General features: G+C 41.2%; 1 protein-coding gene and 2 long non-coding RNA genes across 3 annotated transcripts; 1 reads left to right on the top strand and 2 right to left on the bottom strand.

Moving 5' to 3' along the window:
• Positions 1-28,283: 28,283 nt before the first annotated feature.
• On the bottom strand, positions 28,284-55,793 carry SDHAF3 (succinate dehydrogenase complex assembly factor 3). Its single transcript, XM_040548165.1, has 2 exons — positions 55,587-55,793; positions 28,284-29,022 (listed from the first exon to the last, which is right to left on the bottom strand). The coding sequence occupies exons 1-2, from the start codon at positions 55,755-55,757 to the stop codon at positions 28,819-28,821; spliced, it is 375 nt and encodes a 124-aa protein (XP_040404099.1). The 5' UTR covers positions 55,758-55,793; the 3' UTR covers positions 28,284-28,818.
• Positions 44,065-52,703, bottom strand: LOC121065364. The gene is made up of 5 exons (XR_005817011.1): positions 51,909-52,703; positions 51,614-51,812; positions 50,559-50,706; positions 50,282-50,430; positions 44,065-49,474 (listed from the first exon to the last, which is right to left on the bottom strand). It is a non-coding gene; the product is annotated as an uncharacterized LOC121065364 (long non-coding RNA).
• On the top strand, positions 55,779-64,334 carry LOC121065365. The gene is made up of 3 exons (XR_005817012.1): positions 55,779-58,917; positions 59,726-59,797; positions 63,927-64,334. It is a non-coding gene; the product is annotated as an uncharacterized LOC121065365 (long non-coding RNA).
• The last annotated feature ends 7,755 nt before the right edge of the window (positions 64,335-72,089 follow it).

The following is a 72,089-nucleotide window of genomic DNA, read 5'->3' as shown; positions in this document are numbered from 1 at the left end:
AGAGCAGAGCAGCAGCCTCACCAGAAACAGATGAGCTTCAGAAAACAAATTTTTATTTGTAAACACTGTGGGTTCACCTCATTAATAATGTACTCCCCAAGAGACCATCTCAAAATATCACTCAATGTGTTGAAATAGAGTTTTCTTTCACCAAAGCTTGTGGCCGTTTTTGTAGGATCTTTAGATTGATTGCTTCCACATTACCATTGATGGTAAGAATATATCACCAAAATAAAGTTTCCTGGAAGAAAAACTCCCTGGAAGAGGGAAAAGGTATGGAGCTTTGAGGATATTTTTGTTTCTTTTTACTATCAACCCAGGGTGCTGGCACATCCAAGTGATTATGCACCTGCTTCACTGAGTGTTTTTTGTTACATATTTCTTGCTGTTACTAGAAAACTTGTTGACTGAATTCTCCACCAAAGGGAACAAAGCGTGAGCACTGCCCATGGAATCACAGGTAACAGGCTCGCAAGCCCTTCTACATGCCCTCCGTTTCCATCTCCCAACATGCCAGACATTCTGCTGTCACAGTGACACTTCTGACACGATGTGAGGTCCCTATTGACCTACATAGCGTGTTGACACCATGCCCTGTGTGGTCCTTGCTGGACCAAGTTCTTGTGAATAAAGACTGAGTCTTTCTCTAAATCTCTGTGAGGGATTTTGTCATGAACGACATTGAACTGGACTGAGAGCCAAAAACCAGAATGTGCCCCCCGGGGCATTCAGGTGAGACTTGAAATCAGATCTTCAGATAAGATCATTGCAACCTGACTGTTCCATGTTGTTTCTCCTCTTTTCTTTTCCTTTCTCTTCTTCATCTTTTTTTTTTCTTTTTTTTTTTTTTTTTCTCCAAAACACCAAATGGTTTATTCAAGGATTTATTTCAAGATATTCTCTGTGGACACATCCTCTGTTCCTGCCACCAAGCACTGAGCCAATCACTGTTCTCTAATTTAATGTTGACATCTTTTTACTGAGCTGCGTACATGATGGGGAAGTTGGGAGATGAGTGGGAATTTTTGTTAACTTACATTATTAAGTAGATTCCATTAAGTCTTGCATCTTTTACTTCAGGGATGTCAATTAGATTCTTCTGAAATGCAAATAATCGTGCTGCAAGACAGGAGCCATTTAAATGTGAAAAATGTTTGCTGCTGAGAGAAACCAGAGGCAGTGAAGAACGCAAATCATCAGAGCATATGACAGACAAAACCTTTGGAAAAATCTTCCGTGTTGCCTTCACCTGGATCAAAACAACGTACTGGGTCTGCACATTCTTGATACATCTCTGCATTTCAATAAAATAATTCATCATCAGGTAACAACAACAACAAAAAAAGATGTATGTTAAGCACTCCTGAAAATGAGAAGTCACTTGAAATGCACAGGCAATGCATGTTGGCCAAAGTGAACAAAACCAGCAATACGTATTCAGTTGGTAGGAAGGTAGTGATGAAAGCATGCACAGATGTGACATCATAGTTTTTAATATGAATAGGTACACTCCAGTTTTTCCCTTTAGCACAATAATTCAGGATCTGGTCTAGACTTGTTGGATCTGCAGTCTGGGCCAGTTTTGCTTCCTGGTGCTGCTCAGGAATTGCTGTGATTAGCTGGGCAACCAGAGCATCATGACTCCGGGCAGCAGTCTGAATGGAGACTGGGAGCTGAAAGCCAGACTGCCCAGCTCAGACCTGACAGTTTAATGAATCTAATCTAGTCCTCAGCCTTCTAATGCACATTTATATTAATATAATGTGAATTTTCACCCAAAAAAAAAAAAATCAAGGGCTAGAATTTTTACGTTCTCTGCTTCCTTTTTTCATGATAATATATATTACAGAACTCCCTGTGGTTTACAATTTATTCAGAGTGTGCTTGGTATCCTCAAATCCAGACAGTCTGTTTGGTTAGTAAGAGGCATTGCTAATGAGATCAATTTATTTCTCAACTCTTGTCCTCTTGTCATTGTTCCCACTTTAAAAGCCAAATTTTAATTTCTAGTGCCAAAAATAATCATTATATATTTAACACTGTTCAATTTTCCCTGTCATATTCACAAAATGCTTTGTCCCGTGGATTTTCTTGGTTATTTCCTTTTTCTCTGGGGACTTACGATGACAAATGAACTGCAGAGTTTTCCAGTAGGTCTCTTGCAATCCTGTATAGAGAGAACTCTAGGTAGCCACACATTTTCTGAGAAGGAAATCAGAGGGGTTTGTAGGGACTCACCTTGTTACTATTACTGTCCTGGATCAGACAGTTCAGTGTTATGACCCTGTAATTCCTACACCTGAACTGGGGAATGAAAGGTAATTCAGGTGCCCATGCAGGCCCAAACTAACACCTAAACTCTTCTGATCCCATCTGTCTTGTCTGTAACATTGCTTCTTCCCAAGTACCACGTGGCCACAAAACTCTTCCTAAAACTTGCTAGTGTCGAAAGTAAAAACCATCAGCTCCCTCAAAGCATCGGTTTAATCACAGTGAGGCATATGACAAGCAGCAATAACTTTGGCACATCCTCATGGATCAGGTCAGTCAGGACCGGCCGCCCCTTTCCAGAAGAAGGTCATGCAGCTCCCATTGACATGGAAGTGAATAGCAGCAACCAGCATTCAGCACTGGTTTCATTGCAACTGACATTTTTCAGGCCGAGCTTTGTTACAAGCTGTTAGGAGACAGCAGTGAACTGTGAAGATGAGATTTCACCACGCTGCGAAACTCCCACAAAAGAGTGGTAATTGAAATTGCAGATCTGCTTTGAGGACTGTTTGTTAAGATGCTTGGCTCCATTTAGAGGCATGCCTTAGCAGCAGATGACTGTTATCAAAAAATGACCCTCCCTCCATTTCGGCTGAAGCAATTTAGAGAATTTAACCCACCAGAAAGTTGTGAAGGTTTGGGGTTCTTCAAGCATGTAACAGATACTGGATACTTGAGTGGGTACTGATCGGGTGGAAAGTTTGAGGGATCTTTGCAAGGAGGAGGGGCAGGAGCTAAAAGTCAAGAAATTGTGACTTATTCTGTGTTAGTAGGGAAGTTTACTGATCTGTGGCTGGCTTGGGAAACACTTGTAGAATTGCCTTAAGAAAGTGAAAAAGTAGGGTGGTCTCACAGGCATGCTGTGGGCCTCACCCAGCTCATGGAAGGTGCCCATCCATGATGACCCCATCACTCTAAAGAAATGAGAACCGCCAGTCAGGTCAGTGGTTAAAACTGCACAAGACCTTTGCGACTGTCTGTAGCCCAGTGTTTAAACCTACAAACCACAGCCTGTATAATGACATCCATCCAACTGCACTAGGTGAGCTTGGACCACCCTGAGTCATGAATAAAATACATCTTGGCCAGCATCCAGCATCCTTTCTCTGGGCCCCACTCATCCAGCCACGTGAGACAAGTAAGGAAACCAAATCCACCACAAGGCTTTCCTTCTCTCCACGTTTCTCTGAGCTGAGATTTTTACACCTACTGTTTCAGCTTGTTTGTATGGAGGTACTGTAAACTGGGGACCACACTTTGGCACTGAAGTAACAATTCTGGTCAGAAAGAGAGGGAACAGAAAAAACAATCTGAATATTTCTATGGTTTTGTTCCCTAAAAAAAAATGGTACCACAATGATATCATTCCTTCCAAAATCCTTCCACAACTGGATTATAAGGGGAGACACAACCATGCCCTGTGGCTCGGTGGGATGTGTCCAAGCCTTTTATATTTCACAAATCCATATTTCAATACCAGTACCAAGAGAGACAATGACAAAAAAGCCATGAGCATCTTCACTGTCTTCAGAAACTTTCTCGTTCTCTGCAGCTTTCATTCCCTTGAAGCTTCTTTAAGGCAGATAAATAAAGTTTCAGTTCCTGGAAGCCACCTAACAGGGGAGTTTCCACCTTTTTGGAAGACTAATATAGTCTTATGTATTTATATTAAAGAACAACCTCAGTGCTTTCTTAATGGAAGTGAGGTGCTTGAGCAGAATATTTATGATCACAAAATAAGGGAAAACATAAAAAGTTTAAAGTTAAGGAAAAAAAAAATGGTGAAAACTGAGTTGAACCCTGGTCCCATTGAAGTCCAGAATGGACCTGACTTAACCATTTCAGCCAATGCACTTTGCTGATCCAAGCCGTGCTCATCAGAACACTGGGAGAAACATCAAACCTGACTGGGTAATGAACACCTCATGCAGTTTTTGTGGTATCATATTAAACAGCTTGTGAATCTGTTAATGACTCCTCTAGCTCTTTTCCTTTCCTTTCTTCCTCACTGTTAAACCCACGCATAATAAACTTCAGTGCTGGGAATGTATGAAATTGTTGCCATTGTTAGGTCCATACGGCTAAAATTGTCTCCTTTTCATAACCTGCACGATTCTTCACTGCAAAGCAGCAGCCTGTAGTGTATGCTTTGCTACTGCAGTTTTGTTTTTCAAACCATTTCCTTCTTAGTGTGGGTGCCTCATCATCTTGTAAATGGAAAAGATGTTCCATCATTTCCAAATGTAAAGTACTTGCAGCTCTATCCACTGTCACGAGACAGGGTTTGGGTGTCAAGGGGAGTCCTGCAACCATCTGGAAAATAAAATTACAGTGGACATTGAAAAGCAGCATTTGCAACAGGACTTTGCAAGTGGTGAGGGTCTAGAGCTGTTTGGGGCGGACAGCTGAACAAATACAAGAGTAAACAATGAAAAAACCTGTTTTGTTCAGAGAGCACCAGCACCTTGTTAGAGGAGTTCAAGACTATACTGTGGAGTTAGATTGCAAGAGGTGTGCCTTTGTTAATTTCCATGCTAAGAAGTAATTGAATTATTGATTAAAATCCTGAGTGGCAGCATATCAAGGGAACACAGACATCTTCATTAACTCACGGTCTTGTTCCATGTGCTGAAGATCAGCTGCTGGCTTTGTCCCTCCAGTCCATGGCATTGTCCCCCCATCCTGTAGGGACCTAGTCTTACTCTAGGCTACTGGTTTGTGCCACATGGGAGCAGTGGGCTCAGCTGCCCTGAGTCCTCCCAGGAGGCATCCCTTGGGCACAGGGTCTCCCAGTGGGGCCATGTAAAAGGCATGGACAGACTCAGGTCTTCCATTCCCTTTGGGAAAGTCAGGTGATGCCACACTTGCCTCTAATTAAGGGCTCTATGATGGTTATGCACCTTTGCTCTAACTGCCTGGACTTTTTCTGTGTTCAGAGATACTGTGCAGCACTTCAGCAGAGGACAAACTGGCAGGGACGTGGTATCTGATCACCAGAACTGCTTATATCAGCAAAGTGACTGGTCCCAGTTAGAACACAGCTACACGTTTATTAGTTATGGGAACCAACCTAATGTATCTCAAATATATCCTGCTTTCAAAATAATACTCACCAAAAAAAAAAAAAAATTACAGGTCAGTAACGATTTTTATTTTTCTCTCACTTTGTTTCCTCTGCTTTCCTCCCCCACTCCCACACAAAATAAAATAGATTGTGGCAGATGGTTACATTTCTCATGTTCATCAAGGCAAGCAAGAAAACCAGACGTGAGACAACAAAAGTTGTACAAAAGGCAAGTGTTTAGTATTTTGCAACTGAATATATTTTATGGAAGACATTAATTTATGGTGTAGGAGATGCAAAACTCCACGGCTTATGCAGGAAATTAAGATAAATACATTTCCACAGCAGAGTGGAGAACTCAGAACTCTCTGTTCTTTGTTTAAATTGTGAAGAATGAGAGGCTATCAAGAGATTTGTGTTAAATATAAAGAACAATCTACATTCCTTTAACAAATGGTGGAGAAAAATAACAAAATGGAAATGCATTTCAAAGGAGATGGCCTCAGTCAGGTTTTCTTTTCCATCTAAAGGCTTGATCTTACAAACCTTTGAAGGCACAGAAGTCTTAACCTGTTGCCATTAAGAAACACTAGAAACTTGAGAGAGGCGTGAAGGCAAATAACAACTCATTTTGTGGCTGAGGATAAACTTTTTTTATTTAATATCAAATTTGAGTGTTTACATTTGTTCTCGTCAAAATGCATGGCATAGTACTGAACAACTCATATTATATTCTCAAACAGTGGGATTTTTTTCTCTTGATTTATATAATTTGTTGTAGTTCTCCTAAACTTTCTGAAAACAGAAACCTTTTGTCAAGTTTTTGGTTTTGTTCTTTTAAATTTGGGTGACTTCTGCAAGGTTTAAAAGCCAAGACATGAACTTGTCACATTGTATATCAGTCCTGATATTGCACTGAGTGTTTTTCTGGACCTGTGGGAACCAAACCCCAGCCCACACTGAGGACACTGCTATGACATCCAGCTCTGGCACACAGCTGGGAAGAGGTCTTATTTCTGCCTTTCCATGGAATGCTCACATTTGGATGCTGCCAGGTCTATTGGCTCTGCACACATACTCTTATAACCTCTTACAGCACACAACTCTTCTCTACATTGTTCAGCAGTGAGGTTAAGATCCCAGCTCTTTTTAATTATTTTGCCACTCCATCACCTAAGGGGGTTGTCTTCCTTTTTCATGCGCTTCCCATCCCACTCTCAGTTGTCACAACTCTGTCTGTTGGGAGCTACCCTTATAAAAGCTGGAGAGTTGCAATGCCACTTTTCAAGAGGAACAAAGTTTTTCAGACTCAGAAATGGCAACGTAATCTAACTTTGATTCAGCCCAAGCTTGTTCTGATGAGTGAAAGGGTTGGATTCCTTTTTTTCTTGCAAAATATTTCCATCCCTGAATTTCCAAGTTCAAATTAAGCCAGAAATAATGTAATCCTTCAAGACAAACTGCTCTTTCTGGATTTCTAATGTTTTGCAAATGACCAATAATCTTGAGACAGTTTGGGTAAGGCTTACCTGCTCAAAAATCACAATTTTTGTCCATGTCTTGGCTTATTTGCACTCTAAAGATTCTTGCCAGGAGAAGGCAGGAGCAAAAATTTATTTTTTTTTTTGGCTCTCAAAGAACCAAAATTTCATTTTTTTCCTCATTCAGAAAGCTCTTACCCTATTGGATGGAGACATTTCTGCCATGTGAAGATAGTTGTCAAAGGCTGCCTTAACCCACCAGGACTCTGTGCTTGACAGGGATGATTAGACTCTCAGGTTTCAGTCAAACAGAAAAAAAGTAAATAAATAAAACTCATAGAAGCCATTGGCACTACTTGGAAAAAAAAAAAGAAAAAAAAAAAGTAGAAGAGTGTCTGTCTGTCTCATACCGTTAGGTAGGCAGCAGTGCTCAAGGAGACTTCATCGTCACATCATTCACTGATATAATTACATCACTTGGTGATGTCATCCACATGCCTCATGATTAAAATATCTCATAGGTGATTTAACTGGAACTTTACTTGTTATGTGATATCTTTATATACTTTTAGTGTACAGCACAAAGAGAACAAATTAATTTGCCCACACACAATACAATGAGGCTTATTAGCTGTAATCACAACTATTTCTGGATACAAACTATAGTGCATAATGAATACTAAGGGAAAATACTAAAAGCCAAACAATTTGCTGTGACAGAAACATCGTATTTTATAGCAAGGCCACGACAATTCATACAATACATTTCCATACTGTAAAGTAGAAAGTGGCAGTGCTATTCAAGTGATGTGCAATCACAAATGAACTATACTTTTTTGACTGTTTATGTTAGGTGCGTTCCTGGTGTCTACTACCAAAGCGCCAAAATATCTCCCAACTTCTCATAAGCCTATCTCCCAGTATCTGGTAGTCTCCTAATTTTACAGTTGGAAACAGACACAGAGAAGAAATGCAGCTTGGCCAAGATCATACAGAATGTCCGTGGCGGAACAAGAACCTGACAAGGGTATCTTGACCGGTCAATTAAAATTTTAACAACTTCTGAAATACTGTAGAGTAAGTAATGTGGGCTGTGTGATGAAGGTGGGGATGTACAGTTTTCACAGTGTTGATTACAGCAAAACTTGTCATGCAGCATGAAGGACACCCTTATCTGTTCATATCGGAGATTACAGATCCCCTATACTCCTGAATAGAGGTGTTCCCCAGCCAGCCCCTCGGGCACCAGCAGGACTATTTGCAGAGGAAAAGAGAGCAGTAGCTCACATTAACCTGACAGTATTTCTGGCCACAGTGTGCAAGTGTGCATATTCTCTTCTCCACTGTGTAGATGAGAGCAATGAGGAATGCTGTGAATGATGTACTGTTGGTTAGGCTGCAAACGATGCTGTGTTACCTTGGGTTTGTCCTGAGAAGAAGCAAAGTAGAAGGCTTCATTTAAAAAATAAAAGATTTTTTAAAATAATCTTTCTGTTTTTTAAAAACAAGTCAATTTTGATGTGAGGAACAGAAGATAAGAGTACTTCATACCCTTGTACTTGTAAGCTGAGCATAATTTATTTCATTGTGCACTGCCTGGGTGCCAGTTGTGTCAATGCTAGATGTTCCCCCTCGGAGTTTTAGGTTGCTGTTCTCACTGATTTCATTCATACAAAGGTTGACCTCAACACCTGCTGTCATGTCATTAGTGTTACTATTTGAATTTTTCTCTCTGCTGCTCTGTACCTTGCAAGGTAATAATTACAGACACCTCTCCTTCTGTGAGTCCTGGTCTACAAGGGCTTTCTCCCTAAAGGCAGTCCTGTTTTCATGAAGCTTCTTGTGCCTCACTAGAAGAAAAGCTTCTTGTCACAGTACAGGGGAGAAAAGTGAAGAATGCCTGTAAATACATGAAGGTCTGCTTAAAAATTTGTTCGCACCTCTAAGCTTGCAATGTAAGTAATTCCCACAGACTGCAAATTAGGCTTTCCAATATGATTTAACTGCTTCTTATATTATTTTTAAAGGCAGTTGAATTTGCTGCTTTGAAAAATCTTTAAAAATAAATCTTCTGAAAGACTTAAATTAATGCTTGGTCAGTGTCTAATGATCTGGAAAATTGCTGGTTCAGAACAACTGACTTCATGCATACCAGTGCAGCGGAAGCTTGTCCAGGCTGGTGAAAGAAAGGCTATAAGATGGTTACGTGGTTAGGCTGCAATCCACCCCTATTCAGGTGTAAATGCATTTTTAACATGAGGCACAGATTTTAATCCCACTTAATTCAATGAATCTATCTGAATGAGATCTTATCGTCAGAAAATTGTACTTTCCAGTGATTAATATCCAGTCCTTATTGATATCAGCTTAAGTATGTGCAATTAAGGATCCTAATACATAGCAGTATCCTGTTCATGTCTGTAAATCTTGCCTGGAGCCATCTGAAAGGTAGATGTCTATTAAAGACTAAAACAATATTGTTTCTCATAATCACATAAATCACCATTTCCCATGGAAAATCTGAGTTGAAGAGGCTGGGTGCAGGAACAACAGCCACAAAATACCAGAAAGACTGTATAAATAAGACCCAGGTTATATCAAAGATTTTTTTATTAAAGCCTCTTTCATATTGTTTTTACATCAATTATATAGCAGTCTCTGGCAGTAGATAACATAACACTGTCCTGTTTGTAAAGTATCAAAATGCATTAGGTTAAAAGGATGTGTTCCATTTTCAATAGCTCCCATTTGTTTAGAAATTAAATAAAGAAATCATTTTAATATCTGTTCTTTACTCAAGAGTAACCTCTCATAAAAGGTCTATTATTTATTCCTTCAGACTTTATTAAATATACAGCATTGCTTGCATCCTGCAGGTTACTTACTTCAGCTCATGATTAGAGAAAAATGCAATTACCTTAAAACAAATTTGATACCTATATAAATTTTTGGAGGACATAGCCATTGTCTTTGTGCTGGAAAACAGAATTAATCCCAGGTTCTTCAAAACAGAAATGCTCAGAGATAATCACCTTAAAAACTAATGGCAGCTTGGCTTCATTTACTGACTTTCAGCAAGAAAACAAACGTAGTTAGTGCTGCCTGTCTAAGTACATGTTTGGGCAGTAGGCATGAATAACTATGTTGCAAAGGCTTTAATATTTTTTGCCTCTTATTCTTGTCATACTAAGGGAAAAAAAAAAAAAAAGACTGAAAAAAATCTGGGTCAAACTGTGAATTGCAGGAAAAAAAAAGAAGAAAAAAAAAAAGGATTTCTAAATATCGTTTAAACAATCAGCATGTAATACTGTAGGTAACTGACACCTCTCTCTAGATCAGAGCAAGACTGTCCTTGAGCAGCTCCATTCTGATATCCAGTACCTGGCTCCACAAATCAATTTTCCAGAGACCATTACTTGTATATGCCTCAACTGCTACAAGTAATTTACTCCCTGGCATATGTTTTTTTTCATTTTTATGTCAGTGACGTATTTCCTGAAATATCTGTTCCGATAAAACTCTAATTTAGTGAAGCCATTTATCAATGACAGAGTCACTGTAGCTGAACATAGACCCTGTGCATTGCAGTTCACCAGAGCAAATCAAGACTTTCCACCTGCTTCAGGGCAGATGAAGTATCTATATCAGCCTTTGCTATGAGCAAGGTCCCCTGTGCACAGTTATCTTTCAGCCTTATTTCATGCAATTTATTTTAGAGTAACTGCAACCATTTCATGCAGACCAAAGCACACCCTGGTACCTCTCACGTTATTGTCATCTGAATGCTCGGTAGATTTCCCACTTTCCCTCACTTATATATTCAGCTATAACATTCAGTTTGGCACTGCAGAACTTTGGCTTGTTAGGTCACTGAGAGGAAGAGAGGCAGAGCAGAGGTGATAGAAGGAATCTGCAGAAAAGCTTTGTGAGTTAGTGGTTTCCTCCCAGCCACCAGGAGGGACAGATTTGCCTGCAGCCCAGGTCGCACAGTCATCTTAGAGCACCTGTGGTCACTACAGATGACAATACCAATCTCATCCCCAGTTGTATGAGCTGGCTAAGGCATGCAACAACTGCAAACTGGAGAAGTGAAAGCATCTTCTCTCACATCCCACCAGCAACAAAAGTTCAGCGACAATAAGAAATGGAAAAAGGATAAACTTGCAGACCTTAATTTTTATATCCAAATCTTGACTTGCTTTGCAATGATTGGACTGAGATTACAGTCAGTCCCTTGCTCTTTTCTTAATAGTAACTCTACGACCTATCACATGTACATGTAATCATTTGATCACAGCTTGTCTATAATAATGAGTTTCTGTGTTACAAGCAGGCAGATAAAATAGCCAAGAGAAAGACTTAACGTATATTACTTCTAGCACCTGAGGAATATTTGATAATTTGCATAAGTGAACCTTGTAACCTTTCCCACTTGGAAAACCTGTCTGTAGTATTTTTACTGGGGAATAGCGGTGCTTCTTACAATATGCAGTTGTATGTAATTCATCTAGCCCCAATGCTTGCTACTATAAAATAACCTCATAGCAGTCAGAGCACGTGAGAGTAGCAGCCATACTAAAATCATCCAGCAAGTGTTTGCATTAAGAAAAGCTTGATAATTCTTCTGTCCCCCCCAGTTTAGTGCCATCTTGATCTCCTGCAAGTGGAGCCCCTCCATCACCCATGCGGTTAGAATGAGCATCAGCTGGTTCTACCTCTCTCCTTCCGTCTTCTTTGGTATCCTTCTTCTCTAGGTTACAGGTTTGCAACAGATGGTTTTGCTTTCCCTCTTTGAATCTCCTCTCCCATCTGTGAAAGTGCATCAAACAAAGCTGAGAACAAGACTTCTTCAATTGGAAGGAGAAAAATCCACATGCGAAGTTACCTAGCCAGGTATGAACGAATACACTGAAAAGACTTCACTGTAACCCTCAGGTGAATATCCAGGATGAGGGTGTCCGACAGACTCTCATCAGTTCTGATACTATCTGTCATGCAATACCATTGAATAGAGTCTTTGCTAGGCAAAGACTCCCATAAAAACTATAATAATCCTACATAATGGGCACAAACAAGAAAAGAGAAACAGCCCTGTGGACTTTTTTATATCTCGTTCATAAAAGTATTCTAGAGTTCCTCACCAAGATGCAATGAAGCAAGTAATTATCTATTTTATATATGAGGGAAAAACAAAGCATTTGAATGCCATATTTTTTTGTATCTGATTCAACAGTCAGGGTTGCTCTAATTAAGTTTTCTGGCCAAAACTGAGTGGTTTAGTTTAATTAATCTCATGTAATTAGTTAACACCAGTAGATTTATTTCTAATTGTACTTAAGTTGACATTTATATCTGTGATGTTAATTTCCCTGTGTCATCTTAAATGACCTGTGAGATATTATTTTACAGATCATGGTAAAAATAATGTGATTGGTTAATTTGAAATTAAGTAAATTAAATTTGTTTTAATGAACTGAACCTGCTAAAAATCCTATCTTATCTGGAACGCTGTTCTTAGTGCCGAGGACACCCTGCTTTCTGCAGCTGAACAGCTATGGGAGTCAGCCCGAGTGCCACTCAGGTCTTGTTTGACTCAGGAATGCAATGTCCTGTTTAATTTTCAGGTAGGATTACCTTTAAAAATGCAAGTTAAGTAAACTTGTTAATGAAACTCCAAGCATATTTTATTGATCTAAGAAGCCACCAAAATGACTTAGACAAAGGAAACTTAAAGTACCCGTTCCTTCAGAGCAACTACTGTACAAGTGAACCATCAGAATATTAGATGGAGACTTTTTACATGAGAAATTCAAATAGCACCAGGCATGATTCTATGATTATTTTGGCTCTTCCACTCTCATTTATTTTCTCATGTGCGTGTTCGAAACCCAGACATCAGTCCAAAATCAAACTCAATTTGCAGAAGCCCCAAAAAGCTGAGATGTGCGAGGGAAAGCACATGTGCTGGTGGGGTTACAAAGGAGTTTGACCAGTGAAAGCTCCAGCAGCCATGGGCTCATGCTTGTGCTCCCTGCACCAAGCAGTGTTGGACATGCTTGGGGATGGGGCTTCTTCCCCCAAAGGCTCACCCCAAGCTCGGGGAGCGTGCACCGGAGCAGCCCCTCAGCATTTCTCCATGCTGGTTAAACTTCCAGGGTGACTTTAAAAGAGGTAAAGGAGTGTGGCAAGGCAGGTGTTTTGTTAATTTATTCCAAGTCCTTTCTAGAGTTTGCAGTGTGTTAAGCTGTAAAGGGCAATGCAGGGAGTAGTGATGCCTCCCAGCACTTCTTTCCAGAGCTTCTGTTTTACTGTCAGACACTACAACTGGGGATAGAAAGCATGCAAGACATAGCGGCATGAGCAGATGCATACTGAAGAGCTACAGAAAGAGCTAATATGACGCGTTAACTAACGAATTTCCAGAATTTCTGAAGGATAGTTTGAAAATAGAAGTGTTATGAGAGCTGGCATCCTTCAGAGCTGCTTCTGCACCAAACATGAGCAGACAGTGCTGATTAACCCAAATGATCAGTTGCACCAAAAATGTGCTTGTATAAGAAAAAGCTCCATCAGGAGCTTGGGGCAGTATGACAAAGGAAAGGGCTGTAGACCTGTTTCTAAATGAGTTAATCGATACAAAACCAGGATCAGCACACTTTCCAAGGGCACGAGGAGTGACATGGTTTCACAAAGGAAATTAGGTCAGATCAGTGTTTCTCATCTTAAGCAGTGCTGGTATCTAGGTACCAAGGACCTATTCAGAACAGATATGCCATTGCCATACATTTCATGAATTACCCAAATTTTGAAAAGCAAATGGGAAAAACACAATAATTCTAAAGTATGGGGCTTGCTTGATATATAAACTATAATAAAGAGGGGAAGTTGCAGTTGGACTTGATGATTTTTGTAGGTCCCTTCCAGATGAGCTATCCCATCCCATCCCATCCCATCCCATCCCATCCCATCCCATCCCATCCCAGTTAAAAAAATTATTAGTTTCCCACATCTGGTAAGAGCAGTTTTGGGACCTTTGTGTCCTTCGCACTACAGCTTTGCCAGAGAAGGAGCGAGGACCAAGGCAGGAGCATGTCCCCACTCAGGCTGTACTCTCCAGCCCCAGCCCCACGGCTGCCATCTGCTGCATCCCAATGGTGTGGTGTCACTCATGGTCGCATCCCTATAAATCACGGGATGGGGCAGAAAATACCCAGCCTGTCTTTCCTGTTGTGCTGGCAGCACAGGGAGTCAAGAACATGAGTGCTGGGAAGGGCAAAGCTGCTCGTGGCTCCTGTGGAATTAATGCACGCCAGGCTCAGTGAGAGCACATGGCCAACCCCAACCTGCATTAATCACATCAAGAAGGGGGATTATTTTGCCTGTCACAATGATTAGGCTGTGTCAGAAGGAAAGTTTTTTCACATTTTTAATTATTAATATTTGCTGAAACACTTCAAAGCATTATTTAATTAAATTTCTTTAGACTACAAATAAGTCTCTGTCTCTTGCTCTTTTCGCCCACTTGTCTGCATCATGCTGATAACGGTGCTTTTGTCACACTAACCTTTGTTGGGTTTGGGTTTTTATTTGCCAGTTAGGCAAATTTTATTTTTTTTTTTATTAAACTGAATTCGGAGCCTGCCTAATCTCTGAATTGTTTCACAGCCATACAAACTGTAGGTAACAAAGGCAAGCAAGAGACCTTCCATAGCACCCATGTGTCCCTGCCTTTTCGGGGGTAAGCTCACAGCTGGCTACAAAACAAGAGTTCTTCACCAAAAGTAAATAAATAAATAAATAAATAAATAAAAATAAAAAGGTAAAGAAAGGAAAGACCAATCAGAGTTTAGACAAGCTAGTGCTGATTTGCCAACTGAGATATAGAGCAGCAGCAGTTTGAATCTGGGTCTGCTGCATTTGAGCCCTCCCTCCCTCCCTCTCCCTGGTCCCACCAAATGAAAGCAGAGGATTTCATCAAAAGGGATCTCCTTCTGTAAGAATCTTAATCTTAACCAACCTTCGTTTGGTGATGGTGAAGTGTTTCATATGCCAAACCTTCAGTTAATTGTAGTATTTGTAAGAAATAGAGTTTTTATAAGCCCAAAGGTATTCTGAATCAAGCTGGTAACTGTTTTCAAATATATTTTTTTCATTATTTATTTGAAATTCATCACTGATCCATTAACTTATCAGGGATAATAGGGAACATGTTGCTTCTTGCGTTACAGTGCTAATATATAGCAGTTGTCAGATTTGGTAATTTTCTGTTTACAGGAAGTCCACATTTATCAGTCATTAGTCTTTATCCTTTTCATCCTTTTGCAGAAAGGAGTGATCTGTATTTTCTCCAGTGGAGTCACTGAGATTTGTAAGCCATCTAGCCTTGAATCTGATATTATGCACAATGGGAACACTCTCTCAAATTAACTTATTGGAGAGAAATGTAAATCAATTATGTTTACAGCTCTCAACAAACAGAATTAAAACCTTCCACCAGTCTGCTTCGAGCTCCTAATCATCTGAGTGATTAACCCAGTGTCTGGGATTTGCAAGGGAGTATGAGATGAATTGGCTTCTCTTCATTATCTGATGTGGTTCGGTTATTCCTGAGGTGTCCTGAAAGAAACAGGCAAACAAGCAACCCCCTTAAAACAATTATCTTCAAGAAATGGATAACACCCACTGCCATACCTCAGGACCACTGCGCAGGCTGTATGCACGTCCAAACGTTGCTCTCTTCAGACTGCAGATGAAGCAAAATCAATCATGGGCCAAGAACAAATGTATGGTGAGACCAGCTCTGGCCAGGGTGCTCATAGGGGGATGTGGGTGAAGGAGAGAGGATGATGTATAGAAAATATATATAGGATGATATATAGAAATGCAGTTCTTAGAAATAAGGAGCAGTAGCCAAGCAGGTTGAGCTCTCAGTGCCGTTACCTCCCCATTGCAACACTTTAATATTACCCCCTGAAGCGTCCACCTCCTGTCAATCCCTCCTTGCTTGGACCCGTGTAATAGGAGACTCCAATGACCCCAGGGTCTGTCAGCTTTTGCAGCAGTGTCCCACACCAGCCCCGTGCCCAGCGTGGCTCCTGGCCATGGCGAGCCCCTTGGGGCTGGAAGCGTGCCTTGGACAGAGCCCACTGCCCTCAGCAGCCTGTGCCCACCTCTGAATTTCAAGAGCTCAGGTCCTCCACATCCTTATTGAAACCTCCACTCATTCATGAGTTTGAGAAAATATATACCCTATGTGCAGTCTGTAATGACATCTACAAATACAGCATTTACTGGTTTGGCATACTGATAAAATATCACCTATTATTTATTTCAACCTTATAATCAGAAAGTCAGAATTACAGTAAGTGGAATCTTTTCTATCCTCTGTTTTAAAAGGTCTAATTATTTTATTACTCGATGTATGTACATGCGGATAAGTAATAATTATTCTGAGTATTATCCTGCATAGTAGAGCCAGTTAATGCTCAGAGATAATAGAGCAGAGACAGCTCATTATACCAATTTGTACTAAAATAACAGAGATTATTTTTTTTCTTCTGAACAAACGATCTGGTTTGATAATAGCAAGTTTCAATCACTTCTTTATTTGCTGAAAGATTAAGCTATGTGCAACCAGTATAGTGATTATTATTTCAGAGATGAATCACTGCATGCTTCTATATCAGTTTCAAAGAATTAGCTGTCCAAAAGATGTGAAGACAAATTCATGTAAAGCTACACTGAAATAAGGATGATCCTGAAATTACTGCACACCTATTTGTAAACAACCTGCTTACAGGAAACATCATTTATGCTTTTGTGTTATTAACAATTGAGAAAATTGTGATGAGAGTGGGGAGGAGGAAAGGGTGACGTTTTCCAGCAACACAGCACCGCACAAGGTCGAGTTGCAGAAAACCAGTGAGGGCACCAAGGCTGAGGTTATACCACAAAGCAGGAGAATGGCAACCCAGGAGGTGACTTTTCTGCATTTGGCAGAAAGATGACAGTCTTATTTCTTGATAATCCAGATGCCCAAAGTACTCCATCCTCCACGGTGCATCCAGCAGCATGCTGCCCTCAACCTCCATAAGGAAGAAAGTTCTGCGACAAGGCAAGAGACCAATTTCATCTGCCCAAATCTGAGACCAATATCATCTGCTCTAAATTTCTTGTCCAGACTCCTGTCAATAATGCAGAGAGGAAGATGGGATGGGATGGGATGGGATGGGATGGGATGGGATGGGATGGGATGGGATGGGATGGATCACCCTCCATGAGCACCTTGCTGTTGCATGCACTGTGGCATGAGTCTAGATGGCCAAGGTATTTAGGAATTGCAGTCATTCTCCTTTTTCAAATTAAAATATAGGGGCATTCTAAACAATGGAGAAATGATTTTCTTTTTCTAAAACCCCACGTGTTTTCTTCATTTGCCTTGCTTTGAGAAGAACAAACAGATGATGAAGGTGCTGACTCCTGAGTATCTCCCCACCTGTGAGCTTGCTGTCACAGACTGGTGAGGGCAGAGGCTGATATAGAAAAAATAATAAATAAATAAATAAAAGGTGCCCTTCCCCGGGTGTGCTGGAGCCCTTCACTGAGCAAAACCCCTTTCCTAGAGGAAGGCCACTGTGGCATCTCCTGTTTTGGCCCAGGGACAAGAGAAAATGCAAGTGCCTAGGCCAAAAAGAGCAATCCCCCTGGAGGTTTCCCAGTTTGTTGTTAATCCTCAGTACACAAGGTGTAAACACATCGGAGGGCTTAGCATGAGTAATAGGTTTGGCTTCCAATTGAAACTCCCTCTCTGAATCAATTTGGTATTAAAGAAGGAACAACTGCCTTAGTAATTAGTGAAAATTACCAATGATTATAATCTTATACAATTAGTGTGATAAATGAGTTGCTCAAGGAAAGCAGCAATGGCTTTGGAAAGGATTCAGAGCTCCTCCTAAAGATGTAAATGGGGACAAGGTGGTGGCTAATGAGGAGACGGAGACATCTCACCTCTCAGCTGACGGATGAGGGTGCTCATCAGCTGTAGGTGTCTGCTGCCCCAGATCTTGTCTGGTCAGGACCTAGAGCTGCTCAGCTGGTTTGTTTTCCCTAGATGTCTCATCGGCTCCTCTGAAGCCTGCTGGTAGAAATTTAACCCCACTGGCCCGCAGGTGTGTGTCCTACAGCTGCAGAAGGTCCTGTCAAGGTGGCCAAGGGATGGCCTCACCCTTGCCTCAGATCACCGCTGAGAGCAATGGAGGAAGCTGGGCGCACCCATCCCCTCCAGACCATGACTGGTTTCTAACCTGGGTATTTATGTCAGAAACGGGGTGAACTTGGCTGTCTGAGACTTCTGACATGTACCTGCCTGATTTATTTTCAGTTTACATGAAAATGTTTTGAAAAATCTCCAGACTCAGGAAACCCACCTATGGAAAGAGCCCGGAGCCTGCAGGCTGCGCCTTTCCCAGAGAGGGAGCGTGCCAGGGGCTCCTGGCTGCACACTGACTTTCAAGGAAGGAAAGTAACTCACAGAGGAAGAACAAAAATAAAACCTCCATAGGCAAGGAAGACTTTCATTCGGAGACTTTCTGTCTTGCATCCCTTAGAGTCCTGTTCTGCAGAGAAAAGAGAAAATCACTACTATAATGAACACAGTTTCATGGCTCACTTCTGTTTTTGATGAGAACTCATTCATTTGTGTATTTTTCTGCACCAGCATTTATCTGTGTGACCAGGGAATGGAAAGGGCCCCTTTAAACAAATTAAATATTGTTCCTGCCTCTGGACAGACATTACGGATTTTGTGATTTCTATCTCCCACCAGAGAGGACTGTGAAGTTATTTGCCTGTGGCTTTGTTTTTTTTTCTACATCAGCCACTGCCATTGCTTTGGCTGGCCCGGCAGCACTGACCCATTTTCCTCGCTGGCACGACCAACACCAGCCCAGCTCCACGTGCGTGGATGAACTCTGCCACCGTCTTCACTGTACCAGGGATTTATCGGAGGAAAGATGATTTCCAATTTCCTGGATTCCAGATTGTCGATGATGGTGCCGGTTACAAATGTTATTTCCATGGCGCTGATGAGTTCCTTTTCTGCAGATTACAAAGGACATTTTTATCATCCAAGCTGCATGGGCCAGCAGTATAATTCACTGGAATATAGTGCCTCTATAAATATTTCATAGGAAGATGCCAAGCGCTATAAATCGCTCATATGGCCACTTCCAAATGCTTCGAAGCATGTTGCACACCAAAAGCATTGCAAGACCTTTGCTCTGCAGCCAGAAAGGAGCAGCTATCTGTCCCATCCACTGGCAAAGGGACAGCCCAGAATCTTTTGTTTATACGAAGGCTACATCTCTAGTGATTGGATCCCTTCCTCAGGCTTGAACCTACTCCTCGGTGCTGTGTGAAGGAGGCAGATCAGGGATGGCACAGAGCTGGAGGTGTGCCCTGGAGAGCAGCGGTGAGCAGGAGCCAGCAGGAGCCAGCAGGAGCCAGCAGGCTCATCCCACCACAGCCTGGGACCAGCAGAGCTCAGCCAGCAGTGAGCCAGCGGTGAGAGAGGAGCAGGGACCTAAAGAAGTGCATTGTTGATTTAAAGATATAACTTTTTAAGGGCATCTTCTTTTAAAAGTTGGTGTTGCAGGCCTTACCCAGTGCCCTGAGGCTGAAAAATAAGCCAACATGGAAAAGCTTTGATCTCCGATCTGTCAATGCCTAGGAGAGGCAGCAGTAGCACGCTGTGTCCTGTCGCAATGGCAAGATGGAAGAACAGTTCGTAGCAAAGGAAAATCTGAGCAGTATGTCCATACCAAAGGGCTTAAATAATTACCAGAATGTTCACTTGCAGCCCAAGACAGAGAGACAAGACAAAGTTTCCTTTCTGTTGCCCTCTACAATAAGTTAAAAATGTCAGAAAAAAACACACAGCTCCCTTGGAGGCCCCTCCTCATTTGGATGGAGGTGATCTTTAGCATGGTGTGCTGGGCACTGAGTTTCCTGAAGTTTCAGGCATGGCAGTAAAACTGTTTTAAAACTCTCTGAAGCCATGTTGGTTCAGCCCTCACCACGAGGGAAGGGGAGAGGGGCTCAGCCTTCCCCAGATGTCCCAAAGAGGACAGTGTGGCACCAGGTCCCCATGCCATGGAGTAGAAGGTTTGCAGGCTCTCCGCAGTGGTGTGTGGTGGCAAGACAAAAAATGACAGAAATTTAACCAGAGAGGTTCCAGCTCTCTATAAGCAAAAAGTGTTCATTATGTGGATGGAAGAAGTTGTGGAGGCTCCGTCTATGGGGGTTTTCAAGACCTGACCGGGTACAGAGCAGGAGGTTGGAGGGGAGATATCCCCAGGACCCTTCCATCCTGAGCAGCTCTGTAATGCTGCGGCACCTGACTTGACTACATCAAGCTGATCACCTTCACCGAGTACCTTCAAAAGGATTTCCCAAGGGCAAGATAAATGCTGACTGTGGGCATATCATGGACGTAGAGAAGAGGCAAACCCTTTGCAGTCCGGACCTCAGCCGTCTGAGGACAAAGCCTGTCCAGGCTGAGCAGCTTCAGCCCCAGCGGATAACACTGTGATTTATCCCAGTGGCTTTCTGTGCTGTGCCAGGAGTTCCCTTCCCCACAACATGGAGAACGGCCCTGGGGATGGGTCCCCTCTCCCGTATGGGGATGCCCTCTGGTCCCCGCCACCACCCTTTGGGCCATGGAGGTACTGTAGGGGTGTGACATCCCAGTGCAATCTGCTTTAGAAGGAAGCCAAATGGAAGCCAGAGCATGTGGTTTAGCTTTTAATCATGGCTAAGCATCATGCCTTGCATTCCCAAAGCATCCATGCTACAGAAATACGCGGTATAGCATCCTGTTAATCATATCAAGCTATTGCAGAACAGCAGCTGAATCCCACAGGTAGCACTGATATTTCATCTTTATAGCTCTCCCCAGTTCCCTTTAGGCAGGAAACAAAGTTTTGCTCTTACAAGTGATTACATCATAACCAATTACACGGTGATCTGTTTGTTTTAGTAGAAGGGGCTGTGTGGCAGTGGTTGGACCCAGAAGAGATTACAAATCACATGTAACATTCCTGTGACACAGCCACGGAACTGTGCACGCATCTTGTTCCGCAGGCTCTGTTTAGGAATAAGCAGTGACATTATTCACTGTCTTTTTCTTTTTGCTGCGGTATAGCCCAGGCACTTTCAGTTTTCTAGCACTTCAGGTACTTACATCAACTTTATGGTTGTCTTAGGAGCCCAGGTGTGGTTGGTGTCCCTGGCTGGCCACCAGATGCCCAGCCGCTTGCTCACTCCCCCTCCTCAGCAGGACAGAGGCAGAAATAGGATGAAAAACGCCCGTGGGTTGACGTACAGACAGGGCTATCACTCACCGGTTACCAACACGGGCAAAACAGACTCAGCTTGGGGAAGGCTAATTTAATTTACCGCCAGCTGATAGAAGAGTAGGGCAATGAGAGCTAAAAAAGAAACAAAGGGGAAAGACCTGCTGGAAATTGGCTTTGAGAGAACGTCGCAGGATGTCAATAACATGTGAGCAGCTTTTACAGGATTTCCTCTTAACTCCAAATACCCCCTGGCATTCCAGGTCAATATTCCTTGTTTGTTTTGCCTTACTGCATAGATTTTACTAAGCTACACAATGAGCTCAGAAATGAGCTTTTATACTGATAGCTTATAAAATCACTATCACAGTTTGAGACTAGGGATCAAACTAGTAAATTCCTATAGTGTGTTTCCAGTCACTCAATTCTGTTTATTTTTCACTCTGTTATTAGCCTTCCTTTAAATCAGTGCCAGTCAGCACAAAAGGCAGTACATGGTCATCCTGGCTGCTCTCAATGCACGGAGGTTACAGTACATGTTTACAAATAGCCAGGAGGGCAGCACTGTCCAGGACAGTCTGTGGCACTTGGCAGAGCCAGCGTGAACAGAGGAAAAGAGAAAACCCAAACAGTAATTCCATATGATTTACTTATCCTGGAGCATCCTCATTTGGCGAACTGCTTCTTCTGGGCTCACACACACACTGGTGGGAAAGCACAGTGATTTGGGGATGTCCTGCGACGGGGTCATGGTGACAGCCATGGATCTGAAATGTTAGGGATGGGGGGCGCCACACAGCCCTCTCGTGTGTTCCTCCAGCACAGGATTTCAACACCCGTAAACCAAAAGGGGTAATTCTCCATGCTGCTCTGAAACCTCTTTGATCACCGTGTTAGGGATGTCTTGTGTCCCTGCTCCAGGCTGTGGATCCCATGACATCGAAATAGCTTTAGTCTGGCAGAATCTCACCAGGTGGTGTAGATGTAATATATTTTGAAGGGGCAATCTGTTGTGCTTAAGACGTGTCATTTTTTTTTTTTTTGAAGTTTCCGAGCTGCTTTTGAAACTGTGCCTAAGCAAATACTGCAACAATCTACTTATTGTAGCGACGTGATCAGGCACACTTCACACTTCACAATGTCCCTGTCTGACAGCCTCCTCCTGAGCAGTGCTGAGCAGTCCTGGTGAGCGGCAGACCAGGTGCTGAGGATCAGCAGTTGCATGCACCGTGTTCCTGCCCTGGGTGCGGGCTAATCACGTGTCATGAGGGCATCTAGTCATTTATATAAAAGGTGTTTCCTATCTGACACAATCTGAGCAAAGTCCCACCAGCAATCAACAGTGTGACATGGACAACAAAAACAGGCTGAAATACAGATGCAGCCAAACAAACTTTATTGTACTTCAAAGCACGTGAAAATGAAGTTAACTTATTTTTCAAGCTGATCTTCCAGTATACAAACTTGGAATAGCTGAGTTGACAGGCATGGCATAGTTTAACTCAAAAGAAAAAATGTAACAGAAGCATTGACTTTCCTTGTTTTTAAACAAAATCCCCAAATGAGTTTTCCTTTTTACTGTACCTTAAGGACAGATCCAGCAGCACCTTGGGATTACTTTACAATAACATCTTAACTTGATGAAGTTTTTCAGTGATAAAGAATTGCAAGATTTGTCCTAGGAGGCTAAGAAATTCTCATTTAAAGATATTTAGGCCAGGTCCATTTTCCTAACACTTGGTTGTATGCACTTTCATTATAAAAATCAATAGAAAGAAATACAAATTCTCAGATCAGCTTTAAAAAGGACTTTGAAAAACAGCATATTTTCTTTCACTTTGAAAAGTTGTTTTAACTTATTGTGTCATTATCCAAGGTAACAGCACTGATGACAGCATGATCCCATTAATCTGCACTCAAACAGTAGAAGGGATGAGCTGGGAAAGAAACCCACTGTGAATAGGAAATGTGGATTGTGATAAACTGGATCAGCCTAGAGCTCCTTATGCTTTTCTGCAGTACCAAGAGAGAATTCAGGCTCTTTTAGCAGCCCTGTCAACCCAGAGCAGGGCCACATATCACGGACTTTAAGGTGCTGACAGAGCTGTGGGTAAGTTAAATTTCTGTCTGGTTGGCAGAGCCTGTTGGAAGGACCTACCCCAGGCTGTCACCCACTTGGGTGAGTCGCCGATTCCTCCACTACACCATCCCATTTCTGATGGGGGTCTCCTGTACTAGGGTTGAGCAAGGCAAGTTTTCATTGCTTTGTTGGACTTTCTATGCTATAGGTTCGTTACACTATTCCACCACAGCAAAGTTAAGCGATACCCTACCTTTCTACAACCCCAACAGCGTACTTGGCTGTATATATTTTACCACTTTTGCTGTGGATCTACCATGATAAATGCATACCACCATTTACATTCTGCACTGGATGTTTTACCAGTCAAAAACAGAAATAGTAACCTTCCGGAAAAGAAAAATGTTAAATATGTTAGCTCTCTTAAAAGAGGATTTAGCAATTTAGCTTTCACTTCATCCCTCCACGAGTGTAATTGGCATAAAACAGAAGGCTCATCTTTGCTGGAAATGGTGTTGCAAATGGCAGTGATTCAACAAACTACTTATTAAGGGCTTTACAGTAATAATGCAGACTTGTTTCTACGTTCCTCAGCATTTATAACACGTTGGCAGATATTGAGTAACTCAAGGCCAGCTTATTAAATAAGGGATTCTTGTTTTACAGTCTCAAGTACCAGCTTTGAAACTGGTAGGGAGCATATTCCGGAGTGAACTCCCCAGAAACAAGTACAGGCTCCACTGGATCATGTGTCACCTAACTGGGCTTGTTGAAACACCCGGCATTTACTTGTAACATGCTCTGCTACAAGCAGCAAAATCTCAATTCAGTTCTTGGTCATTCAGAAGTTGACTTACAGCTCGATACTGATGAACAAAGAATAATTTGTATTATATTTGTATAACGGTTGCATCCAAACGAAATTCAGTTCTGTGACCTTTGGGAGCTTTGATCGATAGGCACAAACCACTGGAAAAGTTGGAAGAATTCAGCACTGTCGAGGCTGTTCCCAGGGCGGAGCTGTGCCCATTGAAATACTGAATAAGTTCCTACCAAAGCCATGGTTTTGCAGCAGGTATGTAATCTCCATGAACACGGGCAGATCACTTTCAAATGCCATTATTGTCACTTCTAACACCAGCCATGTAAAAATACCTGCACTAAAAAAAATGTCAGCTTCTGGTGGTAGTAAACACAAATCACCTGGTCAGAAAAGGCTCAATTTGAAATTACTCATATTATCCTAATGGACTGTTTGGAAGCACTGTGAACCAGCAGCTTTGCTGGTACATTAGTCATATGAAAAGGGTTACCTTCCCCTCGGGAGGCTGCACCTTTGAGTGCATTTCTGATACCTGGATTCCATCGTTGGGTGAACATAAATGGAAATATGATTACAGAAGTGTAAAGCCCCTTACCCGGCAGAGAAATGAAAACTGCTTTCTTTTAAAAGCACACATTCGGTGAATTGCATCACCCGTTGAAAAATGCAGGGGTGGCATGAGAAATGTACAATGCTCTAAGGATAAATAGTACACTGGAAGAAGTCGAATCATTTGATTTGTGCCAGGCTTTACTGAGAACTTCCCAATGTGGTTCAAAACACCTGACTTCCCAGCACCAGAACTCCTCGTCGTGGGGCTGCTCAGTACCAAACGCTGCCAGGGCTGGGTCCAGCACAGCGACACAGATGGGCAGGAGGTGGGTCAGGAGGTTTTGAGGCTCAAAACTCTTTCAGTTTCTGAAATGGATAGAAAGTATTTAAGGGAAAGGCAATTTCTGTTGTGTGAATTCCTTTAAATGAAAGGCACATAAGAGGGCTTTCAGGAACCTGTGGAGAACCAGCCAGAAACACAGCTATTGCTAATGCAGGTGACTGAATTCGGCACAAACTGGAGTCTACACCCTCAGGTATATTCAAAAGCCACAGGGACAAGATCAAGCTGCTCTAGCTGATCCAGCTGTATTAAATAACATTCTCGTCAAGAGCAGATCTCATAGTTGCTTCTCTGAAAGAAGCAGCTAGCAAGCCATTCATCAAATATACGCTAAAAATTATGATCTAGGGATGTCTATGGGCATTAAAACTGTAGTCCTTAAGATGTGTTACAGGCAACATCGTGCCTGAGCGATCCTCTGCTATTACCTTGGCTAATAGAGTAAAAAATAGACTAGATTACAACAGGCAGGGTAAGATCTAATTATTACTCCTTCACTCACTGTTCAACATCGTTACCTAGAAGACAGTGAAAACTTGGCCACTAAATCATCTGTGGAGAGCCAGCCTCTCATAAATACATATCCAAGATGAAGAAATTGAAAGCCCACTACTAATTCAAAAAGATTAAAGTAACTCCAAAAAGCTGAGAAATGCAACTCCTTCATAAATTCTCTCTTCAATGTTATTTATTTATTTTCAGGAAAGAAAGGTCGTGTTTTAACAGTTCTTGCTGGGCAGCCAGTTAATAAATGGGTAAGTCCACATCACTGAAGTAATAAATGACATTATTTTGTTGTTCTTTTTGAGATATATAGCTGTATTTTGCACATCAAAAGCATGGTAATTTTCAATGAGACCTATTTCTCAAGACTGCGTGTTGGTATGACCTCAGCCCATGTGTCTTTCAGCTCTCTCAACCTTCCCTTCATTTTCATCTCTGGCCAGCTCCTACCAGTTGGCAGGCAATCACGCATCTTACCACAGACAAGGTTTAGCCAACCTAACCAATGAATTTTGTCACTCTCTTTTAGCTCTAGAGAGCCAATGAATTTGAGACCAAGAGAATACAAAGGATCTTCCTTAAAGGTTGAGTTGGACGGAGAGAGGAAAGGGTGCTAGCAGCATTTCAATCTTCAGCTGCAAAAAAGCAATCCATCCCAGTACACACACAGCACAGCTTAAAACTTTGTACTAAATTCTAACACGGCTATAACTATTCTTCATGATCTTTTTTCACAATCCATTATATTTTTCAGAGGGTGATTAATAGCTTTTTTCTAAGCAAGTATTTTGCCACTCAAAACCACAAGCTGCTAATAGTTTGGGGGTAATTTTGATGGATGCCTTCCTTTGTTCATTATCCATCAAATACTGAGTAGTATTCCCCACATAAAGTATCCTATACCTTAAAAAAAAAAAAAAAAAGCATCTTTGTCACTCTCTATGGACATTATGAGATGCCCATTGCCTGCCTCAACTAACAACCATTAATAAATACATACACTTAGAAATCAAAGAACTTCAGTAACCCTTGGTGGTGCTTGGCAGGCCATCCATGCCTGCTGCTTGTCTAAATGCTGCTCGGATCAGAGTATGCCTTATTGTTAACACTGACTGTCTTTAAGCCAGCAATCTTAAGACATTTTGTTCCCTAATGTGGAATTCTGGCTTTTCTAAGAGTTGTTTGAAATATGAAAAATACAAACGCTGTACAAAATATTGGCTTCTGTTAGGAATAAAAGAAAAAACTTGTCAGATTTATTAGAAAAGGGACTGTGAGCATGCAGACGTTTACCTTATCAACCCACTTTAGATCTCATTACAAGCTTAAATTTCTCATGCCAAACAATTTTCATTATAAATTAATTTAGCCTCTAGAAATGTGCATTATCTAGGTACAAAAGTACCTAGCAGATACAAAAGTAGTAGTTTCTAGTTTTGTATTTTCTAACTGGTTTCATTAAACTCAAAAGTTTCATTAAATGTTAATCGTGGTCCTCTCTATTGCGGTATTCCAAAGAAATCTGAAAGAGTTTGGATACTTACGTGAAAGTAGGGTCATGGACTAGCAATCAAGGAACAGAATCAAACTATGTTGCCGAACTCGTGAACATTATTTTTGATATTACAATTGGGTAGATCTAGTGTGGAAAATTACTAGTTACTGTAAACCCGAAGGTTAAGTGCAATAGAATATACCCTTCTGCCTAAATTCTGGAGATGGATTAGATTCTTATAGCCTTTGATCTTTTCTTTTAAAGAAAAAAGCGTTAGTTATGTGTGAATGGCAGTATTAGAGACAATTTTCAAGCTTCCTGCACATACATCCCATCGTCTTCGCACTTTGCTACTGGGCAAGATCTCGGCAGGCAGCAGGCCAGAAGGGAGCTGTACTTCTCCCCAGGAATCTGCTGAAATGCCAACACCTGAGACTTGTGAGCCCCAGCCCTACAGCCTGGCTGTCATCTCACCTCTTTTATATCTGTTTGGATTAGGAACTCTAAAGCCTGCCCATTATGCTAAAGAATGTTCCTACAGCAGAGGCTGAGGCTGCCAGAGGAAGATGTAGTATGTAAGTGTACCTTCTACAGGAGTCTGGCAATTGACCTTTTAATAGAAATGAGCAATCTGCAACCCAAAATCCCAGCAAAGGCTTCAGAACTGGGAAGAGAGGTGCAGGAAACCGAAGCAGGCTGCTCTCCTTATTTGCCCCCCGTTGGGATCCAGGAGTGTAGCTTTGGCAAACAGCATGTTGTTACAACTTGAGACAGATGGAAATGTGCTTACTTGTCAAAGCTGTTATCCCCAACGAAGCAAGAAATTATGTTGTCTTGAACACTCCATGGGTAAGACAGTGAAAGGTCGAGAAACAGAACAAAACTAATAATATAAAACTAGGTTTGGAATATGAAATGAAAACTGTCTTTTGCACAGGGGGTTGTTTCTTCTTAGAAGATAAAGTAGGATTTTTTGTTATTTTTTTAGTCACAATAATATGAGTATTAGTATAGGTATGCATTGTCCTGATGAAGACTTACCCGTTACCCAAAATAATTGATGTCTGTTATACATTATTATGAACCAGGTGATTTCAGTGATTGAGGACTTCATAAATTTGGTCAATATAATATAATAATATTATATATAATATAATAATATAATACTGGATGCAGAGCTTATAAAGATTATTTGAACTCTAACTATAAATCAACCAACTAATGAATGTTTTCTTTTTAAAAAAAAGGTTTAGATATGAATTATAGCTTTCAAAAATAATTTCTTTCATAAACCAGCAATTCCTTACAAGTCAATTTAATAACAAATCATATCTTTTATTTTAAAGCAGATTTCACAATACAGCTCAAGAAGAAAACCAACTTTCAATTTCAACAACAGTATGTGTTTCTAATACTGCTCGTTTCTTTCTGTTGAAATAAATACACTTTAGCACCACACTTTTGTTCATTGCCTACTGAATTCACATCAGAAAACAAATGTTAATTGCATCTTTTCCATCATGGCAGAGGATGATGTACAAATGGAAAGAAGTTTTGCCCTATGGGTGCTTAGACTAAAAATAAAACTTCCTAGTTTTTAAAATGTCAGTTTAATGTTACCAAATTCTTTAAGTCTCCACCTTCCATTAGGAGGAAAAAAACCTGCAATTAACATAAAATTGTTATGATTCCATTTTAGCAGTCATTCTTGCATAAAAAGCCAGAGACATCAGCTTTAGACAAGTTATGGCAACGGCAGCATCCATCATTCCACAAAAAATCACATTCTAGCCCAGCTGGAAAAGGAAGTTTCAAAATGCTTCCGTATGCATTAAAAGAATCTTTAAAACCTTTTTAGCTTTTGTGTTCTGAGTCTTTAGAAACTGTGATTTTTTTATGAGGTTTGGTAGCCTCGTCCATCAGTTCCTTCAGCTGCCCAATCTGCTCATCACGGAAGTCATTAAGTTTTTCTTCTGTGAGCTGGATTCCAAATACAGTCTTTTCTCTTGAATTTTGTTTGTCCTCATTAATTTGTTGCCGTATCAGTGCTGCATAGTTCTAATAAAGAAAGAATACGAAGGTCACAAAAATGACAAGTGCAGGATGTCAACTTTTTAAATACCATTTTACTATAATACCATACTCTTACATAACCTTCTATAATAGTCTATTAACACCAAATGACAAAAAAAAGTACACTTTCTATTGGAAAGAAAAGTTCAGAAATCTCTAACATCTCCGATTAATTTTAAGTAGATAGTTTAAAATGTGTATAATATAGGTACAGGCCCTGATGATGGGTCCTGCTTTACAACACTCCAAAGCGGCTCCCATCTGGACGTGTCACCCCTGGCTCTTTCTCCCCAACTCATTCTCTAGCTGAACAAATCCTTTGTACATGCCAGAAAGCCACAGTAGTTACGGCTTCACTTCGATTTAAAGTGTAAAAAACAAAAATTCAAAACTGGACCCTGAAAAATGTGGGGGTTTTGTTTTTCTCATGACAGAAAATGGTTCTCACCTCATTTTACCAAAAGGCAGTGATGCCCCAAGGAAAATATCTTTCAGCCTTTACAGAAATACTGGAAACAGAACAAATACACAGTATATCTCATTTTCTCCGTCTATGAATCCAGCTGAGGAACAAACAAATCTCCGGATGCTTCGATGTTTACACATTATTGTGCTCTGAGAAATTCATAGTTTTTCTGGTATCAGTGATTTGTGGAAAGGTGCTACATAATTTGCTGGTACGTAGTTCTGTAATGTAAGATTCAGCTTCTAAATAGAAGATGCACCATTTTTCTAACTGCACATGAACTTTAATGTGGAACTTCAGATAAAATTCAGAAATAAGTTTAAAAACATAAGGGGGGAGAGCTTAAATTTGTTCTTTCAGTAATGCACTTCAAAACATGATGATCGCAATTCTTCACAGGCAACGGGATGAATCAGCATGCTTGCACATGCTCTAGTTTTCACTGGAACTTACCAGATACAGAATTTAACTATTTACTAATGTCATCTTCTCTAACAGCAGAGCTGAAACAAACCCTTGCTCAGCTTTCTCAAACAAGGAAAACCACTTCATTTCTTCTTTTTTATTTTACATAAAGCTACATGTTCCAAGCGTGGTAAACCTCCTCTGTCAATCACGACACAAATGTACGACAGATCTTTCAATGGTACCTTATCCCAATTGCAGTTCACTCTCTGCTTGCACTACCTCAGAGAGGAGACAAAACTGGAGACAAACCAGCCTGCAGAAACAGCAGAGCCAGAATCAGTACATGCACAGAACCAGAGGTGTTCTCCCTTGCATGGATGGCAAAGACTGACAGTCAGGGACTACTTCTGCACCTTAGGATTTTTTCAGGTTGGCTGGTCATCTGTTTGTGTAAGAAGCTCTGATAGTCACAACCCCTTGTCTGAACCTGCTGTACCCTATCAGGCATCTACGTGAAAAAATAAAGAAACAATAGAAATCAAGCCAAACCAAAAACCCACCAGGTGAAAGGTAGAAAGAAGCCTTTGCCCCTTGCACATGACTGCCACCAGAAACAAAGACAACCAAGTCAAGTCAACCTCTCCTGCTGGTTTACACTCAAAAGACAACTATTTATCCCATGGTATGTGGCCATCCGTGTCACAGACACTGGGGGTCCCTCTCCTCACTGCGAACGCCCCAGGCTGAGAGCAGGGTATGAGCAGCACGAGGCGCAGGCAGCCAGGTCCCTGCGCTGCCATGACACGTGAGGACGTGGAAGCTCTCCTTGCAGGCAATGAAGTAAGGCAGATGCCCAACCATCAGTCTGCTTTAAAATCCTACGTCACTGTTAAATACATAAACTGTTTGCTACACAAACTCAGAAAGCAAGTATTTGCTGTAAACAATAACCTTTACTTCTGAAAATAAATTCACTTTCTGAAGTGAATAAGCGGTTTTACTCTTTTGACTCGTAAGCTTTCACAGAATGCACAACTTTATCAAAAGGGCATGGGACGGGCAACATCAGAAGTTTTTTAATACCACACATTACAGAAACGGTGTAAGCCTTGCTGTTTTCAAAGTTTAGAAGGAATTAGATACAAAAATAAGTGACAACCACACAAACAAAAGCCCCGTTCCTGACTGCCAGGTGCAGAGACTGCCATCTTGCCCAGTACCTGCTGGCAGACATTTGTCTGATATGCTGATAGAGATTTGTGATTTAATTGTAAGATTAAACGGGTTAAGAACCCGTCTGCACTGGGAAGAATGGCAATCATCTTTCCCATTTTCTTCGGCATCCTCCTCAAAGGTAGGCATAACACGTAGTACGTTACATCTTAAACGATCACTCCCAAAATCTCAAAGGTTTTCATTCATTAAGATAGAAAAATTCACGATGGTCATTAAGATAGAAGCATTCAGGAAGGATATGCCTATTCACAGTAACTACCTGTACGGTTCATTTTGCTGCCAGATTTTCTCTTAAGAAGGTCTAAAAATGTTCAATCTCCCTTCTACGTGATAAGCAGTTAAAGCATAAAGCTGATGTTTTCATTTCATCCAGAAGACTATCTTCACTTGCAGCCGAATTAAAGACAACGCTGATCAAACAACAACATTACTGGGGCCAGGTAAGAAGCAGCTGCTCTGTGCCCTGTTCGTTTAACATCTCAGCCAGGCACTGAAAAATGGTATCAACTTATTTTAAACTGATTTCCCAGGGTGACATCGAAAAACAAGGATGGCCTGGCAGGCCACCCTCATCGGTCACCGCGAGTTAACTCAAAATTGCAGCATTTCAAATTCTCGTTCTGCTGCTGGGAGCAAAACCAAACACATGCTGCTGGGACTGTGGCATGAAGAAACAATGATGTGAACGAACAGCACGGCAAGGAACAACCTGTTCTTACCTTGACAGAGAGATGCTGAATGTACGATTATATGCACATTCAGACAGATTGCTGCAGCTGATTTACTGTATTTCTACTTTAAAAGAAATCTGTTTTTGTTTTGTGTTCTGTTAAACTAATTAAGTAACAGTAAAAGAAAGTCTTTGCAGAAGTGAATTTTAAATGGGGAACACACCTGATGAAATTCCAGAGCATTTTCCTATTATTTTACCTGAAGCTGTAACTATAGTTAGAAATGTAATAGAAATCTCAGAAAAATTTTACCACACGTTAGCTCAGCTTAATGCACTATTTCAATGGATTTTCATACACTCATGTACACATAAAACCATAACAACCTACGCTTCACCCTTTAAGCCCACTTAAAATATCCCATTAAACTTTTAGAAACTGTATACAGTTACTCATTCAAATACAGTTACTCATTCAAATAAGTTAGTTGATCTGAATAAACAGCTATTTTAAGTTACAAGTCCTCTAACGGGAACGATATATTAGACAACTTCACCTTTCTTTGTGTAAAGGACACGCCGTGATGACTTCATACAAATTGAGAATCTACTAGAAAAGGTGGTGAGTAAGCCCTCCTCCTGCTTTTTAAAATACTCGGTTGTATTTGAATGATACCAGAACATGACATATTCCTTGCAGCATTCAGAGTTTCTTGTGTGGAGAGTCAAAGCAGTAACTGCTGGGAAAAGGGCACCGCAGGAAGGTAGGTGGGTACCCAACGCAGCCCAGGACCCTTGTGGCACAACGTGGTCGTGGGCAGATGTCCCGCTCCGGCTGGAAGCCTTCACTGAAGGTGGGAAACCAACTCTCTTCTGGAGGCGTCAGGCATTTAAACCACCTGCGCAGCCACTACGTTCCTAACACCAAACCAGAGGCAACTCTCGGCAAAGGGAGCATTCGCCAGCTTCCAGCACTGGCTTAACAGTGCTCCTGCTGGGAGATGCCTTGGGATTTCACATGTAGCATGGAAAACACCAACACCCAAAACGTTCGAGGCCGAATGTTTCAGACCTATTGCCACAGACAATGCTTACATTCAGAGGCTAAAATAAAGCCTCTAAAATTGCATTTAAAGAAAGCACGAGTAACAAGCTGATCTTCAAAAAATACGGCTGATATAAATTTTACAGGTATATACAAGTCAGAACTACTGACAAGCTTATTTATGACAGAAATCAATGTTTTGCTTCATGTTTTCTTGTTGTAACACCTCCTTTATTACGCTGCAGTGCAAAACCCATCAACAAAATGCTTAATATCTACTAGAAGAGTTGTGTAAAGTTACACTAAGTTCTCTGGTTTCCAACTCAGGAAGAGTTTCCCATGTCACAAAACCCCAGCACGACCCTTCATCAGCAGGGCTGGGCTGAAGCAGCCGGAGCTGCAGACCTGACACAGCACCGCAGCCAGCACAGGCTGCAGCAGGTAAGCAAGCAGACGTTCTTCAACTGCTGCCTTCACGCACATTGCCTTACTACTGCCTAAATAATATTCTTATGCTCCCTGCATTCACACGCAGACCTCTGCTGCTCGAATTAAGCAAACTGTAAACCCCAGCTCTCAGGCCAACAGGAGGGTATGAAGTGAAGCACCAGTGTGGTTAACGCAGAGGATAGCAGGGACTGTGCTATAGCTGCAGGCTCGAGCACCTGCTCCTGATTTACTTATATTGAGCGAGAGCACTTTGGTTATAAGTGCCCCTCCTACTTAAATAACAGTTTACCACATTCTGACAGCTTATAAAGAATAAGATGTACTTCCCTGACACAAGTTAAAAAAAATTCCTTTCCGTTTCAAATTTCAGACATTTTTTACATTTTCTGTTAATAATGTAAAAGCTCAGTTAAGCATAAGTTAGGGTGTCATGTATAAAATAGGTAAATTTTATTCAGAGGTTTGCTAAGTATAGAAAGATGAACACTTAAATAAAGAGACTGAGTAGCATATATGAGCGGTCATACAAGCACCAAGCTGAAAGTGTAAGCACACCTAAGAATCAAGACTGCTATCAGGACGGGTATTTGACTGTTATTAAAACTGAAATGTTACTCATCCAATTGAAAAGAAAAAAAAAAGTTCTCATATATTGAAGGAAAGCTCATTTTTCCAGATTATGTGGATGTACTTTTTCCTAGTCCAGAAACAATGTCAGACCCAGCAGCATCCTGCCATGAAACACAGACAAAAATTGCAGTTCCTTTGTATCTTTACAAAACTTTGAATTCCGTGGTATTTTAATTTCTGAGGATGAAAGGCCACGTCACCATTTCTGATGCACGGGGGTAAAACATTTCTCCAGTACAAAGTTCCTGGCTTGTAAGGACTGGAAACAGCCAGAAAAAAATGTTCTGAAAGTTGAGCTGGAAAGAAAAGCCCTGAGAACTTTAAGAATACCAAGTTTTCCCAGGAGACTCAGGAAGGTTGCTAGAATATGTGATTATCAACCAAAAGTTAAGGGTGGTGATCACAGTAACACAACGATGCACATGCTGCAACTATACTGAAATGGTTTTGTTCTTTTTGGTTGCTTGCTTGTTTGCAGTTTGGAAGGAGTAAATGAAAAATTGTTCAGCTAAAATGGATCCAGAGAATATAATTACGTAATACCTAGTAATCAGCATGGAGAATTATTATTTGATCAGGAAGGTATAAATAGACTACTTTCTGAGCACAGTTTACTAATGTTGTTAAACTGGAAGAAATGACATTTGTTGAGAGGAATGTGAAACAAGTTCAAGGACCAACTCGGCTTTGCTTATAGCTTAAATAATATGCTGTTTTAATACCCTTTTTTCATGTAAGACTTATGAGATCATAATTGGAGGTAAAAGTGGGAAGCCTATGGCCTGACCATCAAGGTAAACATATACCAACTCTATTCAGTCAAAAGAAGAAAGGAATGCAACACCGTTACAGTTCATCAGAGTGACTTTACTGTCACTTGTGGAAAAACAAGCTGTGATTAATCATTTCTTTCTGGACGTACAATACCGATGTAAGTATCGTGCCTCAGGGCCAAAATCTAGGTCACTAAAAGCTTTTTGCATCATCTGGTCACAACCACAGCCTTTGAGATCCGTTCCACTTACGTTAATAAGCTTCATCGCAGGCCTTAAATAGAAAGCTCAAGCTCATTCTAGTGAAGGAGGAAGGAAAATTCAGCACATACTGGATAGGCAAAAACAACCCTTTAGAAAAAATGAGTTGACCAATTAAGTTCTGAAAAGAGATCGAGCTGAAATGTAGATACAGCATAAGAAGGGGGGCAGGAACAACAGGCGGGAGGTAAGCCAAAAGAGATGGTCACATGAATGGGTTCCAAAGGCTCGCCAAGCTCCTGCAATGGTCTTCTTTCCTTGGACAGGCTGCAAAATTCAAACTGTAAGCTCCCCCTAAGCCTAAAAATAACTTATTTTATGAAAGAAAATTCTTCTCTGAAGCACAAACCAGTGTTTGAGAGGCTTTTAAGTTGGTACTGGAGACAAAAATACTTGAAGAGAAATATGTTAAAACACCATTGAACTTAACTGAAGAACAAAACACAACAAATTATTCAGTCTAGACCTTATCTGTAAGAATTAAGATGAAATTACAGCGCTACATATGACAAGCCCTAAGGCTGTTGTGACTGGACAAATAAGCAGCAGACCAGAAATGTCAAACTTCTTTCAAGAGCATTGTTTCATGTTTTTAAACAAATCCTAATAAGTCCTCGACTATTTGAAAGATGGTTATTCCCTGACTCAGTTCATATTTTGATTTGACTTTTTTTTAATGCTGTGTATGGCAGCTTTCAGGCTCATTAAACAGAGCTGTCCTGTGCACTTTTTTCTACTCCTGATGTTTTGTCTGGCAAATCGTATGCTACAAACTCACAGAAAAGTCAAGGATTTATCACATGTGGTTAATTTAAAGTGGGGCAAAGGAAAAGACCTGAAGTGATAGTATCAGTACCTACTTTAGGAACGTAACTTGTTCAATACATCAGTTATACTGTAATACTTCTAATTTAGTATTAACCTAGAAAATCTTGGCAAAGTGGTTAGCAGCAGATAATTCCAAGACAAATATCAGCTTAACAAGCGAGTAGAGACATTTCAGGTTTTTAAAAAATATGACTGTTTTAGCAACATAATCACAACACTACAATTAAAGCACACAATACAAACATCATCTACAGACTTCCGTACCAATTCTTTAAACAGGAGACAATCACCTTAATTTTTTTTTTTTTTTTTTTATTTCTTTGAGAAGTATTACTTCCAGATTTTCAAGGAAGACAATGATTTCACATCTAGATATTTGCAAAAGGAAAATAAAGCCTGTTTCCAAGACAACCACATTAGCTTCCAGACTGCTAGATACTAACCAAGAACATGCAAAAGATTACATATCCCAACTGATGACGCTTGAAAGACTCAACATGCATGTTCTTCTACTCCGTTTATACCCAACAAAGCACTTCAAGCACACATACAAAAGACACTCAGCATTCTTATTTTCTCCATTACTCATATTCTTGTACACTCATTAGAGCCAAACCTTCCAATAAACTAACGATGAAGAACTCAAATATAAACAAAATTTTAATCCGCAAACAGGCATCCTGCATTGATTTCAATGTCACCACAAATAACCTTTCTGTCGAAAGTGCACTGAATTTTTCGCTGTAACGGACCCGCAGAAGAATAATGTGATTGAATGAATTATGTAAAAAATCATGGTCGCTATTTAATAAGCAAACCAGAAGGCCATTAACATAAAAGTCAGATCCATTCCTCAGGACAGACAGAAGCATCCCCAGTTTCAACAGAACGTATTTTATGTTCCCTGTTCCCATGCAATACAGCGGTCTCTCTCCTAATTTAGCAAAGCAAATTTGGCAACAGAAAATCCGGAGTCAAAGTCTGTCCCCGAGGCTCATCTCCTTGGCCAGCCCTGCCGTGGTCCCTCTGAAAACTAAGCAGAGACACAAGCCCTGCCTGGCTGGAATTACCACCCTGCAGAGGCACTTCAAGTTTATCTACCTGCTTCTTCAGCAGAAGCGTACATGCATATTTCACGGAGTGCTCTACACAGAGCACTGTGTAGGAGACCAGCCTTCAATAAACGAAAGCCTACGTACAGGTGGACTCACAAGCTTTCAGGAATAAGAAATATATTGCCGCTAGGAAATGCAGGTGAATTCTTATAAGGGTGCTACCTAGACAAGTTGGACATCCTGTCTAGTAATTTTTAAGTCCTACTCTATAGCAACAACTCCATGTAGTTAATCACAATGATTTGGTTAAAATTCAGTCCTCCTTGTTTTCAAATAGCACTAATACAGCATTTCCATGAAAATAAATGCATACTGATATACCCGACATTCTTTAAGACAACTACAACATACTAGTTTTATCTGTAAACTCACTCTTGTGGTAAAAAAGGCTTATTAATGCAATTAGCTTGTATTTTATACGTGGCAAAAAAATTAACTCACTAGTTTCTCTGCTAGACCTGGGGCATATTCTTTTAAAGTTCTTGCTGCTGAGCAGCAAAAGATGCTAAATGACATTCACATTTTAGACCAGAAATACATTTTGTATGTACATAAACTTACCATCACTTAATGAAATTAACAAAACTGCTTACAAAATCTTCTACACTCTCCACGCAATAGAACAAATCACAGCACTTCCTTTTTTTTTTTTTTTTTTTGACTGTACTGCTCTCAAAATTGCAATGGAAGGGTCTTTACTGTTTTGCTTTTCTTCAAATATAATGCAGCCAGAAAGTCTTCTAATATAAAGCTGCAGACAAAAAGATCAAAGAAATTAAAAGTTGCCTTTCTAAACATAATTCTAACAGTGCTGATTTATTTTTAATTTATTTTTATTTTTTTCTGGTTTCTCAAGGTCAAGAAATTCTAAAGCCTGCAAATTTATGCAACCTACCAGGGTTTTTAACTTGCAGTCTGCAGATTTCAATACAACCTCTGAACTACTTCAGAAGCAGCCAGAGAAGTTAACTGAAAAAAGCAAATGTGCCATTGCTATGTTTAAGAGTTGCTATAAATGAGTATCATCTCTACTGACTACATCATCAGAGCCCCAAATCTGGAAAATGAAAAAAACACCAACTCTGTAATCATCTGCAATCCACTATCTATTTATCCCTCTACCCAATGGCTCTGATTAGGAGGATTTTTATAGCATCTCTCACTTTACAGCAAGTATGGGCTGAGCTGTCACAGAAGAGCAAAAGACTAGAAGGATTACGTACAAAAGGAAAAAGGAAAATTCACTTATCATGGAATCATAGAATAATACTCCGAGTTGGAAGGGACCCACAAGGATTACAGTCCAACTCCTGATCTGCTGAACAAGTTTCAAAATTCAATAAAGTACTGTAGAGAGAACTAATTTGAAAGTGCTTCTGAAAAACTCCATAAAATATTCTGTACTTTTCTTCCATAAAATATTTCTATACTGTTCTTCTGAAAATCAAATATATATATCAAATTCAAGCCTGAACACATTCTCCAATAATCTCTCATACAACAAATACTTCAAAATGAATTCATCTAAATCTTCTCTTATTGCTTCTTTCTTGTTTCTACCACGGTAAAAGGCTTTTCTACTATTAAAGGGAGCTTGCTTTGAATTATCAGATGAGAGGGAGAACAGGGTGGGGAGTAAGAAATGTACGAAAATCAAGGAAGTCAAATAGTTCAGAGCTGTATTTACTTTGAAATGAACACTCAGTTACCAAAACCTTAAGCTTTCACTACAAAAATTCAGGCTGCCTGCTTATTCCTAAAAATTCTCACACACTTGGTATTTCTCCTTTCCTCTGTGCAACCAAAGGCTGTCCGCTACCAAGCCAAAATACCCATCCGACTGGAAATAAGAGCAATTTGCTTCTATCATTTAAAGGAAAGGATCATAAAACGAATGAGAAAACACCAAAGTCAAGAAAACATCGTGGCAACCTTTCACAAAAACAAATACACCCTGTGGAGACTGGTCACACTGGCTTAGTCCTGCTCTCTGGTGCTTTCCCAGCTGAGCGTGATGCTCTTCAGTTTCAGGTGAAGAAGTATTAACATTCGGACCAGGAAGGGGCTGCCTGTACGGAAGATAGCAAGAATGGAAAGTGCGGTGTATTAGTTCTACTTGTGGGTCAAAGATTCCTGAAATAAACTACCTCTGCTCTGAGTTAAGTGGTAGCGTTTACTCATTTCGGTGTGGCACATCTGCATCCCTTCAAATTTCTCTTCTCACTAATACCAAGACACTTTTATCATTAGTGTGAATGAGAAACTGCTGCATTTTTTTATTTGTACTATATTAGGAAACACGTCCTTTTTCTACTGTGTATGATGACCTGGAAGAGAAGAGTTTTCAAACTGACTACATAATAAGCTCTAGAAAAATCTCTATTTGCCATCCACTGATAATATGAATAAATAGGTTGCCTCAAGGTTTCTACCAGTCAGGGAGTATTTAAACTAGTCAGAGGTCCCAATTTGTGCTTCAGGACTTCTCAGCATTAAGGACTTATCTCAACTTATATTAGTACGGCTTTAAAATTACTCCAAATCTGTTTATATGTCAATGATTTTTGTTCGCTAATCAAGAAAAAAGTGGAAAAGAAGGCCTGATGTTTATCTCGAGCAGGTATTTCTCACTCTCCACACTGTAGAATGGCTTTTGGACAACTAAATGTCTCTGCTTTGTAATTTAGGCACAGGATTCACTACAGCGCTAGACCAAGACTTAGACCTAACACAAAAAACTCTCAAATAAGCTACCTACAGACACCAGCAAGGTCATCTTGAATAACATTTACATCACCTACCAGAGATGCTTACCCTTGAACCACACTGATGGTAACTTAGAGGTTTTTTCCATAGCATGGCTTAATAGGTACTTTTAATGTCCTAAAACAGGACGACGCTCAAAACAAGACAGAACACTGGTATGAAAAAGAGACACTAGAAGACCGATTGCTCCTATGTTTCTTTTACACACTGCTTACCTCCAGATGAACTTCAGGAACGTACATATCAGAAATCAAATCGCATCACTACAACAACACAGGCTCAGTCAGGAGGATTTGCCTATTATCCTACCCAAAAAAAAAAAAAAAAAAAGCACCAAGCTCTCCTAAAATAAAGCTTAAGAGAGATAGCAGTGGGTGGAAGAACCAATGACAACACATCTTCTAAGGCCTTTTTTGTTTTGTTTTGTTTTCAGTTTAATAGATTGCACTTCAACAACTTGTTTTGGGGTGAGGATAAAGACTGGCTAACTTCTGAATTTCATCCAGAGTGAATGAACAGACACATTGTCAATGCTGTTTTGAGAGACCAATTTGAGACATGGTTATAAAACCCAAACATTTTATTTAGTTAAATATGATTTAAGCTATAGAAATGTAAAATCCCTATAATGCTAATATATAGGTTTGTAGGCATATCCTTATACATATTTTCCTTTTGTTTTTTGTGGTTTTTTTTTTGGCAGAAAAGCAATGGGATCATTTGTATTCTACTGTATTCATTTATGGGGAAAAAAAAAAAAACACAAAACAGATCTCCTCATCTTCACTGAACTGGTTGTTATACCTGCCATAGGAGTGATTTTAAAAATAATAGCTTTGCAAAACACCTTTCTTCGCAGAACCCAGAACCACAATGTTTTATTTCCTCGGGTGGGTGTTGAATTTCCCTAGTAAAGTTCTGCCACTAGTGCTGTCAAAATTATCACATGTATTTGAAATAGCTTTAGGATCCTATCTTCCCTCACAAACACTGCCTAGAAGCAATCTAGTCACAAATGACAACAAACAAAGAATACTCAGGAGAAAGGAAACCTTTGGCAAATAACTTGGTAACGTGCGCTGATCCTCCGCTGTACCAAAAGCTTTAATCAGCAAACGGGATACGCTGAATAGCACAAGGGGCGTGAGAAGTCACCTAACACAACAGAATGGGAACATCTGAAGGTGAAAAGAAAAGACAAAGCCAAATAAAAAAAGCTCAAAGTGCTCATTCATACTGCAGTTAAATCCATTACACGCTGTTGCATGCTTTCTGTTAGACTGCTGAATACATTCAAGTGAAGCCCCGTTAGATACCGGTTTAGCTAATGCATCCTCAAACTGTAATGGCGTGAAAGACATTAACTGGAATTAGGTCCCTGATATCACAGAATTGGTTTTCAAACAAAAAAATCTACACAGACTTATACACTTAATTAAATCCTACCTATACCTGTTGCTGTGCTCTGGAAGTTTGTATTTGTGTGTAAGTGCACAAATGATACATGGAAAACAAAACAGAAGAAGTTAACAGCGATGAAGACAGCACTTCCATCCTGTATAACACGGTTTTCCAAGTCCTTGCTAACTGCCATAAAGGTTTTTTCATCAGAGCTGTGCTTCATAATAACACAGTAACTCTCATTGTTTGTATGTTGAAAACCCACATCATTTGTATGGCTGATTTTGGTGTCACAATACGAAATCTCGTACACTAGCACATACTAAACATCGTTGAAACACACAGCCAACACACATCCACATCATCACGTTACATGCAAACTAAACAAATGATTAACCAAAAATTAACACAGCACGATTTCAGTTACTAGGGATGTTGCTCTTGGACTGCAAACAAGCGATTAGCTGCACAACAAAGGATGCTGACGTGTGCCAGTGACCACATACCTTGAGAGTACCGAGCTCATGCTTGTACTTCAGCACTACCTTGTTGTGAATGTTGATTTAAATTACGGCTTTCTGATTGCTATCATTGTGATTAATTTTGCTTAAACTCCAGAAACTTCAGCAATTTTCCCAGCTAACATCAGGAAACTATGCTCTAAGTCAAACCTCTTCTCCATGTCCTCTAAACCAAACTAAAATCACACGGATAAATGTAATAATATGGTTTGTATGTCAAAAAAAAAAAAACAAGTACTGTAAGCACCACAACAACATGTATTTCCAGAAGTAAACTCTTCAAATAAGAAAACACAGGTAGACTTGTAGTCTTAAAAGAATGAAATTACACCAAGGTTCTGTGTCACAAAATAATTAAAACATTTAAAATTCTAGCAAAGATTTGGACGCTATGAAGCAAAAGCAGAAATGACTTTCTGCTGCTGCTAAGTGCTTAAATATTACATGCAATTAATCTCATTAAATATGTGAATATTATTTTCAGTTAATGGATAAATATGAAAGATCTCGCTAAAATAATTTTTTTAAGAAGTTGGAAATTAAAGCTGCTTTCCAAGAACTTCCCAAACTCTTATCCAATTGTTTATTCCTTAACGGAAGCGCCTTCCAAGTGTCAATGGCAACACGACAACAAAATTCTTCAAGTTTGCTCGCTAGGCAGCATTGTTGCAAAAAGTCTTCAAAACAGGCAAATTATTGAGTCAAGCACATGTTCAATAACTGAGATGGGAAGTTTGGAGCAATTCAATTTAGCAAAGACAAAATGAAAACTAGAAATCATTTAACAGATCCCCTCCCGAGTTCTGCCCCTTTTTCACCCAGTGGTGCTACAAACCACAGCACGCTGGAAAGGTGCTTATTTTATCCAACCTACGTACCAAAAGTAGAGTAATTTCAAGACTGTTTTCCTCACTAACCTAAAAGCTCTCCAGACGAATCAGTTTCTTCCGGGTATTGTTGTATACCAGCAGTAATTCCTAGGCAGCCACCAACCTGGTACACCACTTCTCCTTAAGGGAAGGAATAAATTAACATCTAGAAAATTCAGCGTGTGAAACACCTGTTAACACGGAATAGTCAATACTGGGTCATGCTACAGGAAATATCTTCAAAAGGAGAAGCAAGGTGGTTCTGATCCCAAATGAGGTCAGAAAAAAAAAAAAACTTTGTCCTGAAAACAATGAACGAAACAAAATGCAGAATGGAAAATTTGGAAAAATTTAAACGACAACAAACGCAAGGCTTAGAACCCTAAGCAAGCCCATGTTATCCTTTATGAAAACGGGTTATCGGTGAGTAATTATTAAATGAAGGCTGATTAAAAAAAAAATCTTGAATAGGTTTTCAAACTGCACACACACAAAGTATTGCAGAGTATCACTTTATATACAGTCAGTGGTCCCATTCCTGTTTCTATCAATTTGTTAGTTAAATCCTATTTCAGACCTTGAGTTTTGATATACAGCCAACCTCTACTGCTTGATGGACACATCAGTCGCAGAGTACCTCAGAAACACTATTCCTTATCTCCCCGTCTCTTACAAAACGGCTTCACAGCTGTTCATCCAGAATCAGACAACATACACTCAGGAGAAGCACCTGTAGCTGTCAACGTTCACCCTTCACTTAATTGTTCCATTTTAATTGTTTCACGGCTCTCCACTGGACTAAAACATTTTTAAGCATGCCTTTATCTTTCTCCGCTCAGAATAAATCAAACACAGATGACCACAGAAATTAAGTTTACCACTGGAGAAACGTACACTCAAGATAATTAAAACACCCTAGCTTTGAATCATCTCTCGCACAGAAAGTTAAAATTTAAGAAGCAAAGCAGAACAGCAAACATTCACCTTGCAGTTACAGCTCCGTCGGCCAGCCGAGGGCTATCGATGCTGCAACACCAACCACGAGGACTGCAGCAAGCAGGTGAGGGCTGCATCTGAACAGGTTCTTGGGCTCCTTTCTAGCACAACTTTTAGAGAACCCAATCTATAATGGCAAGGAACCCCTTTCCAGGAAACATGCAGGAATGCGGTGATACCAGCACAGATGGCATCCCCCAATCATCACCGTTTTCCCACCAGCAGAAACGAAGTGACTATCATTATTTTTAAAGTAGGGAGAAAAAAAAAAAATATATATATATATATATATATGTTACCATGCTCTTCTCTTCCCAGTAGCATGAAACCAGACCCTTTAAAACAACGCAGAGAGGTGGATGTGTGTGAAAAACCTCCAGCTGTGCAGCCATAGTGGGAAGTGAAAGCCTTTTTGTTACCACACGGACAGAAAGGATCAGGGCTGGAAGGATGGCACCCATCACCTCAGTCCAGGCTCTGCCATTCTCAGCCACATTTAAATTCCCAGCAATTATGAAACCAGTCTTCTGCTGCAGACGTCTGCAGAGACATGACAGGCTCTATCCACATCCAAACATCAGCTGCTAAAAAAAAAAAAAAAACGGTGCATGTATTTTTGTTTAAAGTTTGGAGATAGCAAAATGGCATTATTCACAACCAAGGACATCTCATCAAATGAATCCCCTCCCCTCCTCCCAAATTTATCCCAAAATCCCGTCCCAAAATTAGAAAAGACAAGAGTACTCTTGCCTAGGATTCCTTATTTTCAGGGCACTGCTTCCTAGTACTTTCTTGGCAGATAGGCTTACAACTTGGCCAGCTTTTTTCAACGTGCCTCTAAAAGTTTTATATGGACAGGTCCTGCTGAAACTCATTGCGACCTGGGCTTCTCAGTCACCTGCCTTGCTACAGGCTTTCAGCAATCTTGACACAGGCACCTCTGTACCACACAGAAGCCCTCCATAAAGATGCTTCTTGAGCCCCAGGAGTTCTGGGTCACCACCTACGCAACCAAAGTAGTGCACTACACCTCCACACGGAAGAACAAAAGCAATTTATTCTGCGTATTGCCATCTCCCCTGCCATGGGATTTAACGCATCAGCAGGAAACAAAACTTTAACCAGCTCCTCTTTAAAAGATAAATATTTAATTGTTTACGGCATAAGCTGTTCTTATCAAGGAAAAGAAGGGCAACACCAGGCAAACTGCCATCAACATTTATAAGAAAAAACAAGGTCCACCACAACTGTTTTCCTCTATCTGGTCCATTTTGGGGAATCTAGTCTCCTGCTTTGGAGTGGCATCTGCTGGCAGACAGGCACTCAGCAGAAATCAGATTCAACAAGAAAAAAGTAAATAAATCAGTATTGTTATTATTCACAAAGTATCTTTCATTTCCTTCTCGACTGAGCACACGATGTTTTTTCTTAACAATGTAAATTCTTTCAGTTATGTTATAAGGATGGTGGAATTGCCGTGAACCAGTGACATTGTTAACACTGCCCATTAAATTGCTTTTCACTAGTCAATCCGCAGCAGAACCGGCGGAAAAAAAACACAGCTACACAAGATCTCATCCCTGTAAACCACTAAGGACACAATATGCGTTTGTTATTTAATTAAAACTCTTCACATCATGGCTCTCAAATCCTTACCATGACCCACCACAATGGGTGTTAGAAAGCTTGCCAGTACGCTTCACTGAGAACAATCAACTGGATTTAAAAATTCAGGAGGTCAAGAAAGCAACTGGATATCATGTTTTGCTGTACACCTTAAAATGAATTCTAAGCGTTAAACCAAATTTAAACTCCTGTAAATAAAGCACATACACAGAGCAAGGTAAGTCATTTCAACACGAGCCAGAATACACAAGTGTGCTTGTACCACAGCCTAAAACTGATCTCTGCTTTTCTCACAAGCCACAGTTCCTGTATCTGTGTCAGACTACAGCTCTTTGGTCTAAAATATCACGGTGGTCCACTGACACATGCCTGTGTTCATTCTGGAATGGGCAAGAAAAAAGTCCAATATTCAGTTTAAATGTTTCAGCCATTTCCAGGAATGAAAGCAGGAACAAATATACTTTTAAAATTATATTTTCCTTTTGAAGAAAACTTCCTACTCTTAAAAACACCATGCAATACCAATGTACTTTGCAACAGAGTCTAAAATTATTTTTTGTTGTTGTTGTTGTTTTTGTTGTTGTTGTTGGTTGGTTTTTTTTGGTGAAGACCATACCCATATTGGGCTACGCTTCCAGAAACATGACCAATTTAAAACTCAGTGAATCCTTTAAATAAACTAGACTAATTAAAAAAGATTTGTGCCTATGTACTGAGGCTCCATCCCCTCCAGGCATACTATGCTGTGGCCTACTGTGGCTGACTGGGATTTTTCATGACTCTTCTCAGTTGCCAGACCAGTAGGATGGAACCAGGTCAGGAAGCTACAGTGTTAGTCACCTCCTTCCCGACACCCCGGGAGCAAGAAAAGGTGTGCTTTGATGTCACTGAAAAAGGACACCTGACACCAGATCTGCAGCCCAAGAACTGGATGGTTATCTGACTACAATTACCCAACGCTGACTTCCAACATCCACAACCATTCGATTGCTAGGCTTAAAAACTACGTGAGTCTGCTGTTGGTAAACGCAAACCAGGCTCGAAGAAAGTGTTGGGCTCCAACTGAGCCCTGGCGTCCTCATCGCTCCTCTGGGGACGCGGTTACAGCACATCCCACCCCCCTGCCAGCCCCCAGGTGGAAAGCTGAGAGCTGCTGTGCACAGCAATCTCATCTCAGCAGAGCCCAGGATGCAGCCAAGGCACGTTCGGGTATGGAAGCACTCGGGGTCTTTCCACTGGGCAGAGAACACCTGCTGTAAAAACCTGGTAGTGGTCTAGATTACAAGGTGAGAACTTGGAGAGAATGACTGTCAAGGGAAAAAAAAAAATACGACACGGTATGCCAAAAACATTCATCTATTAAAGAATACACGAAAATTAAAGTATTTAAGGTAATAAATGTGCCGTCAAGGCTTAAAAGGAACAACAGAGGAAAACCTATTATGTTGGACCATTTAATCGCAAAACGATGAGGAAAAAATACTTCGAAGAACTGCCAGAACTTTCCAACTCCAGGAAAAAAGGGACTCTTACCACATCAACGTCTGCTGTGAAAGTATAGTCACACGCTGGCAATCTATTAAATTCCTAGAAGGTGATGAGGATTTTTTTTACATAAATATACCGGAAGCTGGCGCAGGGTGTTTATGTTAGGCTGGTTTTCTGTAACAGGTTTGACTCAACTGCAAATCCAATTGTGAAAAGCGATCTGAATGAAAATCCTACCAAAATGAGAGACCAGCTCTGTAAAAAAGGGAGGGTAGGAACGGATTACATGGGACATCGTTGCAGAGAGAGAAGACATTTCTCAAACAGAGAAAAACAACAACAGGCTTCAGAAAAGCAAACTACAGCACCAACAGGGAGCCAGAGGGTAGCGAGCCAGGCAAACACTTTAAGGGATAAAAGGGTGGTGTAGGTGCCCCTTTCTGTGACAAGGAATCAGAGGGATCATCACTAAACACTGCAAACTACTCAGGCTGGTAGCAGCCTTTGCTGCTGGGGTAGCAAACTACCCCAATGCACGTCAAAACCAGAAAGCACCACAAGAGACTATTAAGGCTACACCAGGTGGAAAGCACAGACCATTTTTTGAATTAAAAAGCCTTCTCAAAATCTGAAGCAGTAGTTTAATGACTTTCAATATGCATTTCAGTACATATTTTAACAAGAATTGAATCTGTGAAAATCCAACTTTGTATCAGAAAATACAAAGCCCTGCTTGTTTCTGGTATGGGAACGTGCCTTATAAATTTGAGTATTTGCTGCCATCACGCGTACGCTTCAAGAACTGCAGTCTGATGAAGGACACTTCTGATGTATCAACGAAGTCAAAAATCAGCTGACTATGTTATGAGGGCACTGCAGCCTGAAGTTTGAAGGTGCCAAACCCTGAAAGATTGCAAATATAATATTCAAATATTTATTATATTTGTATGTACTATTTAAACTCAATTCAATTATACAGCCCATGTGCCTTCCACCATGCAACTGTAAAAGGCAAGAGACTGATTACGTGCTAACTGATGTTTGGTGGTCTACGGAAGATAAACCAATTGCTCTGATTCACTCCATGCAGACATTAATACCACCAGCACAATTCCGTACCTTCAGTCAGGCCATCTCAAAAGAAGCAACGGTGATGGGGAGATGTCTCAAGTCTCACCCTCCTACCAGGCCTCAGAAAAATGGGAAAACAAATCAGAGAACGCTGCAGTGACCTAATCATCTGCCCACTTCCTCTAAATTATGCAACAGAATAACTCCAGAAGAAAAAAAGAAAAAAAAAGCATAAAACTATCCATTTCATATTGTTCAGGAATTCCCATGTAGCAAGAGAATAAACATCTACTTTTTATGGATCAGTTGCTAGTCATTCTTGGAAGATGGTGCAAGATCTATTTAGAAGGTATTCTACAGGTTTAGCTAGTTAAGAGAAAAAAAAAGGGCATCATGCTGTCTTTTGCCTTATTCTGGTCTGTTTTTCACTAATATCCTTGCAAGAATAACAACAACAAAAAATGGAGCATATTAACAAGAGCATATTAAGCTCCTCACATATCACTAAGCCTTAAGATATAAAACTTAGTTAAGTCTACTCGCAAGATTGCTTGTAACTTAGTTCTAGCATAATGATCATTTCATTAAAGAAAAATCTCATTAACATTACTTTTGGAATTAACCTTTAAAAACCAGGAAGTCCAGCATTTTGTCAGACTTAAGTTTTTCCAAATCACAGCCTTCAAAAATGTGATTTTTAATTAACAGGCACGGAAATAAAAATATTACAGGAGAAATTTTCTGCTCAGTGTATTCCAAGGAGTGGGCTGCAGTATTAACAGTAAGCTATCAATTAGAAGATATATAGCTGTAGGCAGAATCAGCTTCAGTGGACAGCCAAAGCTTTCAGCATTATGAATGCCAGAAAAAAAAAAAAAAAAAAAAGAAAAATGGTGCTAAATACAAGATTATGAAGTTGAAATTTGAGGTTGAGCTTCTTGCAAAAACACAGTTGATTAACTCACACTACTATTAGCGAACTGTATAAAAGAGCCTTGATCCTTTAATGGGTTCAAACACATTAGCTGTATATTCAGACATGCTACATACAAATCTGGGGCTTTAAAAATCCTTCAATTTGTATATCACTTGTGCAGATACCTCATACGATGCCGAAAGGTGAAAAAACAATTCTGCAACAATTATTTAGATGTGCTCCAGATTCCGTTTTAACTCACAGAAAAATACCAATTTTATGTCTACACAGAACAGAAAAGCACATCCATACAGTATAGGCAATTACAGCACTCATAATATTATTGCAGTAATTACAAAATATGGTACTTGACAGCACTTGTGGAAAGTTGGCAGTGTTTATAGTGTTGATAGTGGAAACGCACTGAAAACACAGTAACACCTACCACGCTTACAAAACACTACAAGCTGACAATATTCACACAAGTACCAAACAAATGCTGCAAGGAAGGTGTCAGTGACATACAAACAAGTGGAAATCCTGATAAATTTGCAATTCCAATTTACAGCCAGTTTGTCTGTTTGACCCACTACGAAGTCAAAAAAAATTGTGGATCAATTATCCGGGTTATTATCTTCATGTGAAAACCTACACTGGTACAGATTTTTTAATTCTACTGTAAAACACTTATGTAAGAAAACCAGACACTGCTAGAAGAGTAAAATGAGGACAAAATAATCTGAATGCCCATCTCCTCTTCTCTGATTTTAAGTCATAGAGGAAACAAGGAACCTAACAAGACTCATACTTGTACACATACAACTTACAGACAACTTTTAAGACTTTTTTTTCCTGTAGACCTGTACTGAGTTAAACTTTTTGAAATGGCCGCCGAGGAACTCTGAAAAAGCAGAATAAGATCAATTTACAGCAGTGAAATAAACTGTTAGATTAAAAACTACTCAGGGATCTGAGTGCACACCATTAAAATAATGGATTCCTGACCACTACAACTTTAATTTTATTTTAAAAATAAGGAGACCCTCAGAGTTCTGTGTTATTATGCATATAATTTTTGTCCTTAGGCTATTTCCTAATTTTTAACCAAATACACAAGTACTACGACACATTACATAGCGTGGTTGTGCATATGCTGCGCCTCACATAGCTTGGACAGAATTTTATACAGCCACTAGATGGAAACCTGAATTACTTTTTAAAACAACAATTCTGCAAATGTCATTGCTGGTTGTGTTTCTACGGGGTCTGACATTATTGCTAGTTTCTTATTTAGAGATCTAATCACATGCTGACTTTCACAAAGCTGTATTCATTTAAAAAGTGTCCACGAGCAGGCATACACAGAATTTCCTCTGATGTCCTTGAATCTGAAAGCATTAATGTAAGCATGCCTTGCTGATTTCTCAAAGAGCGAGCATACTAGAGATTCAATCTGCTCATACAGCAATTTCAACTCTTCACTCTTAAGCTATAATTAATAAAAATTGCTGTACAGTTTGAGTTTAATTAATGCCACACTTTAAATATCGAAGGCAAGCTATACGCTTTATACATGATAAAGTCATCTGAAATTTATAAAACTACTTGCACACCATGTATTTCTATAAAGTTCCATCACTTCAGTGGCGTTCACATCACAATTGATTTATTATAACCTAAGGTGAATGGCATGCGCAAGGAGTATAACCTGAAGTGACTGGCAGCCATGGCTGTCTGATGAGACCCCAATGACTCAGATGTTGCTTCTTGCCGTGTCCAGCTCCCAGGCTGTCTGCAGCTTCCACGGGAAGGGAGCAGGTCCCCACTCCTGCTTCTAAACCTACGTTGGAAGGAGGACTGAAAGGATGAGAGTAAAGCCATGGTATCAAAAGGACGCATTACCATGAAATTCCGTTATAAGGGATTTGGGGTTTTGGTTGTGGTCAAGGGAGCTTTGCACATGAAAGCTGGCTCAGGGAACTCACCAAATCACGGGTGCTGCACCCAAGGGGCATCTGACACTGGAGCAGGACACCCCCGGCAGCAGGGCAAGGCCGATTCCCTGCATCCAGCTGTATCTGAATCCCGCCCAGCCATAACTACCCAGCTCTCAGAAAAGTGAGAAGTTCCTTCCTGCTTTTTGAGAAATATCAGAGAAAATCAAGGAAATTGTCTCCAATTTAGCGCTTACAAATTAAGACCCATTGAACACCCTAAGTGGGGGCTAAATACGTAAGTCTCAGTAGGAATTTACTCTTTATAAGAAGGTTTTCATCCAGATAGCCACAAAAATCACTAAAAGCAAATTCCAACGTATCCGGTAATGTTACAATGAAATACCACTCTTAAACCCTATTTCACAGTTTTTATTAAAGTCATAAAATGGCAAAAACCTTACAGTCGTATTTCACTTCCCCCAAAAAATGTATTTCTTTGTCAGGCAAAAAAAAAGATCACTTATATAATGTGCTTCACGGAAACTTAGAATACAGAAAGTTAGCAGCAGTTTCAGACTTAACGCAACCTATAAATCTGCTGAAAAGGCAACCCACATGTCCCACTCCTGTCCCAGTCTGATTCCTGTACTGGCCACAGCTTCCTCATCCACCCACCCAACTTTGGATATTTGCCCTTCAAATTCTCTTTTCAACTTCTCAACGTATTTTTGAGTGCCGGAGGCTTAACACAGATAAAAAAGGGGGAGGGAGAATCACGCTAGCTGAAAGAATTAAGATGCAAAACATTCAGTATACCCAACCACCAACAGAAAGGGACGCATCATGACAGCTGTGTCCTGGGAGACATTATGGGACCGTGCCACAAATCATCCCGGCCAACCAAACACTGCAAGTGGCGAGGGCAGTTGAAAACAAATTGACGAATGATAATTATTTTTATCACATCTGATATCATACTGACCAGAAAAATTAGCCATTCTTGAGAGGCTAAGTGACCAGCTCCCCGGGCAGAAAGACACAGTTCCACCTTCATTTTGCCAATATAATGCCTAGATATGTTACCAGGAATGAAAAACGGTCACCTTTCTTACAAGCGTACAACAGCAGATGCCAGCTCCCAAATCAGTCGCAGTTAATTTGAAAGCTTATAAAAAGGCTTTCTGAGTCAAGAGAGGCCAAAGCATTTCAAAGGCAATTTATTCAATCTCTCTGATGTGAGAAAATGTCACGTAATTCTGCAGGACGATTCTGCTCATCTCATGAAAGTCCAGACCTTCCAGCCTACAGGGTCAGACTTTTTAAACAAGGTAAGTATGAAATGACCGATTTCCAAATCAAAAGAAGAATTAACCTAAATGATGTAAAACAAGTGATTACCTGAATTACTTAGCTGAGCAGTCTACATCATATCATTTGTAACCTGGAATGAAGTAATCAATATTATCTTAATGTTACCTATTCTTAAGTACGCGTTCTCATCAGCTACCACACGATTTAGACGACTGTTGAATGAATTCACTTACCCTATCTGTCAACATTAATTCAATAGCATTCCAAGGTAATAATCACTATCAATCTAATTATATCAGCCACCTCTTGTAAATGAGTACCAATTATTTTAATTAAAATATTAAATATTTAGAAAATAGAAAGGAACGTATATTAATAATTTATATAATTAATTTGAATCTACCTGAACAACCATGATTCCTGAAAAACAAAGCTTGTTTTCTTTGCATCTCCCCTTCCTACTTCTCAGCGGGTTTCAAGAGGCAAAGCATTAATCTAACAGCAACGACAGGAAAAATGCAATTTTTGTATTGTTCTATTATTATATAACTTTATATGGACCTGCAGACTATTTCTACCAGTCTTACTTAAGAACTCTTCCAAGAATATTCAAACAGTTTCCCCATTTTGTAAATTCAAACTGGGGAGTTTAGATTCCCCATTAAAAATGTCATTTGTGACCTGCCCAACTGGGACAGAACAATAAATCCCTCACTTTCTCTATGTACAAAAGATCCTTTCTCATCTCCTTTAATGGAAACAGACACTGCAGCAACATTAGGGCATTCACAAGTAGTTCTAGAATCATTCACGCACTAAGGCGATTAGTTGTGTGTCTTTTCACCTCTTTTTCTCCATTTCTGTTTAAGCTTCATCTCAGAAATCTCTCTTTAACATTCTACTTGTGTTTCTGTGCCCTGCAAGTATATTCAAAACGACTGTACCCCTGTTAAGATTACACATCATATCGGAATCCTCAAAGTCAAGAAATGTCAGTGCAATCATCCTCTCCACAACTTTTGGTCTGTCCTTTGGAGAATACACATTAGGATGCCCTATCCTTATATAAAATCGTAACTACCATTTTTCTGTAACATAAGACAACACGCCACTTTGTACCAGATAGCATGGACGCAAAAAAAAAAAAAAAAAAAAGATGCGAGAAAAGAACTTTTCCAATTGAAATTGAATATTTATAGCGCTGAAGTGCATCCATTAAGGCATATGTGTACTTTAATGAACAAGCTAATCAGGAAGAAAAAAGCTTTGCATGCAATATGCCAAAATACTGTTATCTGAGCAGTAACTTTGTTTTTCCCCAAAAAACGGTTAAACCTGAACATGGAATATAAACAACATTTTGCATTAGTGTGGTAGTGATTTGTTTTGAGTTTTTTTTTTTTTTTAATAAAAACAATAAATATAAAAAAATAAATAAATATTGTAAACAATACATAAATGGTTCATCTATGTGAAGTAGCATTTTACAGCTTCAGCATCATTAAGTGAACAACACACACACCCTTCAAGAACTGGGCGCTTCACAAGTACGCTGCTGTGTTTTGCAAGAACTGTTCTGGAGCCTCCAGTCTATTTCTGATGAAAATTTTAAAAGACTGTCCTGGTGCCCAGGAAAGGTAGAAAGAGGACTCCAACATGAAGTAGAGCATCTTTCTCTTACCTAAACCAAGTCTTCTACAGGCTACCTTCCTCAGCTACCTAGTTCAAGTCTCCAAGGGGCTGCAAACCACAGCATGTTGTGAGAGGCAGAGTACTACAGGCCAAAAATCTGAAAGTCTGATTTACAAATTCCCCCCATGAAAGAGAGAATGATTTAGGGGAGAAAAAAATCCAAGAGCAAACCAGAAGATTAAAGGAAAGATGAGAAGAGCCACATTAACTACACTCTAATATCTCCCTATATCGTATAATATCCTGCTAAAAGAGAGACATATTAGCAAAGTTCTTTATGCTGACACACTCAAAATAGTTATTAGTTTCCTTTCTCTGAACATATCGTAACTAATAGCACTGCACACCAGGTTTCAAAATTCAATTTCTGTTCCTTGTAATCTATTTTTTCCCATTTTTCCCTGTAACCTACTTTTAACATACTTTTGAGAAACACATTCACAGAAATGGCTAAAGCTTTTTCAATTTAAACATTGACTTCCTTTAAAAAAAAAAAAAAAAACTATTTCAAAGAAGATTTTAGCACTGAAAATAGTAACCTACAACTTGTTTTTTTAGCTCATTAAAATTGGAAGCAGTGATGCAGAAATATTTTGGCAATATCAAATAAACTACAACTGAGAATTATAATAGCACCAGCCATTTGAGAAAATGATACAAAATTTCCGATTTCAGCATCTATCAGTTGGTAAGAGGCAATTAAAATATACTTATTCATTTCCTCTGAAGAGAAAACCAGGCAGCGCTCTCCCTACCTGTTCCTAACACCCCAGTGCAAGGTTAACGGCGCTGCTTCGCTCCCTGTATTTTAGCTACCCCTGTAGCTAAAAGCAGGAGAGATGGATAGGCCAGATTTCTCCCTGTTACTCTTCAACTGATCAGTCTGGAAGCCCTGCACACTGCCCATTCTAACCAGCCCCCAGGACAGAGCAGAAGGGAGGCCTGTTGGGGTCTATGAATGCACTAGCACCTGCTAGGGCTGAGGCACATGGGCGGAGCACCTCGAGAGCCTCCCTCCTATGGCACCCATGAAGCCTGTCCCATCCCAATTACACGGGCACTATCTGCCTTGCCGTCACTGCCGAAACCAGCCATTCACGTCGTGGGGGGCAAGCCGAGCAGCAGCGCTCACACAAGACTTGCTTCACAGAATCACAGAATCGTCTAGGTTGGAAGAGACCTCCAAGATCATCTAGTCCAACCTCTGCCCTAACACTAACAAGACCTCCACTAAACCACATCACTGAGGACTACATCTAAACGTCTTTTAAAGACCTCCAGGGATGGCAACTCAACCACTTCCCTGGGCAGCCCATTCCAATGCCTAACAACCCTTTCAGTAAAGAAGTTCTTCCTAATATCCAACCTAAACCTCCCCTGGCGCAACTTTAGCCCATTCCCCCTCGTCCTGTCACCAGGCACGTGGGAGAATAGACCAACCCCCACCTCTCTACAGCCTCCTTTAAGGTACCTATAGAGAGCGATCAGGTCTCCCCTGAGCCTCCTCTTCTCCAGGCTAAACAACCCCAGCTCCCTCAGCCGCTCCTCCTAAGACTTGTTCTCCAGACCCCTCACCAGCCTTGTCGCCCTTCTCTGGGCTCTCTCGAGCACCTCCATGTCCTTCTTGTAGTGAGGGGCCCAAAACTGAACACAGTACTCGAGGTGCGAGTACAGGCTTCCTTAGGAACCACTCTGTAAAGCGAAGAACATTGCTCAAAAACCACCTACAAGTTCACAGGGAAGCTATTTACACGTTTATTAACCGTACTTACACAATTAGCTGCCTATATAGCTACATATACACATTTATAACAACGTATTATATGCAAATCACACGTGCGGTTGTGTGGCTGCCGTTTATACGCATATATAGCTGGTTATATGTTTATATGCACGTGGCTGATGACATGTTTATATGCATACAGCTGATAGATATGTTTACATGCATATAGCTGACGACCCAGCTGCCACACACCCGTGTGCAGGCAGTTCCACGCACACAGGACGAGGAAAGCAGCCCCCCGGGGCCGCCCTGGCCGCCCCCTGCCCACAGGGCGCCCCTCAGGCACTTGCCTCCCATTCCCGCAGGAAGCGCTGGGCCTCGGCGGGCCCCGCAGCCTTGTGCTTCCTGAACTCCTCCCTCACGTAGCGGTCGCCCAGCTCCCGCAGGGCGGGCGGCAGCGCCCGGTGCAGCCGCAGCAGCCGGCGGTAGAGGCCCCGCGGGCCGGCCGGGCCTCCCGGCATGGCGGCGGAGGCGGCCGGGCCGTGAGGCGGGGCTGCTGCCGGACTCCTGCCGGGCGGGGCCCGGCCGCCGGAGCAAGCGCCGCTCTCGAAGGGGGCGGAGGGCGGATAAATAAAGGGGTGTTGTGGTGTCAGGAGGAATAGAGGGATATGGTGGAAGTCGAAAGTCACGGGCGGCGCTTAGAGGAGGTCAGCTGGAAGGGGCATACAAGCATCGCCTGGCCCCTCCAGGGCTGACCACAAGCCGAAGCGTGTCACCGAGGGCATTGCCCAAACGTCCCCAGGGCACTGACAGGCACGGGGCACCACCAGGTAGCTTCTCCAGGAAGCCCGTCCCGGTGTGTGACCACCCTCATGGCACTGACATTTCTCCTCATACCCAGCCTGGCGCAGCTCTGAGCCCTTCCCTCATGTTCGAGCTCTGTTACCACCAGAAGAAAACTGCGTTTTACACCTGGGCAGAATTCAGAGCAAATAAAGCAGTCCACTAAAACCAAGCTTCATCAGCTTAAATCTATCTGTGCTATTAGGCTTGTGCCGGAGACAGGAGCTGTGGTAAGAAGCCCTCCTGCCGTCTTGGGGCTGACAGGGGCTTCGTGCCACCACGCTGTTATCTCCGAGCTCCCACTTTCTGCTGCCTCCCACATACAGAGCAAGCTCCATCTCTGCAGTTCGCAATAAGGTTTTTTCAGCTGTTTAACATCATATCCAACCCACCCACGTGGAAAAAATCTTCAACAGTCACAGATATTTTGACAAAAGAAAAAAAAAAAAGGTTGAAAATCAGGCAGCAACAGCAGTGACAATAGTCTGGCCTAATCACTCCATCCTGTTAAGCTCCTTCCAGCCGCTCAAATAATTGACTCTTCAAAACAAAAAGGAAACATTTCCATAGGCCCAGGGAGCATTAAGCTTTCCCCAGGATACTGAGAAATGTAATAAAAATATACTGCCTTGTCAAAAGCCTGGGTCATTATGTCCAAGCAATACAGAAAAGAGTGAACTACAAACTATTACTCCTTACCATTTTTTGATGTTTATTTATTCTCCCAGGCACTTCAGTGCAGGAAAACTGAAGTTCCCAGTAACTAACTGAAAAGTGGCTGAAGCAGCAGAAAGCTCTTTACAGTTCCAGTTTTCCTCACTGGCAGTTTCCAGTTCTCCTGGTGCCCCTGATGTACTCTGGGCAGGCCTAATCCTCAATCAGTTTTGCTATATTCTCAAACTGCGTTTTCTGCAGATATTTCCGTTAGGGAGGATTTCTAAACTTAATGCATTTTGTTCACACCTGAGTCCATCAAGATGTTCACATTTTTGAAAGATCGGAGTTAAAAAAAACTAACTTGTTACATCAGTTGTATTTGCAATGGTGCAGTTCCTCTGAATTACCTCAGGGTGCATTCATCTGCAGAATTCATTTAAATATTTTTCATATAATGACCCCGGTACTCACACTACACACGCTGACAGCTTTCTCCTTGCTACATCCGTCTCATGTGAGTTTAGGAGTCCTCATCCTTCAGTGGCCTGCTTAAGCCCTCTGCTGGACACTTGCTTTGTGGCTCAAATATTAACAAGGATACCTCAGCCAAGTCTGTAATCTGCAATTTATTTATTTTTTTACATCTTGTCTTTCTGTCCGCAAGGAACAGAAGACATCTTGCCCATCTTCCATATAATATTCATTACATCTCCATGCGGTGAACTCTCAGCCATCTGTATACAGCATGCCCATGCCATAAGCAGCTTGGGTCCAGCCGCAGTTTCAGCTAACATGCAGGAGAGGAGTGACAGTAGTCCTACCTTGCTGTGGGCACTGGGACATCTGCATTGCCTTCCCCAGGGCTCCAGCACTTCCTAGCACCAAAGGACGGACACCTCAGGGAGGCGATACATCCTGCCCCTCCGAAACAAGTGGAAGCAATTTGTCCCTACTGAGGTTTGTGATTTAGGTAAGCCATAAAGAATTCCTCGGCGTCCAGCTGGGCTCATGAGCACTGGCTCGGTGTTAGTTACGCTGGAATTGGAGCGGATCCTACAAAGACAACAGCATATCTCTGTGCCATAGTGCCTTTGGGTTTGGGGAGGCGATACCAGCTCTGCTACAGGGCAGCACAAAGCCAGGCAAAGTGGTTTAGCCAATAGACCAAATATTTATTTCAATGGCTAGGACTGCGTGAGTAGCCTTTTCCAAGGGTGCACAAGCAAGTTGTAGTACAGCATAGCTGCAAAGTCCCAGCCCACTGCTCCAGGTGCTGAGCTGCTTCTGTATCAGCAGCCAATAATAAAAAGTGGAAGACAGATTTTGAGCCTCTGAATCTGCCAGAGTAGTGATGTTTGCTACAGTCCCAACTCCCAGGGTAAGAAGACTAGAGGAACTTTTCCATGATTATTTTTCGCTTTTATCAGTAATGTGTTGACTAGAGAAGATGAAGCTGAACTATTTATTGAGCTCTTATAATTGCTGTAATTTTAAAAATTAACAAGACCGTCCTGAGAAGAGTTCTCTTTGTGAATCAAAATAAGTGATTAAATATAGAGTGTAATGACATGATATGCCTTTCCAGAACCTCTGGTAATCCAGATGAAACGAAACTATATTGTCATCTGTTAAAATAACAGGATAATCTGCAATCTTCTTTTCTAGACTGTAGGTTAAATGTCAAACCCTGGGGTGTTTAATTTCCTGCTCTGATCAAAAATAACCATACAGTCCTGTCCTATGCATCCCATCTTTTCATTGTGCAGGTCACAACAAAATTCCATCTCTTACTACAGAGCTGTGAAGTTTGTAATAAGCCCTCTAAATATTCAAATAAATTCAAGACAGTTCCTTTTTGCATGCTATTGCAGACCAAGACAGACTTTTTTGATTCAGAAGCCAAGCCAAAGATCTGTTATGACAGCTAAATGCCTGCTAGATATTTTGCGGCATCTTCCAGTGTGCCTCATAAAGATGCAAAATTATCTCTTTGTGGGAATCAACTACAAAATGAATAGTTTCATAAATGACTTAGAAAAAGCTACTGATAATTGGAGTTCCACGGGGTGACTCTGCCCCTGTCAAAGTCGAGTAGAGCTTTGTCCTTGATTCAGCAGGAGTGAGATCAGTCCTAGCATGGGACAGTCTGCTTCAAAACCCACCTAGAAGTTTTACGTGCAGGTGAGTATGCATGGAAAACAGACAGGTTATTTCCCCAGGACTTGGAGAAATCCAGGCTGGTGAAGATACCAGCCGTGGTTGCAGTTTGCAGGGGAGGCAACTGCCTGTCCGCTGTGTGCCTGGCCCAGGTGAGGCCAGGGTTCCTCAAACAGGCTGTGCCTGCTGTGCCCAGCCCGCTGGTCAGCAGGGCACGACAAAGGGAGTGGGACAGGGATGCTTTGCGTTCAAAAGCTCCATTTCAAGGAGGAAAAAAGATGCCGTAATAAATGCTACTTGATGTAACTCATCGGGATGGCCTCAGGTACTCAGGTATGTGTCTCACAGTGGGATGACACCAAATAATAGAAATTATTTCTTATGAAATAAATAAACTACACTATGACTGTCAAAGGGAGACAGAGCCAGCTGGTTTTGGACTTCAGTCAATTGAATAACTGGTGCGTCGATGTTAGAAGAAGATTCTGTCTTGGTTAAGCTTCCGCCTGAACTGCTCATTCATTGCAGGATTTCTTGTTCTTTTATCCAAAGCATATGATTGGTATCATCCAAAACACATTTTTTGTCAGTCAAAGCAGAAGTTCCTGAGGAAGCTCTGCTTGCCTCCTGCAGACCTGAGAGATGCCAAGTGTATTGGAAATCTTTAGAGAATTTAGCTGCCAAACTCCACTAGGTTTCTACTTGAACGTGTGTGAACAGAGCTTTGCAGTGAGACAAATTTAGGCCGCTTTAAGCCCAAGGAGGAGTGCTAGGCTCAAACACGGACCCTCGGACCCTCAAGGTCTCCATCTTCCCATTTTCCTCTCTGCAGCTCTCCTCTCTGAAGTCCAGAGCCAGGCTTCAAGTCCTGCCCATGAGCACAGAGCCGCTTAATGCTTCTCAGGTAAGTGCTTGTGAAAGAGTGACGGACTGCGAAGAACCTGTGTTTTCATCTTTTTCATCCTTAAACTATTACTGTTCTCAACATTCAAGGTATACACGCGAAAGATTGCCTAGGTTATAAAACAATCTTTCTACTTTTGAAAATTCAAACAGAAATTTAAAATGCCAATATTTAGAATCACTGCGTGTCTTTTCCTTTTATGAACAGTCTTTTTGGCAAGTACACTATTAATCCATTTGGTTATTCTACCACGTGTATCGTTTTGTTCAACTGCATTAAAATTCTATGAAATATGCAATATTCTCCTGTTAATTCAGATAATTACAGTTTGAAATAGCATGTTTTGTTATTTCAACTACAATATGAAGAGTGCACCATTCGTTGGCAAAGCTTTGTTTTCCTGGGTTCCTTAATAAGTCGTTGTAAAACTTCAAGCCCTGCAAAGATGCTTCTACAAATACATTAAAATTCCTTCCAGAAGAGCACAAAAGAGCGCAGAAATTGTTATGTCGAAGGTTGTAATGGGGGAGGAAACAGAGCAAGGGAGAAGATGGCCAAGGCAAATAAATAACTGTTTTGGAAATCTGCAGGAAAAGACCATGCGTGTGAACACAAAACAAGAGTTTAACCTCCTAAAGTCAGGAGGGGAGTGCCAGTGACCCCCGTTGGTACTGCTGCTTCCGTGGGTGCTGAGAGCTCCAGATGGTGCTCAGTCAGGGCCCCCCAAGTCCAAACTCAGGAAATAAAACTTGCCAGCCGACATCACTTGTAAGCTTTTAGCCCAGCTCCACATTAACCCAAGGGGAATTTAAAACACAACATAAACATGTGTTTAAACAGAGCTAGAAGAAAGCTTGTTGTCCTGTCTCCTGGTTTAATTAAATGTATTTTATATGAAAAGCATAGCTTACAAATGCAAGCTATGTGGTTTCTCTGGCAGCACTGCAGCTCTAAGTAAATACACTATAGTATTATTTTGTTTGCTTTCTTCCCTAATTAAGTTTTAAAAGTTTCCTCAGCACTCTGTGTGGCTGCTGCAGTTTTGGCAGCGGTACTGTGGCAAAGGGGACTGGGAGGAACATGTGTTCTCTTTCCTCCCTCTCCCCACCAAGTAAAACAGCCTCAACTGAAAATCCCGTATCTTCTGGGACGATCTGCACTCCAGGGGTGAAGCAGGAGCCCTGTCACACAAGCGTGAGAGCCCGCGCTCTCCCACTGCGAGAAGCCCGCATCGGCAAGGGGCGGTGCAGCTGCACGGGGCTGCGCTGTGCCACAGAAATGAGAGCTGAGGTGCTAAAGTGGAGTCCAAACATGCGTTTTGTTGCACTTTGAGGGTGTTTGGATTTGTCGCTTTACTTCAGCGTGAAAGCAAGGGTTCAGATGTGAGCTTCCTTAGAGGCTGCGGGTTTCCAGCTTCACGGCTTTCTTATAAAAAGCTCTTAGCATTTGCTTATAAAATGCTCGTAGCATCTGAAGAATCCCAGTCGTTTTCTGCTGTTTAAAATGAAATATGCATAATCCAGCAGCATTCGGCATTGGGGCATAAACAATAAGCTATTGGCAAAACATTTTTCATATCTCAGACTCTTCCTAGCCCTTTGATAGAGCTCTGCATGCATCCAGTTCATGCAGGGCAACGTAACACATTGGCCAAGCACTGGAGTGCTTTCCTGACCTTGTACTGAAACGCTTCACCTTTGATTTAAAGCACTGGATGGGCATTTCTTGTCTCTGTCCTGTTCCTGATGTTGTAAGGAAGCAGGAAAAGAAATCCAACGTGAAACACGGTGTTGTTCTGCCACTGTGCATGTCTATTTGTTGTTCTCTAACCTAAAAATCATCACCGTGCTGCAGACTGAGGGGTATCACAATGGTTATTCACCCCATTTGTATTATTTGCTGGATCGGGCAGTATTTGGAGATTAATTTCTTGGTAGCCAGGATTTTCCTTTGTGGCTTGTTGATTTAACATCAGGTATTGATGGTTGAGATTCAGGAGGGAGCTGCAGGATACCACATGAAAAAAATGCAGCTTTAGCATAAATAGTCAGGGTTCCTTGAACCTGTTTCATGTAACAGCGCTATCGCTCTTCATCAGTTCCTCCCTCCGCCCCCCCCCCCCCCCCAAATCACCTGAAGGCAGGATTGGTAGCGATCAAAAGACATGCTACATTTCTTGCTATTGAAATGATCACATCTGTGAAATATGGATTTTAATAATGACTTTATTGCTGTTTGCTTTGTGAGTTACGGCTTTGCGCTTCTCCTAAACCAAAACAAAAGTTATTTACAAGGTGCCACAAGAGCAGCTTTTGGACTGAGAAACAGGTTAGTAATCACAAACTCCCCACTGTTTTGTGAAAGTGCTATTTGCTTCCTACTTCTTTGAGATCTGATTTTACTCTGAGGGGTTGAATGTTGGTTTGTTCTTGTAGGCTATGGAGCAGCTCTAGGTGCTATGGAAAGAACAAAGCCCTTCAACTGCAAAAACAAGGGCAGAAAAAAAAAAGGTTGACTGTTTCAGGCTAACGTGTTCGATGGTATGATGGTCACGGTCTCTTCAAAAGAAAAAATGAGGAGACTTTCCACCAACGGGGCAAAGCAGCTACAAAGTGTCACAGCATCCTTTATTCTCCTGATCCACTTGTTGATAGATATCAACTATAACATTTTTACAGTAATTAATAGAATAGAGAAAAATGACTTATATATTTGAAAACCCTTGACAATGAGCCTTCCAAGCAGAGTGTTTTATGGTGCAACGATGTGCTGCTGCACGTTCTGCTGAAAATGGCCTTCTGTAGACTGCCAATTTTTCTGTGAGTGCTGAAATTCAAACATTTGCCTGGGTCACGCTGGGAAACCAGAGAATGCCATCCAGGTCTAGGGTACAGTCTGTGGTTCACATGTCAGGTCATTGAAGAAATGGATATCCAGAACGAAGCCCACCTTTAAAAATATTCCAGAATTAATATCTAGCAAAACTTACTGTGTTCTAGGGATCCTTCTTCATTTTTTTTAATGCATGGAGGAACACAAGCACCATGAGCTGTACTGAAGAGGATCAATATTTCAGAAATTCTTTAAAAGGAGAGGAATTGTATCATTTCTGTTGTTCAGTTTCACATACCAAATGGTGCTCCTCACAGCTTCCAGAGGGCTTTGCTCTGACTCATTTACTGTCTTCCTGCATTCTGTTTTCAAAGTTATGCCCTGGGAACAAAGCCGCTCATTTAAGAGCTGGATTTCAAAGTTCACTAAAATCCACAGGCATCTCCAACGTGTTTTGAAAATAGTTGTACCTCATCAGAGCCCGGGGCAAAATTATCCATGCAAGTCTGAAGTCCTTTGGTTCAGCAGGTCTTCGGGTAATACCCCTTCTTTTCAGCCTTCGTGGGAAGTACTGCATTTAATATGCAAGTTGCTCTGAAATCCACTGGGATATGATTGTCCTGAAAACTCAGTCATGGCAATGACTGCAGGACAGTTCGCGACACAAATTTGGGGCCGTTCCTTCCTCCCTGTGGAACTGCTTATAGCAACGTTTTATTGTTGTTGTTGTTGTTTTCCATCAACAGCTTAGAAAAATATGAAGCTCTGAATCCCATGAAATATATATATATATATATATATACATGATGGTCTGATCCTGAGCTAAGCTCTTCAATTTACTGAACTGGGAAATACTTAATACAACTGATTGATTGGAAAAAAAGTGTAAAGCAAAGTCCAGATTTACTTTTGTGATTCTAAAACACAAATCCCTTTTCTTGCTGCCCAAAAGTGCTGTAGATTCCTCTCAGCTCTTGTCTGTATGATACATGTGCTATCGTGCAAGCAAAAGAGATACGCCATGAACCATTAGTGTGGGCCTATATACGCATACACCTACTTTTATATATATGTGTACACATATACGTACACCCCCACACCCCTCCAAGCACACACGTGTTTGCCCACACACACACACGCACACGCATACATGAATGCACATAAAACTGTTGTGTTATTGTAGTGGTCCGAAGTAACGCCCCGAAACCATATTTCCCTGTTCTACTTTGTAATCAGATTTTTGTAAGGTTTATAATTTGGTGATTTTTTTTTCTTTCTTTCTGGTAACTCATGCCAGTAGTTCCCACAATATAAACTGTACCCTGTACTTGTATACTCGACGCTCACCGAGTGCTTTACATGCTTGCATTTCAAAATGCGCCTTCAGCTACATCAGGATTGCCTGCCGGTCCTACATCCCCGTTCAACGGATGGGAAACTTGAGAAACTGAGACGTACTGCACACCCATCATCCAGTAAGACAGTGGCAGAGACAGGACAATAGCTTCAAGCATGCCTGGTTCTCAGTTCAGTGCTCTAGCCAATAGCTCATATTGTTTTTGAGGTTTTGCATAACTTTGTATTAATCCACGCTGTGTAAATGTGATGGCTTTTTATTAAAAACTTTTCGGACAATACCTTGTCATCGCGTGATAAGTTACCCACAAGACCAGTGTAAAGTATAAGGCAAGTTTAGTGAAATCTATGTATAGACACTCTCGAGGTTCTCCCAACAGAGAGAGCACGTAGTTATTGAGGTCTGAAGTCTTAACCCTAAAATGAGCTGAAAGAAGTTCCAGCAGCAGAGCTGTGAATGCCCCAGCAGCAAAAAGACTTGAAAGATGCTGATTGTCTCTGACTGACGTTGAGTAACAGAAATATGTCGTAAGGCAAGATTAAAACAGTCATTAAAGGGGGGAAATAAAACAGCATTACAAAAAATGAGGTTTCCCTCTTACACTCTAGCAGTTACAAACTATACTTCTGCGTCATTAATAGCAGCTTGCAAAGGCTCTATAGCGAGTCATTTAGTTTCTGTAAGTAAAAACCCTGTCCTAGACTTCTTATTGGCATTTACTCCTATGCCACCCACATTGAACTCCAAATCTGGATCCAAGGATTGCTGAGCTGTGAACGCTGTATTTGTATAATTCTGCCAGTAACCACCCATTTAACCTCAGAAGAATCAAAGAGAACTAAAGATATGCTGAAACAGTCAAAAGCCATTTGAACACCACCTACCGGGAGATGCTTACAGGTCTGAGGATATTTTACATGTGCCTTATTCCTTTCTCTGGTTGGTCTTTTCAGGGTGGAGAAGGACGAGAAAGGGTCAAAGATGGTTGTTTGTGGTTGGTCGTTTAGCAAAAAAAGCTTTGTTTTCCATCCGTTTCAACTCCAGGCAGTGGTAAATCACATCTCGGCACTGTGCCACGCTGCAGGACCAGAGGAAGACAGCTGAGCATTGCCACAGGGTGAAAAAGCATGTTTAAGGACTAAAAGCTGCTAAGAATAATTAGCATGGCTGTGCTGTTTACCCATTCCACAGTTTGTTCATTCACTACCTAGTAATCTTCCCTTCCTCAGCGGGTAAGTGTCTCCGTTTTGCCTGCTTGCTGAAGAAAATGAAGACATTTACCCAGGGCCAAGGAGAGGTCAGTTGCAAAAGCAGAGCTCTCAGTTCCCATGGTTTGTCTGTCCAAGAGGAGTTTTGTCTTCGGTCTTCCCAGAAGTTGCTGTAAGGCTGGAAAGAAGATCTTCATCGCTTCTGCTGGCTGAATTAAGTGTCCTAAAGGCTCTGTGCTCCTGAAAAGTGGGTTCTTCCGGGGTGTCTCAAAGTGGGCACCCAAAGGTGAAGAACCAAGATTTGCCCATAAAACGTTTCCCGATGGAGACTGCAGCTCTGTGCATGAAGAGCTCTCTGGCTCAGCTGTACACATGTATGTGAAGAAAATACATATTTATACAGCCACATATGCAAGCAGACCTCCATACTGAAAACAAGAGAAAAAAATAATAATGTAAAGGTCCCTTCCGCACTCTGTCTAACCACCCTTAGCATCATCTGGCACACCTGAGGATGAATGTTTTTCTATCTGTATTTTTAACCAGAGTGCTTAGCCCTTCCACCTTATTTTCTGAGAATTCATGAATATTTTTGAGTATTAATCTGCTTTTCCATATTTCATCATTCTCACAACACAGACACAACATAGATAAGAAATGAATTTCTCATCATTTTCTCACCCTACTCCCATGCACTAGCATAAGGCTGCATTGTCTGAGATGCACTGGCCTAGGGGAAGATGTTTATTTGTAATAAAGAGACGCCAAAATCCCCTCTGTCCACTGAAAATGATAAACATAGACATATCTCCACAAGTCTTTGGTTTGTTAAAAAACTGTGTTTACGATTACTATCTTTAGCTCCCAGCTTGACGTCACAGCATCCCTTTAAACAAATAACCCAGGCACTGCAATGCATCTCAGAGGGAGAGCGAAAGTTACCACTGACTGGCATCTTGCTGGTCAAGAGATTCAGCAGACTTTATTTTTTTGTTTGTTTGGATGGAAAAAAAAAAACAACCTTTATCATCTGAACAAATATTTTTTCTTAATAGTTTTTTTGTAACCAAGTACATGGGAAATGGAAGTGGAGGTCAAACACTGGAAGACAATAATCAGGTGGACCTCAGAGACATACAGATGTACGCCCACCCTCCAACCTAAAAGGCAGAAGCCATCTTAAGGTTTGTGTTACCACCAACCCAGGACACAAGTTTCATGTTTTCAGGCCTCATCTTGGTTACTGCAGCAAGAAAATCAGTAACATGTATGAACACTTACAGAGGGCATGGGTGTCGTGGTAGCTTAGGACAGCAGACCAGAAATCTGCATCTCATTTATTGTTTTATTCATTATTAGGTGTCACTGTGCTTAACATGAAAGTTCGCCAACCATAATAGCTCTGTTTAAAGAACTTACACATATCAGAAAATATGGAAAACATTTTCTTGCTCTTGATTTTTTTCCCTCAGTACAATATCGCCATTCAGAACTGAAACCCAGGATGGCATATTCAGACGAGCAGCCGAGCACATGCACGCATTCCTGTTTTGTCCTGCATCCTGAATGCCTGTCAGGGACCAAATGCCACATTCTGACACTGAAATTATCTGAGGAGCGAAATTCAGCCCACAGTTGTCCCATTACAAGCAGCCCTACATCCCCTGCAGGGGATGTCTAATTCTGATGTACAGAAGGATAAATATGCTGTATATGGTCTGGTAAGAACTTTCTGTAATATTTGGACTGTCAGATCTTTTGTTTGTTTGTTTGTTTGTTTTAATCATGGATTTCTTTTTTATTGCTCCGAGGAATACCAAATCTTTATAACAACAGACTGGACTACTTACACTTTATCAGTTTTTTCTTTTCTGAATTTTGACTTTTCTTCTTCTGTCTTCTATTCCACACCCCCTTGTCTTTTCTTCCACATCCCCTCCTCCCTTTTTTTTTTTTTCCTTGAAAACAGCACTGTGAAAAGCCCATTGTTGAGCAGTAGGGTTGTGACATTAGGGTCAGTTTCCTACCCCTTTGCTCACATTCCCTTTTTCACTCTGTAACGGATGTAAGTGAGAGAGTAACATACAAAACTGTACAGAGCTTTAGACTTCTCGCCTGTATCATAAATAGAGCCTACAAGGTGATGCTCCATTTTGAGCCCGTTCTTGACTCCTGGTGCAATCCACGTGTGACTGTCCTCCAGTCATCCTGGATTAGGGTGGCTGCTTTTAATGCAGAGCTTTATAACAGCCCATTGCTCATCTTTGTTGATCCTGCTCCCAGGTACAGTATTTGGCCATTTTTGGACAGCTTAGATTTTCTTCTCACCACCTAGAAGCCTGTACAGCCCTGGACTGAGTCTAGTCCATGCTCCACCCCTCAGCTCTGGATTGATTTGCCTCCTTCAAGTGGAGTCAAATCTTCCTTTCTGCACAGTATGCTCCTCTTCTGGATGCTATGCCGATACCATAGCTGTGTCACATTTCCACCCTAGTGCCGCTCACTGAGTAAATTGTCACAGCTTACCAGTTTTAGAAAGCAAATATGATGATTTTCTAAGGTGCTGGTTCTGCTGAACTGCATCATCTTGGTGAGGCAACAGAACTAAAATTATGGGAGCAGAGCTGATGGAAGACAAGGGATATTCTGAAATAATACACTTCGAACATAAAAAGTGTGAGCTGGTGGGAAATCTGTTCTCTCTCCTATCATTAGCATTCACGTTTTCAGAAACAGACATGTTTTGGTTGCCTCCTTTATTTATTTTAATAACATTATTTGCAAGAGAAACACCTCACTGCTGGAGAACCATATGTTTGTGGTATATTATGTATAATTTTCTGCACAAGACTTACAAAGATTGCATCATGGTAAGAGAAAAACACAGTAATAGCAGTGCGGTGCAGAAACCAGGACTGTGTCATTTGGGGATATCAGAGACCTGTGCTTGCACGTATTTCTTGTTTAAGAGCAGAGGAGGAGGTGCATGTGTGCATTTTGGACGTTCTTGGTGGATTTCTTGTGGTTACACCCAGTGTAAGTTGCTTTAACTCCTTTTTTTTTCATCCAACAGCCAATTCCAAAGACAAGAGAGAAACCTTGCACCATCTGAGGATTTGGCCAATGTTTTGTTTGTTTGGTGGTTGTTGTTTTTAAATAACAGTAAACGAGCAATGCATGAGTAAAATACCTTGTATTTTATGTCTTGCACAGTTTCCGTTGTTTTACTTGGAGTATCTACAGATATTCTTCTGATTTATTATCCTGCCTCCCAGAGTGATGACATCCCCTTTCCTCGCAGAGGCGAATCTGCACAGATTGTTTTGTAAGCCTCATGCAAGCACTCCTACAGCCATCCGAAGTGGCCAGCAGATGTCATTGTGTTTCCACTGCAAGAGCACGTCAGGCATATTCATCTGGCTGCAAATGCGTGTCCAGTCCTGCAAACAATGCTGTTGACTATTTAGGACTTTTTCTACTCCGAGGCAAAATATTTGTTAAAGATGCTTAGCCAGAAAAGAGTGAAAATTAAGTTCAAGCATTTGATAGCTGTGACTAACTAGCCAGAACACCCTTGGTCTCAGCCAAGATAATGCCAATGGTGTTATACAAACACAGCTTTCTCAGCAGGACACAAATCATTGTTAATAGATTATGACAAAAGATGCTAGCAGAGGAGGGCAGAAATTATGTCTCAGGGATGAGCCAGCTTCTTTAAGTAATCAGCTTTCTTTGCTGTGGGGAATCTGCTCTTCGATATTTGAAGAGATTGGATTGAGGAGTTATGCTTCAAAACGTTTCAGACTTTCCGAGTGTAAAGAAAAGTCACTGCGGCCTGTTATTTTTCAGCTATTTCATCCTGGACTACGTTAACAGCTTCCTAATTTGCATGATATAATAATATTTGTGATGTAATTAGAAAGTTCCATCCGAGGTCAAAATATGGTAGCAACCGAGTCTCTCTTGGCATCCGTCCCAGAAGTAGGGTTTCCCGGAAAGTCTGACATATTTTTTATCAGCAAAAGCTCATGAGACACCATTTTAGGTGCTATTTTTAACCATCTTTTCCCAAACTTAATTAATTTAAACTGCCTTTGATATCTACAAAGCTACAGTCTCAATTACAGGACCTTATTTTTCCAGTTAGAGAACAAGCCCAAGACGAACGGAGGGCAAAGCCAGCTCACGGCTTGGCGCCCGAAATGGCACGGAGGGCCTGGATCCTCGCTGGCAGCAACCAGCGACTTGCCACCGGTCCCAGTGACATGGGACACCCTCGAGAGCTTCAACGGAGAGCTGGCCTTTGGCAGCGTGCTCCGAGTCCCTGAGGCCGGCCTCTAAGGGAGTGAAGTCAATGGAAATCTTGTGCTCGCTGGCAGCGGGCTGCGGGTAAAGCCATGAATCAGGTTTTCTGGAGGCCGGGCGCTGCACAGCTGCATTGGGGTGAGGCAGCTGAGAGGAGCCTGCGTGGGGCGGAAAAGACGGGCTCCATCCCGTGAATCTCTCCTTGCTCAAGCTTTGCTACCTCAGGAAAACCCTGAGATGATGCCGTGATGAATGATGTTCTTCCCTTGCCTAAGGGAGATACGAGAAGAGAGGTTCGCCTTCTTGTTGCTTGTGGAAACACCAAAACCTCTTTCAGGCCTGAGGACCTCTTTGGCTGTCCAGACCACCAAGCCCTCCCCCTGGGCAAGGAGAAGGATGACCAACGTGAGACACGTGTGACAAAATACATGATTGCCCATCAGCCAAGTAGCGGGGGATGTTATATTCCCCTGCATCTGCCACGTTCGTGTCACACACGGGTGCCTCTCGCTGTCTGAAGGATGCAGGGGAAACCCTGCGCTGCCCAGCTGAGACCAGGCCTGGTCTGCTCCACCTCCAGACCCATACATTTAGCTGGGATTGCTCTTCTCAGCGAGAGGATTTAGAATTGCCCTCAGGTGACTTTTTGGTTCACTAAAATATGAAAAGAAACACGCAGCCTCAGTCTTGAGATGCTGTATTCCAGCTCCCTGCTTCCCCACCTGATTCCTCTCACGCCTGCTCCCTGTCCCACCCTCCAGGGCTGCCTGCCACATCGGGAACTTTTTGACTCTCGGTTACACACTATTTTTAGGCCACCTGCGACTTCATTACAGCATGATGCTGTCAAGCAGGTGTATATAAGCAAAGGGAAGATGTGGACACCCACAAAGAGGCAGAGGCCGTGCACTGGTGGGATGGGTGAGGGAGCCCAGGGAGCAGACATGCGTCTGAACTCCAGCAAGTCTGCTCTGTTTCATTTCTCCATCTCAGTCTGGGGAGGTAATACTATTCATTACCTCGTCTCAACCGAGGAAAAATGTTACCAGGGTACTTACATGATACTAGGCAGCTCACACTCCTGCAGAAGATTGTGAAGAAGTGACCGACCCTACTTGTTGTACCAAATGCAGTAACCAAAGCAGAGGATCACTATTTTAAAGTGGCAGGGAAAATGCTGATCTATCTCACTTCTTAAGCATGCTCTGGATATCCTTGCCAACACAAATGTTCCAATTAGAAAAAAATTGTGTGTGATGATGTTTATAAAAGTGTGACGATGGAATTAAAGCATCTCCCTTACGGAAGTGTGATTCAACATGTGGAGACTTTCTGAACTCTGTACGTTTTGATACACCCAAAGTTCGCTGCATTTGGAGCTGGATGTCACTGCAAGAGCATCGCAGGTGGGACTGGTGTCCGCACATCACAGGGGCCTGGGAGAGGCTTTGCCTTGGCACCTGGTGCTCCCCCACACGCCACCTGCACACCCTGGCTTGCAAGGCGATAAATCTGTAAGCTACAGCACTGAGAGGCATAAAAAGAGGTGTGTTGGTTTGTCGGTTTTTTGGTTTGGGATTTTTGCTTCTTTTTTTTTTCTTTCCCCGTGGTATTTCCCCCTGTCACAGGGGGTGCTGGGGTGCTGGGCGTGCTGCTCGCTTGGTGCACTGCTGTGCACTGACCACACGCTGCACTCTGCAGCTCACGGCTACCTTTACCTTACCCAGAATCGTTGGATAATTTAAAATAAAAAGAAAGCATCAAACTCTGCAATGGCTGAAGAAAAAAAAAAAAAAGAGAGAGAGAAAAAAAAAAAAGAAAAAAAAAAGGAAACCCACTCACTTTCATTCACAATAGTTATTTTCAGCATTTTTTTTCCAGCGATCGTGTTAATAACCTATTTATTCTAACTGTTCTTAGTATAGTATCATCACAAAACTCGCTTGGTGTGCTCAGTGTGGAAAGTCAGCTGAGATGCTATAATGATGTCGAAATGAAATGCTGTCAGCGCGAATCCACGAAATGACATAACGGTGTCAGAAATGAAAGGGAATCATATCAGAGTGTGTTCCAGCACCGCTCAAAAATTTGCTAGAGGAAAGGGTGCCAGCATTTGGGGACAATGTTTGTTATGACAGAAATCCTCAAACAGCTTAAAAGGGAACCTGCATTTGCCAGCCACATCACTTTGTAATCCAACAGATTTATCAAGAAGTTGTGTTAATTTCTTCTATAAATATCTCCATGAGCAGAACAGTGCTTTGTGTTGTAGAAAATGTGTTTTTTTAAGTAATCATAACTCCACGTTTCTTCTGAAATTGAATGGGAAGGCTTGTTTCATTGTTCACTTAAATAAATGGGCATTGCTCTTCCGAGAGAAGGAAAAAGAAAAAACCTCTCGTTCAGTTACTCTCCTTGAGGAAACCCACATCACGGTGCCTGTCGCACCCTCCTAAAGAAAGGGCTGTTAGCATCACAGGTCAGAAAAATCTGTTCTTCTTTTTTTTTTTTACTTTGTGGTGGCTACAAGTCCTGAGATGTTCTGACACCCTTTGAGGAAGGATCTGCATTTTGCAACTGGTCACATCCA

Source organism: Cygnus olor, chromosome 2 (genome assembly GCF_009769625.2).
Source record: "Cygnus olor isolate bCygOlo1 chromosome 2, bCygOlo1.pri.v2, whole genome shotgun sequence".
NCBI classification, from domain to species: Eukaryota; Metazoa; Chordata; class Aves; order Anseriformes; family Anatidae; genus Cygnus; species Cygnus olor.
Note: the sequence above shows the minus strand (reverse complement) of the source record. Positions and strands in the feature narration are given on the sequence as shown.

Bases quoted from the DNA above. Each gene is read 5' to 3' on its own strand.
- SDHAF3 (XM_040548165.1), bottom strand. From the start codon at position 55,757: ATGCCGGGAGGCCCGGCCGGCCCGCGGGGCCTCTACCGCCGGCTGCTG. The intron at 29,023-55,586 runs GCAAGTGCCTGA...TTTCTTTATTAG, and splicing joins GCTTCCTGCGGGAATGGGAG to AACTATGCAGCACTGATACG.